General features: G+C 46.0%; 1 protein-coding gene across 2 annotated transcripts; it reads left to right on the top strand.

Moving 5' to 3' along the window:
- Nucleotides 1-4981: 4981 nt before the first annotated feature.
- On the top strand, nucleotides 4982-35426 carry EDEM1 (ER degradation enhancing alpha-mannosidase like protein 1). Of its 2 annotated transcripts, none has more exons than XM_029916453.1 (12): nucleotides 4982-5579; nucleotides 12058-12130; nucleotides 15248-15351; nucleotides 16574-16715; nucleotides 17700-17883; nucleotides 21027-21201; nucleotides 22775-22895; nucleotides 23435-23605; nucleotides 25489-25562; nucleotides 26421-26517; nucleotides 28982-29185; nucleotides 31608-35426. In XM_029916453.1, exons 1-12 carry the CDS (start codon nucleotides 5062-5064, stop codon nucleotides 31695-31697), a joined length of 1953 nt encoding a protein of 650 aa, XP_029772313.1. In that variant the 5' UTR covers nucleotides 4982-5061; the 3' UTR covers nucleotides 31698-35426. The 2 variants fall into 2 exon arrangements, with proteins under 2 accessions (XP_029772313.1, XP_029772312.1); XM_029916452.1 differs by having other exon boundaries at nucleotides 4983-5579; nucleotides 16544-16715.
- The last annotated feature ends 25522 nt before the right edge of the window (nucleotides 35427-60948 follow it).

The following is a 60948-nucleotide window of genomic DNA, read 5'->3' as shown; positions in this document are numbered from 1 at the left end:
ATTCCCTTTTGAATATAGGAAGTAGGACATTAATAGATTGCCAGTTGCGGTATTTCCTTCAACCAGCTTTCAGATAATTTACAGTTTTGGCCTACCCTCAGTTTTGTACAGTCCGTATCACACACAGTGTGCTATATTTCTACCTCCTAAAAGTCCATCATTTCTATCTACTGTTACCCAATATGTGAATTAGGTAACTCATTTTTCTATTTGTATCATTTTGTAAGAAAAAAAATTAGTATTTAGCATACCAGTAACTGAAAGCACAGGCTCTCCTTACCCTTCAAAGAGGGTTAAGAATTTCTGTGATTTACACTTTCTCTGTGAACAGTTACCTAAAGGGTGGGTCATGGCAGATAGATGGTGAATATCAGTTCTTAATGGATAATCTCTGCATTGGATTTAGTGGCTTAGTAATTAGAACGGGTGCTGAAAGGAAGCTTACTGCTTTCTAGGTTTCATTTTTTTTTTTTGAATGATCTTTAATAGGTAAGTCACATGATTCAACAACTGAAAATACCTAAAGAATTCTTGGTTCACCCATTGCTGAGTGACCACCCTTTGATCACCACTCTGGCCTTACAGGTAATTCTTAAATCACTTTCTTTAAAAAAATTTTTTTTAATGTTTATTTATTTTGAGATACAGAGTGCAAGTGGGGCAGGGGAAGAGAGACGGAGACACAGAATCCGAAGCAGGCTCCAGGCTCTGAGCTGTCAGCACAGAGCCCAAGGCAGGGCTCGAGCCCATGAACCTCGAGATCATGACCTGAGTGGAAGTCGGATGCTTAACCGACTGAGCCACCCAGGTGCCCCTTTTATCACTTTCATATTTACTTTTCTAGTGTTTTCTTTATGCAAAATACAAAAAAGCAAGTAGAGGTATGTATCTTTTTTTTTTTTTTTTAAATCTCTTTCTTATATGGAAGGTGGCATACTGATTTGAACATGGGTTTTTTTCACTTACTCTGTCCTGGCAATCTTGCTGTATCAATATATAGAGTTCCCAATTCTCCTTCATAGCACCATGGTTCCCATTTCATTTTGTATGTGGTTTTCACTGTTAGAGATTCCAGTTTACCTAATGGTCCCCTGTTGATAGACATTTGGGCTGTTTATAACATGTTGCTGTTGTAAACAGTAGTGCAGTGAATCATGGATGTGTGCAGCAGTTCACAGACCCGTGTCTAGGTAAAAGGGTAAATGCATTTGTCCTTACGCTAGGAGTTGTCAATCTGCCCTTCACAAGGGATGTGCCAGTTTTTAGTTCTACTAGTTCCTGTCCCCTGTGTCTTGTCAGCAGAGTATGTTGACACAGTTCCTGGGTTTCTGCCCATCAAATAGGTGGGAGTGATAATTTATACCATACAATTTTAAACATGAGAAATGTTGCTTTTCTTACACAGCTGAGGGAACAATACTACCTTAATTCTGGAGTTGGATCACCAGATTAATGGATTATAGGTAATTTCTTCCTCCTTCCCTTTTTTGCTTGTCTCCTCCAGCCCCCACCCTGCCTTTTAAAAAGCAAGTATATATTGCTTCAGAAAGAAATAATGCTGAGTTTTAAAAGTTATTACATCACTTGTTTTTTACATTATTGTTTTGGATAATCATTTATAATATAATATATAATAATATAATAGAAACATCCTCCTTTTAATAGACTATTTTAAACCTGATATTTAACATAGGAACCTCTGGGAGTATCCTTGAGCCCTCTGAGGTTATTATGGGGCCAGACCTATTTTCTAGCTTTGCAGTTTTAGGAACCTAGTGCACTGACTGATTCAGACTCACAAGATTGATGCTGGAAACTGTAATGTCTGCCTATTTATTTACAATGGAGGATATCTTTAAAGGCACCAAAATATACCTTCTAGGTCACCTCCTTCAACTATCAAAAGTTAAGAGGAGATTGAATTTGGATCACCTTGTGGGATATAACTCCACATCACAGAGATTTAGGACCGTGACGTATAGAAGCTGCAACAGGTTGAGTTAAATAGAACTGGAGTTAGACTTAAGACAAAGGTCTTTCAGGTGTTATTTTACTGTGGTGAGTTTTAGTCCTTGTCCTAGCTTACATTGTTTCCTTAAACATAACGTTTCTCCTCAGTTAGTGCCTTGAAAATAGGACCGGTGTATTCTTCGAGCAGACCGCAGGTTCATACGTACTAGGTGCTGTTACTAGATGCTGGTCAGTTTGCACAGAGTTTGTGAGTAGTAAGAATAGGGCTCGCTAATTTAGTTCTCAACAACTGCCATATGCTCTGAGTACTTTTTTTTTTTTTTGTAAGTAGGCTTCATGCCCAGTGCAGTATTCAATGTGGGCTTGAAAACACCGCCCTGAGATCAAGCCCTGAGCTGAGATGGAGTCAGACCCTTAGCCGACTGAACCACCCAGACACCCCTGAGTACTGACAGATGAGAAGACCAGGTCCACAAAAATTAAGTAATTTCCCAAGGTACTCAGAGGCCAGAGCTACCATTTGAACACCCGGCAATCGAACTTGAGTCTGGGTTCTTAGCTGTCATCTTTTTAAATCAGTCCCCTGATGCTTTTGTAAGACTGTGCAGAAAACCTACCAGAAAAGTTTCTTAAACAGTTGCTTTTTCAGATGGAGGTTTTCTGATTAGATGGGGTATTGTCCCAATCTTACCAGCCACATTTACCTTGCGGGAGTCCTAGGCTAGTCTAAAAGGCTAGCACAAGATACTGTTTTCTTTTGGTTCAATTTAATTCAAGATGAAACACTTTCCAAACCTGGCCCCTAAATCTTGGACTGTGCCTTGCAGGAAGCTAATGTTAACATTGTTGCCAGTGGGAAACTCTTGGAAAGAGTAGAAAAATCTCAGTCTTCATTTGCTTTGAGAGCTAGTTAATTTGGGTTAAATTTCACTTAAAGGTGAGGAGAGAGACCTGGGCACTACCTCGTTATCCGCCAACAGTAAGTAGTAGCTCAGAGAACTTGAGACTTCTGACCTGATTTCTTCCCTTTTGGCTTGTGAAATGGGCCTAACAATGCTTTCTGTGAAGATTAAAGGAGAATATGTAGGAAAGGATTTTGAAAACCCTAAGACATATATGACTGGCAGCTATTGTCCATTTTTACCATAAAAAGTGTCCCTTTAAAAGTTGGTTTTCTCTGGTTATGAAGAAAATTTTTTGTTTTAATTAGAGCTTGTCTCCAAATGTGAGGACAGGAGCTGTCATTAATGTGGGCTACACTTGATCATGGTGCAAGATCAAAGTTATAACTTTAAAATTTTGCTTATAATAAAATAGCTTAAGAAGGAAGCCTATATAACACATACCTTAATATTCACATTCAGTTTGCAAGTTCTCGGAAGGCAGACCTGAAAGTTTAGGGTCAAGCCCTGAGATTGGACGTCTAGCAGGGTTCCCAGCTGCCTTTCACAGAGGAGTAAAAGCAGAATCTGCCTAGGCAAAAGACCATGCCTGGCTCAAGCTCTCTTTATTCTCTTTAATACTTGGGCAGGCCTAGCTCTCAGGACTTTGGAATAAGGCTCAGCCAACAAAAAGGGCTGTATTAGGTGCCAGTTCCCTTGTGTGTTGTAATGAAATGTTTCTCTGGGCTCCTTCTTGGGCCCCATTACACCTCCTATGTGTTGCAAAAAGTCCCCTGACTCTGAGAATGTGATGACTGTGCCACATGACCACTTAATCGTTTTCTTAGTCACTCCCTTGGTGGCTCAGCCAGTCTCTGATGTGGGTCATACATTAGGCTTTGCTTCCTAGGATTTTCAGAAACTTTAGTATAACAAGCACATGATCTAAATTTGAGGGAAAACCTTAACAGATACCTGCAAATGTAGCAAACAAAAGAAAACAAAACCCCTCAACTGTTGAATCTTTACATGAAAGCCATAGCCCTCCAGAACTGACATTTGCAACCCTCTTAATTATAGGAAGTAGATACAGAGTAGGTAAAGTGATTTGACCAGGAATCTATCCTACACCCCAAAGGTTAGGTCACCACTTTGGTGCGCAGGAGAGATGGTGCGAGTAGGAAGGGTGAGAGGGGATGTGGTTAAATAGATTTGGCACAAATAATTTGGTAGTAGTGGCGGCCTTGATTTTTCACCTCTTCCTTTTTTAAAGACCCTATTTCCGAAACAAAGGCAATATAATCTGATTCAGTATTTCTTGAAATTGCCAGATGCTAAGCACCGCCCACAAGCACTTGTTACACACACATTCCCAAGACCCTCCACTGACGTTTGCTAGGTCTAGGACGGGATCTGGGAATATGTGTTTTACAATCACAGTGAGCAATTCTTACAAATTAAATTCTGACAAAAAAGTATAATTCAGGATGCCGTTTAGTGCAGTCGCTAGCTAAAGGTAGTTATTCCACCCCCGCTGTAAACAGACGATCAAGTTAAAAATCCTGCCTTTGCGAGGCAAAAATAGCTCCTTTTATGAGGATGTGTCCCTTTCCCTCCTCTTCCTTAGGTCATTTGACTGGCACCACCCCTAACCTACAGCTGGAGTGGTTTTCTCCGGGCCCAGCTAGCCCTGAGACACGCTCTACTCTAAATCGGGCGGGGTCGGGGGCCACGTCTCCGTCCGGCGTCTGGGTGGTGCACCCGTGCCGCGTTCCCATTGGCTGGAAGTTTCCTAGCCAGTAGCCAGAGCGGCCCCTACTCGCCACGCCAGCCCTTCTGGGCTCCGACCGCCCAGGGGGCGGGGGCCGGAGGCAGGGGCGGGGCCTGGAGGGCGGGGCAAGAAGATGGGGCGGGGCCTCGCGGCGCTGCGGAAGTCCAGGCGGCCTATGGCTCGGGGGGGAGTGCCCGGCCGCGCCCCACGAGGCCGGGCCGTATCGGGCCAATCCCGGGCTACTGGGCGGGCGAACGCGGGGCCGGGCCGGCTGGCCCGAGGGACTGGGGGTGGGGGACAATGGGTTGGTTCCTGGTGCGTCACGGGGGAGTTCCTTAAAGGGGAAGTGAGCAGGGCTACGGGGCGGGTGCGGGGTGCGGTGGTCCGCGGGGGAGGGCCCCTGCGCTTTAAAATAATGCCCGCGGCGCCCGCGCGACCATGCAATGGCGAGCGCTCGTTCTGGGGCTGGTGCTCCTCCGGCTTGGCCTCCATGGAGTGCTGTGGCTCGTCTTTGGGCTGGGGCCCAGCATGGGCTTCTACCAGCGTTTTCCTCTCAGCTTCGGCTTCCAGCGCCTGAGGGCCCCCGACGGCCCCGAGTCTCCTGCCTTGGGGCCCGCGGGCCGGCCCGGGCCGCCTGGGGGCCCGTCGGGGCCGTCGTGGCTGCAGCCACCGGTCCCCGGGGCGGCAGCGGGGCGGCGGCGGGGTCCGCGGCGACCCAGGCCAGGCGTGTGCGGCCCAGCCCACTGGGGCTATGTGCTGGGTGGCTGGGGCCGCGGCCCGGACGAGTACGAGAAGCGCTACAGCAGCGCCTTCCCGCCGCATCTGCGCGCCCAGATGCGCGACCTGGCGCGGGGCATGTTCGTCTTCGGCTACGACAACTACATGGCGCACGCCTTTCCCCAGGACGAGCTCAACCCCATCCACTGCCGCGGCCGAGGGCCTGACCGCGGGGACCCGTGAGTAGCCGGCGCTGGCTGGACGCCCCGGGCCGCACGCCCCTCGCGCTTCCTTGCGTCCTTCGGGTCTGGGTGCAGCCTTCTGTCTTCAGGGTTCCGCAAGGGATGCCATAACGTTCAGGGTCCAGTGGGCCACACCCGCCCACCTGGGGCCTTGAGCCGACCCCCCTGGAGGTTCTCCTGCGATTGGTGGGGGGCCGGTGGCTCTGTCCCCTTATTCCAGTCTCCCGGAATCTCAAGAGTTACAGGACAGCTGTCCAGTGCAGTCTCTTTTACAGATGGGGAAACTGAGGCTCAGAGACCAGAAGGGACAGTGGCAGTACCAAGGGGTAGCTAACTTCAGGGACTTTTGACTCTCATCTCCATCCCCTTCTCCAGATGAACGTATAATCGAAATGAAAATCCATTGTAGAAACGCAGTTTCAAAACAAGCCCTTACCTCTCCGTGCCGCCCCGCATCCCTGGCTTTTATGTATAAAAATTCGAGAGTTGATTCCGGGAAAGGACTTCCCTAAAGCCAGGCCGTGAGTGCGAGGCAGAGCGGGGTTACAGCCTTTCTCTCATTTACCGGGGCTGCTGCTTAGGCTGAGGATACATACATGAAAAGGAGAGAGAGGGAAGGCAGGGGAGAGGGAGGCACAGAGAGGCTATCTGGCTGAGATTTGGGGTCTTGATACTCAGGCTGTGATTCCCGGGCCGCTGAATTGACTGTCCCCTTTAACTGTCCCATAAATTCCTCCACTCTGGTGGCAAGGTTGTCACATAAGTTCAGCCAGTCCTCCTCTTCCACCAGCCTTGTCTGTGGAGGCCAAGCCACAGGGTCACTGCTGGTGACATCAGAGTCCAAGAGGACAGCACTCCCAGTTAAGGACCTTCCAGCTGGAGGGAATGGGTGTGCTTTGCCACTGACCCTGTTAGACCACATTGGTGACTACCTTCCTGTGGGTGATGGGGGTGGGAGAGGAGAGCTGCTCAGGGCTGTGGCCCCACGTCCTGTGGGTGCCTCTGGACTTTGGGGGGATGTACTTTCCTTCACCTGGGGAAAAAGAAGAGTCCCACCCTTAGTTCTGAAAAGGCAGCCCATATACCAAAGGGGCTTGAAGACTTGTAAAAAATGGTTTGGTTTTTTTCCAAAGTCATATTTTAAATGACAGTTGAGGAGCATGAGTTTTAGTGAAGAGAGGGCACATTTCAGGCTAGTTTCAAGGGACTGTGCCTTTCTAAAATTATAAGAAACTGATGAGTTTCTTGCTTCACTGTATCAGGCTTGGTGCATATAAATATCTTCTATCTCATTTTTTTTTAAGAAAAATGTTTCTTAAGTTTTGAAAAAAATTGCTGGGCCTTTCCAGATCTTTGGAAATTAATGAGTGATTTGTTGGTATTTAAGTGTACCAGACGTTATACCTCTGTATTTTCTGTTAATCTCATTTTTTATTGTTGGAGAAAAAAAAAACATTAAAATTTGAAAAAACTAAAAAGCCTAAAACCCCACCAGACATTTATGTTTCCTGCCAGCGCCTGCTCATATGCCTACACACTTTTTACATAGTTGAAATCAAAGTGTGTGTACATATTTTTATCTTGATTGTATTTTCTTGCTAATGCTTATGGTATTATAAGAAGGGAGAGAGTACTTTCAGTAAGTGCCCTCCTCACTCTCTCTCACAGACTCTTTCCTCAGATTTCCTTTTATGGCATGGACCTAAGGAAAGCAGTTTAATGAGTACTTGTGACACTTTCAGTTTGGAATATGGTGGTCTGAAGAGTGAGTTGATGACATTTGGACGCTTTTCTTCATGAACCTTAGGAACCCTTTGGGGAGTTGGAGCCCCTCTCCAGCAAGGTGACGTGGCGGTTGATTACCTTGCTGGTCCCTGTGGTAGTTTCGAGTGGCGTAGGCCTTTGTTTCAGGATGAAGTCTGCTTTTGAGTGCTTCTTTGATTGTACAGTGGCAGTGTGGGTAAATTGAGGTCAGGTTGCTTTGAGACACATGTATTGCTGTTGGAAAGATGGAGTTTGAAATGTCGAGGTGGTGGTATTTGGGAAGGGTCATGCCCAGAGGTTAGTAGACTGTTTGGTTAATCAATCTTTCACGTCTTTGCGGAGACAATAGAACTCTGGGGTTATGGTGGTCTTGAGTAGATCCTCACATTGGCCACATCCAAGGAGTGGAAAGGTTGATGTTTTTACTCCCCTTTCTTTAACTTAACTCTTTTCAGACAGGTGTTTTCTTACCTTCTTTTTTTAATTGTATCTTAAAAATTTTTTTTAATGTTTTTTATTTATTTTTGAGAGACAGAGAGAGACCGCATGAGCAGGGGAGGGTCAGAGAGAGGGAGATACAGAATCCAAAGCAGACTCCAGGCTCTGAGCTAGCTGTCAGCACAGAGCCCGATGCAGAGCTCAAACCCACGAACCATGAGATCATGACCTGAGCCGAAGCTGGATGCTTAACCCACTGAGCTACCCAAGCGCCCCTAATTGTATCTTTTTTAAAAAAGATTTTGTTCTATGCTTCTTAAAGCTTATTTATTTATTTTTGAGAGACAGAACATGAGCAGGGGAGAGGCAGAGAGGGAGGGAGAGAGGGAGGGAATCCCAAGCAGGTCTGTCAGCACAGAGCCTGATATGGGGCTCAAACCCATGAACCCCAAGATCATTAACTGAGCTGAAATCAAGAGTTGGACTGAACCACCCAGGCACTCTGAGATTTTAAGTAACTTCTATACCCTTCATGGGGCGCAAACTCACAACCCCGAGATCAAGGGTCACATGTTCTACCTACTGAGCCAGCCAGGCGCCCCCAGACTAATATTTTCAAAGAAAGTTTAAAACCAGAGCTTTGTCATTCTGGCTCTGAAACAATATTATAGTTTATATTCCCCAAGTAAATAGCTTGCAATAAAAATTTTTCAGATTTAAAAAAAATCAAACATATTTTAATGATTGTTGTCAAGTGTAGTATTTTAATGACACATTTAAAATATTGAGTGACAAAGCCATTAGAATATTATGTAAAAAGTACAGGAACAAAATATGGGTGCTCAATGTGTGTATCTTTTCTTTCTAGTCAAATTTACTTGACACATCCCTTGCCATGTTTAACTATAGATAGGGAGAGGAGTTAACATGAAGTAAATGAAACCTGAACAGTTTTAAAATAGCAAATCTTTCTGTTCAGCTGCAGATTACTATGCAAAGTCAGTTACTCTCATATCCCCAATTTGGTTTGGAGGATCCAAATTCAGAAGTTTCTTCAAGTAAATTGAATGTTATATTTTTTTGTAATCTTGTGAATAGTAACTATAGTTCAGGCCTTGGGCACGTGACCCTTCTCTGCTTCCTCCCCAGCCATTTGCTATTCAAGGAAAATAGCCAATCGCCTGTGAACAACCTCAACCAATATTGGCCCCCAAACCAGGCATTCCTAGGCACCCTGAGCTTAAGATGGCTTCCTCTGTGTTCTTTTTTCTTTCTAAAATTCTGTCCCACTACAGATTCAGACCTAAGACTTTTTCTGTGATACCATTGAACTTCTGAAGACGATTGTCCTTGATTTACTTGGTTCTCCTTTCAGTTTCTCTCCTTGGAGCTGCTGTTCCACGTTTTAACATCACTTGAGAATTGAGCATGATTGTGTATTCACCTTCCTTTCCCTTTGTATTATCTTCCCAGAGTATCAGTCCCATGGTGCCTCTGTGTGTAGCTAGCACCAGGTAGATATCTGAACAGCTGGGACAGGTTAAGTGTATGTGGGAATTTTTTTTTTTAAACATGTTTTATTTTGTCAGTTACATCATAAAAAATGTCTGTCAAAGGTGTAGTTTTTGCATCCATGTTTTGGGGTGATAAGAACCTTAAAAATTCACAGGAAGAAGGGATGGCTCAGTCGTTTAAACATCCGACTTCAGCTCCGGTCAGGATATCGCAGTTTGTGGGTTCGAGTCGGCTGGAGCCTGCTTCAGATTCTGTCTCGGTCTCTCGTTCTGTCTCTGCCTCTCAAAAAAGAAGTAAACATTAAAAAAATTCACAGTGGGGCAAAGGTCAGGAACAATCACACACAGTAAGTTAAGTGGAGAGTTTAATTCTGGGTCATGACGGTTCAGCCAGCTGGTTATGTGGGAAGGTGTGTACTTGTGAGCCTAGTCTTCTACTAGAAGATGAGACAGTTAGCAGATATGAAGCTGGCTGGCCATCGGTCAAGAACACCTATGGAGAACAGTCTTACCTAGATACTGGGCTGGCATAAGTAGAATCACAATCATATGGTGCTATTAGGCCAAGAGAGTTTCATGGAATCTGCACTTCCCTTCCCACTCCTCTTCCTTTCCTTTTTTCTATGTTGGCACATTTTAAAGACTGCATAGCAATTTTTTGGTAGAAAATAATTAAGAGTGTTTTAATGAACAGCTTAGATTTTTCAGTCAGATTTGTCTGAGTGGAGAAAAGGAACCAACTCTGTTATTCCAAATATTTATTTTCTTTTACTGGGGCATTTCTTAAAAGTGTTAATTGATAGTAACGGCTTGGACACTGTATTGAGAAGTAGGTTTAAATTGGGTCCATTTTAGTTATTAGCCTAAAAGGAAAAGTATTATAAACCACATGAAGGAATGCAGTGATCGAAGTTAGTAACACTTTCCCCCGGCCTATGCAAGTGGAGAGGGTGACATTGGCCCCAGATGAGGGGATAGCTCGGGAGAGGGTGGCTGTGTATGTTTCATACACTATCTAGTTTGGATGCTAAGCGGTGAAGGAACTATTTTCTAATGAGGTGGGTGTTGGAACTCACCCTTTGTTTCTGAGCAGTAGAGCCATGCAGTTAAATATTTAAACCCAACAGGATGTTCTCGAATTGGCAGAATTACACACAAGGGTCTCCCTGTCTACTTTGACCTTCTCCAACTTTCAACATTTCCTGTATGTTTTCTTGCTGGCACTGCCCTTGAAGTGCTTGTTTTACCAATAGCTCTCGTCTTTAGAGGACCTTTTGGAATTATATGAATTTATTTGGAAAGAATCTACAAATAGAAGAAGCAGGTGCAGTTTTGCAGTCATGCAGTGTGCTGGCCTCATGGCTTGTGAGGGGCAAGATGATCCAGGTTCCGAGATCACCCCTTCTCCATGGCTTGTTTTCAAAAGGGTATCTAAAAGCTAGCTCTAAATTCTTTGTCCTAGATTTAGTGGAGTAACACAGCACATAACGTGAGTGGAAGCTCCCATAGGTCAGATGTGAAGTGTCGAAGCTGTGTGTGCCTGCTTCACGTAAGGCTGCTCACCCCGACCAAGGCCACACGGGAGGGTACATTTTCAGAGAGCATAGGAAGTCATCCAGAACAGGGGAAGTGAGACCAGGCCCCATTAGCGTGACTCTGGGAGTAGCTACAGTGGTCTGGGGATGTGCTGGAAGATGTCTGAGTTTCAGTGAATCTGTTGAAGATTAAACTAGGGCTTTTTACTTTGGTCCTTAATAAAAGTAACCTTTTTAAAATTTTTATTAAAAATTTTTTTTAACGTTTATTCATTTTTTTGAGAGAGAACAAGAGTGAGTGAGTGGGGGATAAGGGCAAAGAGAGAGGGAGACAGAATCTGAAGCAGGCTGCCCAGCGCCTGACAGGGGCTCAAACTCACCGAGCCATGAGATCATGACCTGAGCCGAAGTTGGATGCTTAACCAACTGAGCCACCCAGGCGCCCCAATAAGAGTAACCTTTAAACGGCTGTCCCATTTCTCTCTATACTCCAGTCTTTTCACGCTTCCACAGTTACTTTCTGGGCTGTTGGGAATGAGACAGAGGAATGACTCAAGTCCCCAGAGTTTGTCAAGCTGCACTGTTCTCCATCCTTGCCTTTCCCAGATGTTTTCCTTGTCCTTGTCATCGTTTTCAGTGTTATAAGAAGCTGAGTGACTACAGGCCTGAAGGCGGCATCTTAAGATGCTCCAGAAAGGGAAATCGGTGTTTTCTGTGGTGCCAGGAGTCTCACTGTGGCTCATCTCCTCAGAAAGGGTGGAGGTGATGGGGATTCTTTGATTGAATGGATGGTAATGAGAAAATGAGATCAAGAGGTTATTTTCCCAACCAAAGCACAGTGATGATAATGAGAGTGTAATGGAAGGTATTTACTTCTCTTTGTGTGTAACCTGCTGGAGCGTCTGATTTCTATATTAAAGGGTAGCAGGCAGGTCACATGACAGGGCCCTCCTATTTTCATTAACAATGATTTTGAAATGAGAGCTTTATGAAGCCGGTTGGAGAGATGATTGGTGGTGATAAAGCGGTATCTCAGAGAGGGTGCACGAGTCTGGTTCCGCGCCTCCTGACTTCCTGTTGCATGTTTCCTCAGTAGTGTAAGGGTGCGTCTGTTCTGTGGCTCGAGTCCACTTCTTAGTTTCTGATGGGTGTTTAGTTTTATTGTCCTTTTTCTCTTTTAAAATAAAGTACCTTTGTTTAATTTTAATTTTGTTTCTTTTTCAGTTCAAATCTGAACATCAATGATGTCCTAGGGAATTATTCATTGACTCTTGTTGATGCGTTGGATACGCTTGCAGTAAGTGTGTAGCCTTCGTTTTATTTTCTTAATTAATTAAGGGATTTTGGAGTTGAATACCCCAGTTTCCACCAGGGACGGGAATTCCAGGAAACCTGATACTCAAAATGTATTCATAGTGTTGATGACTATTGTTTATTTTAATGACCTTAGTGCTGAGAGCAAGAAAAGCATTCAAGGTTAAAGGAATGGAAATGTGATGCCCTAAAAAAAAATAGAGAAGAAAGGATGATTATCTTGAGGGAACATATTTTTCTCCCAGTTTCCCACTGTTTTATTCCGTAGAGGAACAATGGAGCATTCCCATATAGTTGACGGGTTACTATAGTTAGGATTTCAGAAGTAAAAGATAAGCTCAGGGTGGGTAGGGCCCCTGAAATGGCATTCAGCTCCTTGCTCCCCAGGAGCGTGGCCTGGGCCTGGCCCCAGCCCCTGCGAGGATCCCTAGAAACGCTCCTCTCCTGTGTGTGACTCCATAGTTTGTAGATACTCCCTACTCCACACCTGGGCCGTCAACTTGGGTGCGGCCTTCACGCCCTCATCCTGGGGTTTCCTTCGAGGTGTCTGGGGAACCGAGCCCTTTGAGCAGATCTCCAGAAACACGCTGAAAGCAGGATGGCACTGTGGCACGGTACTCAACCATCCGGCTGTGTGTGACATGTGCTTGCTCTGCTTCTAGGGTCTTTGCTCCCAAGAGCCCGTATTCCAGAGCAGTATGTTAAAACCTTCATCGAGGTGATTTCACAACCTTTTTCCTCCTCTTCACTGTCCAGCACGCCATTAGAGAATTCTTAACCATAGTTGCGCCCAATCACTGCATTTAACAATGGACTCTTGTCTGTTTTAAGGTCCCTGAGAAGAGTTTAAAACTGTCAGGGTTCGAAGTGGGCCATAGTAGCTAAGTTTGCATTACAGCTGCCCAGTGTCTCTCCGGTAGAATCACTGGAACTTGGGAAGAGCTTGAGCGATCGCCCTGTGTCCTTGCAGGCCCGAGGTCTGTGGGAACTCTGAGCTTTCATTCTGCCAGGCCGTGGTTGCATGCCATTTTTGGTTTCCCAATCTCTCCTGGGGTTCTTGCTGCTGCACTTCAGTCATCCGTCATCAGTGATCACAATGTGCCCAGACAAGTATGCTCAGCTTAATTGGAGTTAACTTGCTGAATACACCAGAGGCTGACTCAGACTATAGGCGTTGCTTAAAACAAGAGTCCAGAACTCAGATATGTTATGAAAGACAAAGCATCTCTTCTCCCTGACCTCTCCTATTTGGCCCCTCTTGTGTCTTTTTATCCCCCTGCCTTACTCATTAAGTACAGAGACCTCATTTCTATTATTCACTGCACTTTCCACACCTAACGTCTGTTACATAGTAGGAGTGCAAATATGTGTTCAAAGAATGAATTCCTACAAATCCAGTATTTCCCAACACTATTTTCAAGGGTGTATTCCCTGGCAGGAGACTTCCATTCCCAAACGAACTTGAGAAATTATAACCACAAAGGCTCTGAGAAGTTCTGCAATAAAGAAGCTGATTTAACTCTTTCTTCCCACCCCACGTTTTCTTAAGCCCGAGTGAATGATTTCATAGCCTGCTCACTCTGCTCTGTAGCTGCCTAAAAGGGTAAATTAGAGTATGTAATTGAAAGTCGCTGGCTTTTTTCACCATGCCCCACCTGATCTGAGATCAGATCACCCTCTGCAGCTGCTAACAGATACTGTTGCTAGTGAACATCTGTAAGGGAAGAAAGCCACTTCTGTGGTTTTCATTGTAGAATATCCGGTGCTGAGTGTGCTAGCACTCCAGGCTTATTTTTCAGGTGTCACTTCAGTTGAGGGTTTCTTGATCTCTGGTTAGCACTTTAAACAGACTCTAACAGATGTGCTGTGCAAACATTCAGAAGGTAGCAAGCCCCTGACCACTGGCTGCAACTTGTGGCATTGTTGCATAATCTTTTAAAAAGAAAGAACTAAAAGTCAGGAAAGAAACGTCTGTACTTGCTCCACCTGTTTAATAGTGAAATAACAGTGAAGAGGGGCAAAAAGATGCGCTAGACCAATCCTGGGAAATACGGCAGACACAGAAGTCGTGTCTGGATGAAATTATTTGTTTCTCCTTTGTGTGTGTCTTGATGATGTCCTTGTAGTACCAGGATTGTCCTAAATTTTTGAACAGAATGAAAGCATTTTGATTTAGTTAGTCTGTAAAATTTTATGCCTAATTTGCACTTCCTATAGGAGAGAGCAGCTTAGCATGAGATCATATTCATGCACCCAAAATAGAAACCGTAATTTTAGATCGCTCTTTAAAAGGGACATGGAGCTGATCATTTGTATGTTTTGTTTGTTTTGAATGCCGCTGGTTTTATGCTGTTCTCCAGAAGATAATGGTCCAATTTCTCAAAGTGTTTAGGCATCTGGATAACAAGCAACAAGTCCATTTCCCCAGATGTCTTGATCTCCCAGGAGCCAAGCACCCAAGCTGCTGGTTTTTTTTGAGGAGCACCGGGAAAGTTATGTTTTTGTGGCATTTATTTTTACTCATGTTAAGAGTTTTAGGAACTCTGGCGCCCTGCATGCTGAATCAGATCAGACTGAAATTTGAGGGAGAGTAGAGTGGGAAGGTGAGGGTTACTCATGATTCCTGAGGGACTACTTCCCAGTTTTACTGTTTGGAGATAAGATTCTTTTTTTTATTAAAAAAAATTTTTTTTAATGCTTTATTTTTGTGAGAGAAAGAGAGACAGCATGAGCAGGGGAGGGTCAGAGAGAGAGGGAGACACAGAATCTGAAGACAGCCTCCAGGCTTTGAGCTAGATATCAGCATAGAGCCTGATGCGGGGCTTGAACCCATGAAGTATGAGATCATGACCTGAGCCGAAGCTGGATGCTCAATCGACTGAGCCACCCAGGCTCCCCTGGAGATAGGATTCTTGAGTTGCCATCCATCCGGGAGTATATTCTAAGAGATAGCTTTGCTTTCTCTACCTTTTGTGTTTTCGCTTCTCCCATGGGCGGCGAAGCCACGTGCACACATTTAGGCCAAGTGGCCCAGCTCCTGCCATCTTGGAGCCCCGTTCATTTCAAGCTGTGGTAATGGTTTGTGTTCCTCTTTTTAAAGATAATGGGAAATTCATCCGAGTTCCAGAAAGCAGTCAAGCTAGTGATAAACACAGTCTCATTTGACAAAGATTCCACCGTCCAAGTCTTCGAGGCCACGATAAGGTAAAACAGTACGTAAAATGGATTGAAGGATGCTTCTATGTGGGGGCGAAGGAGAGGAATTCCTGTGAGGGTCCCCCAGCTGTGAGATCCAGGTTGAGAGTCTGTGGAGACCTTACGGGTACTGTGACTGTCTTTCCTCTTCCTTTTGGGCTTTATCAACAGTGGTACAGTTGACATTTCAAAGTAACTACATTTTGGGCTGAAAAGAAAGATTCACCTAAGCTTTCATGAAGGTGGGAGAGAGGTGTGCTTTTAATGTACATTTTCACTCCCGCACTTCGCATCTGTCTGGTTTCCTTCCTTCACCAGGTCCTAGGAAAACCCCTGCATATTTCTGAAGGAAATGAAAGTTTCGCGTGTTACCTACCACCCACAGAGGACCTCTGCTTACCATTCGGGTGTATTTCCCCTTTTCCCTCTCAGTGCAACTCCTTCTCTGCCCCGCCTCAGCACCTCCCTCCATGTCCCACATTCCATTCTGCTTCTTGCCTCTTTATTGCCTCTTGATATATTGTGACTATTTTACTATTTCATTTAAACTTGTTGAAAATTACATTACTACATACCATTCCGGATGCATCATTTCAAGTTATAAAGACATTTGTGCTGAAACACGTCATGATGTGTCTGAGATCACTGGAGTGGCGCATGAGTTTCTGGCCCTTAGGGACAGGGATGATGGGAGCGGGTGGCCTTCTGCCTCTGAGCAGGTCATTTTCTCCTCCTCACCTTCTCAACTTCCTCACCTCGCCTCATCACCACAAGTTGGACGATTTCTGAGCTGTTTGGCAGCCCAAATAGGACAAGCGACTTAGTATTTGTTGTCTTGCCCTTTCCTGTTTGTTAGACGGTTACGTGTTTTTTCCCCATGTGAGAGAAATCCAGAGTATCAAGGTAATGTTTACTCTGAGGACGGTTAGGACACTCCCTTCTGATGAGGTGATTGAGACTGCCAGCTGTTAGGTACTTTGCGGGAGAATCTTCACAGCTCCAGACGAATGTTCTCTTTCTCCCGTGCAGTAATGTGGTTAACTCAGAATCAGTCGTTTATTATTAGGGCTGCAGAGAACTTCTAGAAGCCATTAAGTTCAGTCCCTCTGCTTCCCGACCGCTCTGAGTTCACGAGGGATTTGAGACTGCTTCTGTCCCTCGGAACTTATTTTTGTGTTCGTCTTGTCATCTTGACTTCTAGGGTCCTAGGAAGCCTTCTTTCTGCCCACAGAATAATCACTGACTCCAAGCAGCCCTTTGGTGACATGACAATTAAGGATTATGATAATGAATTGTTGCACATGGCTCATGACCTGGCTGTGCGGCTCCTCCCTGCTTTTGAAAACACCAAGACCGGAATCCCTTATCCTCGGGTAGGTGGACTAGTTTGACACCTCAGTATCTTTTTGAATTAAGACTCTTTTGATTATCTTATTTGGGGAAAGGAGGGAGGTGATGTCAAAGAAGAAAGCTGTGTCCTAGAGAGAATTTGACCCTAAATGCGATGCAGATGTTTTCTAATTTGTTCAGCATTTACTGAGCATTTACTGAGCATCTACCGAGTGCCAGACAGCAGTGGCATCCCTGATTCTTTCCGTGAAAGAACTTCATGTTCCCGTGCTCAGTATTGTTAAAATCTTCTGCATGTGAGATTTCAATCCCCTGCTACAAAATAGCATGGGGAGTTTGTCTTTGTTTCTGACTGGAGTACATTTCCCCAAAGACCCTCATGTGTATACTGTAGGATCCTGATGAATGTTCTTCTCTGGGGTGTTTCACATGGATCTTTCAAATAAAAGCCTGCACAGGCCAGCAAGTTAGCTGCTAATTTACATGCGAGATCTGGAATGAGATTATATCCTGTGGCACCCGATTTGCTGAGCCCAGAACTCCCTGGGGTAGTGAGTCAGCCATTTAGGTAAGCAGCAGAGAATTGCCAGACCACAGAGCCTCCGGGATGGAACAGGCTGCCACATTCTCCCTGTGTCTCCTTTCCCTCCCGGTCTGTGACTTGTTTATGTTCGCTGAGCAGGGCTGAGTTCCTAGTAGGTCACTTGAAGTTTGTAAGGGGTTCGACAGCAGACCTAATGCCAAAGCCTGGTGCTCTGTAACAATGTAGAGAATCTGCTGGAAGGAGATGCGTTAGTGAATAGCATTGTAACGATTCCCCTAAGACTTAACTAAAGTAAGGTGGTGGTAGTCTTACGGTCATGTATGTGTAACATGGAAAGTGGTGAGCTGAATCCTACTGCAGTAAGTGTGGGTCATCAGTGGACTCTGGTGGCCGTGACCTGGCCTTCTAGCCCTGAGGGTTCCTCAAGTTTTGCCACAAACCCTTTGTCTCTTTTTGTCCCCAGGTGAATCTAAAGACTGGCGTCCCTCCTGACAGCAATAATGAGACCTGCACAGCGGGAGCCGGCTCCCTCCTGGTGGAATTTGGGATTCTGAGCCGACTTCTGGGGGATTCTACATTCGAGTGGGTGGCCCGGCGTGCTGTGAAAGCCCTTTGGAACCTGCGGAGCAACGATACGGGATTATTAGGTGTGCTGGCTGCTCCTCGGGCCCACCTTCGTTCGCGCTTCTCGGGGGCTCTCCCCGCCTCCACTCCTGTCTTGCACACGAATCTGACAACTAACCCCTCTGAACGAACGGCCCTCGGTGTCTGCCGTTTCGGTTTCTCTGTGGGACTTTCTGCTTAGAGTGAGGCTGTAACGTTTGATGGGAAACAATAATGCTTTTGCTGTTTGAGGGTTCCCTTCTGATTTGAATCCTTTGGCAATTCCACTTGACGATAATTGTTAGTGGAAATGCTGTAAGAACTGCCTCTAAGGCAGATTATATTGTTTCAATATGAGGCTCTAAATATAGGAATTTAGAGTTACTGGTAGAGTGGCTTTAAAAAAAATCTAGGCATGGGGCACCTGGGTGGTTCAGTCGCTTAAGTGTCCAGCTTCAGCTCAGGTCATGATCTCCCAGTTCATGAGTTTGAGCCCTGTATCAGGCTCTGAGCTGTCAGCATAGAGCCTGAGGCCTGCTTCAGAATCTGTGTCTCCCTGCCTCTCCTCTGCTCATGCTCTGTCTCAAAAATAAATGAACATTAAAAAAATACTACAAAAATCTAGGCACATGGTAGGAGGTTGCAAAGCCAGATTAGGGGCCCCTGGGTGGCTCAGTCAATTAAGTGTCCAACTTCAGCTCAGGTCATGATCTCACAGTCCGTGGGTTTGAGCCCCACATCGGGCTCTGTGCTGACGGCTCAGAGCCTGGAGCCTGCTTCAGATTCTGCCTCCCCCTCTCTCTGCTCCTTTCCTACTCATACTGTATCTGTCTCTGTCTCTCTCAAAAATAAACAAACATTAAAAAAAAAAAAGTTAAAAAAAAAAGTATAAAAACATTATGGGATCTCCTGGCTGGCTCAATTGGTTGAGCGTCTGACTTTTGATTTTAGCTCAGGTCATGATCTTACAGGCTTGGGGGTTTGAGTGTGGAGCCTGCTTGGGGTTCATTCTCATATTCTCTCTCTGTCTCTCTGTCTTTCTCTTTCTCTCTCCCTCTCCCACCCCTCTAACCCTCCCTGGCTCATGCTTGCATTTGTGCATTTGCACACTCCCTCAAAATAAATAAATAACTTAAAACAATTATTGTGGGGGTGCTTGGCTGACTTAGATGGTAGAATGTGCGATTCTTGATCTCGAGTTGGTAGGTTTGAGTCCCATATTGGGTGTAGAGATTATTTAAAAATAAAATCTTAAAAAAATTATCATAAGGGTGCCTGCCTGGGTGGCTCAACCCAACTTCAGCTCAGGTTATGATCTCATGGTTCCTGAGCCCCACATCGGGCTCCATGCTGACATTTCACAGCCCGGAGCCTGCTTCAGATTCTGTTTCTGTCTCTATCTCTGTCTCTCCCCTTCCCCATGCTCTGTCTCTGTGTCTCTCAAAAATAAATAAATGCTAAAAAATTTAAAAAATTATTATGGAGCATTTCAAACACGCAGAAGTAGGGAGAGAGTATAATGAATAATGAATCCCTATGGACTCATCATTCATCTTCAATAATTATTTATTTTTGCTAACTCAAGATGTTATTTTAAACTGTCTTACATTGAGAAAAAAAATTTTTTTTGTCATTGAGAAGTAACTTGATTGGTTCTCCTAGAGCCATACAGCATTATTGCAGGAGTACTACTTTTATTTTTCTTTTTCTCCCTTCCTTTTTTTAAAATTTAAATTTTAGTTCATTAACATGCGTGGCATTATTGGGTTCGTAGGAGTCATTGACTCATGGCCTACATAGAACACCCAGTGCTCATCCCAAGTGCCCTCCGTAATGCCCATCATGCAGGTAGCCCGGCCTTTACCCAGTTGTCTCCAGCAACCCTCAGTTTGTCCTCTGTATTTAGGAGTCTCTTGGGGTTCGTCTCCCCTCTTCTCTCGCCTTCTTCTCATATGTTCATCTGTTTTGTTTCTTAAATTCCACATGTGAGTGAAATCGTATGGTATTTGTCTTTCTCTGGCTGACTTATTTCACTTAGCATAATCTACTCTAGTTCGATCCATGTTGTTGCAATGGGCAGTTTCCTTCTTTTTGATCGCCAAGTGATATTCCACTGTGTGTGTATGTGTGCATATACGGCACATCTTCTCTATCCATTCACCAGTCAGTGGGCATTTGGGCCGTCTTCATAGTTTGGCTGTTGTTGGTAGTGCTGCTGTAAACATTGGGGTGCATGTGACCCTTTGAAGGAGCATTTTTATATCCTTTGGGTAAATACCTAATAAGAGCACTGCTTTTTAAAAATGATTTTTTTTTTTAAGTAAGCTCTTTGTCTAGCTTGGGGATTGAACTCATGACCTGAGATCAAGAGTTCATACTTCACTCACATGTGCCCCAAAAGTGATTTTTGATTATTCCTTAAGTTCTGAAATTTGTTTACAAATTTGTTGTCTATAACAACAATGGTAGAAATAAAAAAGTTGCCCAAATTGTCACCCCACCGCCAAATGGTTGACCCGGTGTCCCCACAAATAGTCACCTTTTAAATTTCCCATAGGTCCTTTCAGCCTGGCATTTGCGAAGTTTATATTTCTTAAACTTAAAACACAAATAATTATTTTATTCTGCCTCACATTTGTCTGTTTAGGTGTTTTCAAATTGTTACCTTGTTTTTATAGCTACTATTCTTAAAATCTACATCTAGGTCATTAACTTTTCCTGTGTTGGACTCTTGATTCTGTTTTTTCTTTTTCCCCCCATTCTACAGATAGTGTAAATCATACCATTCATCATTCTTCAAAACAACATAATAATGTTTCTTAAAAACATATTTTTTCATTAAGGATAAATTCCCAGGAATGGCAGTACTGAGTCGAAGGCTTTGAACATCATTTAGTGTTTGAAATGCACTGTTAACCTGGAAAGGCAAAATGACGCTCATATTTCTTTTGCCTTGAAAGTTCTCCCCATTTTTGTGCCAGTGTATAAACGTTGTACATTCAGAAAGGTCTCCTGGCTGTGTGTGCTGTTGCTGGGCCCGATAAAACTGAGGGCCATGTGCTCTTTCCTTCCGTTTGCTGCCAAGGACAAGGGTGTGGAGGAGCGTGAGGCTGGAGGAGAAGGGCACCCTGGAGAGGGAGCCGCGCCATGATAATTGCGGCCCCTTGGGCTTTGTTTGTTTTTGCAGGCAACGTGGTGAACATTCAGACAGGCCACTGGGTTGGAAAGCAGAGCGGCTTGGGCGCTGGACTGGACTCCTTTTACGAATACCTCTTGAAGTCTTACATTCTCTTTGGAGAAAAAGAAGACCTAGAAATGTTTAATGCTGCGTATCGGAGTATTCAGAACTACTTAAGAAGAGGGTGTGTCTCCCCGGTATCTCTTGCTCTATAAAACAAATAGAATGCTTTCAGAAACTCCCCTACTTTTCTCAGCGTGCCTTTATAGGCTCTTTTGGTCTCTGCCTCTGTCTTACCACTTCCTAGTCGTTGATCAGACATTCGAGAGCGAAGATCGGCTTTCTACTGTGGCATAACCAGTTACCCCAGAACTTAGTGGCTTAAAACAGGAAGCATTATGTCACACAGTTTCTGAGGGGCTGGAAGCCAGGACCCCTGAGTGGATCCAGGGTCTCACAGGATTTGTCATCTGGCTATTGGCAGGGACTACAGCCATGTCAAGGCTCGGGCAGGGCTGGAGAACCCACTTCTGGGCTCACTCTGGTGGTTGGCAGGCTTGCATTCCTCACTGGCTCACTGGTTGGCTCGCAGCTCCTTGCCACATGGACCTCTGTGTAGACAGGTCTGTGGCAGCTGGCTTCCCCCAGAGTGAATGATCTGAGAGAGCGAGAGAGAGAGACCCAAAGTGTGCTTTCATGACCTAATTTTGGAATGACAAGCCAACACCTCCACCCAGCTTTGTAGGCCCTATAGATCAACCCTGATATACTGGGGAAGCGCCATAGAGTCACCTCCTTTCTGACTGCCAGGAGTCGGGGATCTTTGAGGGCCATTGTGGAGACTGGCTGCCGCAGGGAGTGACATACGCCTGTGTTTCACTGTGGCTCTAATTGCAGATAGAGCAGTAGTACAGGACAATTACTGAGTTGTTTTGGTTCTTTTACTTTGCAGAGAATTGTTAGGATTGGTCTTTATCCCTAATGAGAGAAAGGACAGTTATGACCCACCTCTCCTGGCCCCTCATTTATTATTTGTTTAAAATACTGTTATTTGCTACTATCCAACTGTATAATCAGGAGGGCAGGAGAGAAGTGCTGTTTGAAGCTACCACAGCTTCTACCCTGATGTCACCTCATTTCCTAGGTCTTTCTTTGTATGCTTTGATACATTAAATGTCCAATGCAAGTCATAGCTATTGAGTTTGTGCATGCTAGGATTTTCTTAGACCGATTTCTACATAAGTTGTTGTAGGAACCCATTATGTGAGTGCTGTGTTTTAGTAAGACCCCATTTGGCCAGGGTTCAGTCCTTTTTGCTTTTTTAAGTCTCAAACTAAATGGAGAAATGATCCCTGAGTGTCTTGCTCTGATGTGTTCCTGCTGGCCACTGGCGTAGGACCTCATTAGAGAAGATACTCCTTTTGTGTAGGCCTCCCCACTCAGTCAAATCCAACAAAGACCCATGCCGTATGCCAATTTACATGGCAGTATTCTTAAGCCAGAATATCAAGTACTTTCTGCAAAAGAGAGTAAAATCCTCGGTAAGTTACATTGGCTGAGTTTGGAACTTCTTTCCTATGGCATGCTAGATCCTGGTATGAACAGGTAGAGGCAGTTGATCTCCAGAGGTTTAAAGAATGAATCAGGAGAACATGTTAATGTTGAATCCATTTGAGTTAAAGGCTGCGGGGGCAGGGCTGGAGCTCTGTCAGCCATCTTTCTTTTTTCATCTTTGACCGCTCTGCTCCTGTCCTCAGCCGGGAAGCCTGTAACGAAGGAGAAGGAGACCCCCCGCTCTACGTCAATGTGAACATGCTCAGCGGGCAGCTCATGAACACTTGGATCGACTCGCTGCAGGCCTTCTTCCCTGGACTGCAGGCATGTTGTGTTCACATTTGCTAAGAAAAAGCACTTATTGGAGGCGGCTGCTTTTGGGGTTTTTTGTTTTTTTTTTTTTGTTTTTTTTTTTTAATTATACCAGAGCATTATTCTCTGGCTTCTCTGGGTTTGGGAGCTTAGTAGCACAATATGTCTTGATTATTCTCTTTGTGAGATTAGTCCCCAGAATACTGAACAGAGCCATAGTAAGTAAGTGCAAAACCATGGTAGACAAGAGACGGTGTGTGATTTCTGGATCATCTGTCTCTTAATTGTTTAGTCTTTGTTAACTGGTACAATTAACCTGCTGTCCTGTGCCATTCACATCAGTGTGGCATTGATGGTCCGGTAGGGAGGGCATCCTTTTTTCTGGGCTGCTACTACTTTTTGGTTGGTTTAGTCTCCAACTGTGTTTATAGCTCAGATAAGAACTGGAGGATGGTGGGGGCGGGGGGAGAGGGAGAGCCCCGGGCCTTTGTGTCATGCAGTGCTGCTGTGAGAGAAGTGTCTTCCCCTGGTGACCTGCGTCTGCTCCTCAGGTTCTGATAGGAGACGTGGAAGATGCCATCTGCCTCCACGCCTTTTACTATGCGATCTGGAAACGCTACGGGGCCCTCCCTGAGAGATATAACTGGCAGCTACAGGCCCCTGACGTGCTCTTCTACCCGCTGAGACCTGAGTTAGTGGAGTCTACGTACCTCCTGTACCAGGTACCGGGGTTTGTTCACCAAGAGTTTGTGTTTCTACGTTAGCAGGACCCGTGGGAGTTGGGTTTTAACACACACTTGCTGATTGGTATAGAATTGTGCTCTTCATAGTGAGTCTGATATAGTTACTGCCTAACCGTGGGCTTGCCAGTGGTCAGCATGATTCAGGGCCCCGCAGGGCAGAGAAGGCTCTGCGGTCACACGTGTCGTTGAACCTAAGCTTCTGCAAAGCTGATCATACCTGTGCCATAGGGCTTTTCTCTGACGCCTTCACACATTCGAGAGGGGTTAGTACTCGGTGCTTCCTGATTTATTTGACCAAAGAACTCTTCTTCTGGGGCTGCAGTTCTGGTCTCGTGCCCGTGGGACCCGGTCTGTGTAATTATTCAGACAAAAGGAATTCTTTTTCTCAGTAAAGGAAATCATCTGGGATTCATCTGAATGCCTATTTTTGTTTAACGCTTAAAAAAATATGTAGTGTTCATTTTTCCATGCACTTCAATGCCAGAGGTAGTGTCACTTTAGCTGTGAAGTTGGCCCCGGGGTCTAAGGCAGATAGTTGTGTGTCTGTGCACACAGGGCCTGTAGGCATTCACAGATCGGTAGCTTTGTACACAGCCAGCCTTCAGCACTTCAGTGGACCCATAACAGACGCCCGCAGTGGGCAAGCCCTCCCAAGAAGGTACATATTTTTGAGTTTTGAGAGTAGGATTAGGACTCTGGTGTAGATTTATTTAAAAAAAAAATTTAACGTTGAAGCCTTGTCTGTTGCTTCTAGATGAAAAAGGGAAAAATCCTATGAACCTGGTCATAGTCCTCGAGTATAAAGAGAGCCCTAATGAGTTTTAGATGACTTCTCAGAGAGGGAAGAGTTAGCCTTTGATCTGGCTTCTCTTGAGCCGGGTGGTTGGTCAGGCTGCGTGTGCTGCTAGGATGTCGGGTCTAGTGCTGCCTGGGTCCTCCCTCTAAGCCACTTGGATCCTCCCTCTAAGCCACCTGGGTCCTCCCTCTAAGCCACCCGGGTCCTCCCTCTAAGCCACCCGGGTCCTCCCTCTAAGCCACCCGGGTCCTCCCCCTAACCCACCCGGGTCCTCCCCCTAACCCACCCGGGTCCTCCCCCTAAGCTCAGGTCTGTGCCTCTGGGCACAAGACGTCTGGCTTCATGGCCCTGCTTTCTGAGGCCTCTCCCTGTCCTTTCCTCACGCACAACCTGCTACGTTCCTAGTGGTTTGTGTTTGCTGCTGCAGGTTGGCACTAGGCACGACTTAAAGGTGCTCCCCAACTTTTAAACTGTGGGGTACAGGTCTTATCCTCTCAGAGAATTGTTTTCCTAAAGAAACCATCTGAGAGCATGGGACAGCAGAGTAAGGAGCCCCAAGAAGTAGGTTCCTAGGACAGTTCGAGAGGAAAGTGTGGGGCCTCCTGTTTGAAAGTCTTCTTGTTCCCATTAGCTTTTCCCAAGAAGGCTCTAAATGGATCAGTGGCACAATCCTGCTTCCCAGGGCCTACATTTTAAGTTGCTAGAGAGTTCTGAGGCGAAATAGAAACTAGATTTGTTCTCACATGTGGTACTGTCAGTGAGGCATTATTTCATTTCTGATAATGACTGGGATCGGGGGCACCCAGGCAGGGTGTTGGTCTACCCTGGACCAGCTTGTCTTAGCCCTAGTTGAGGTGAAACAGATTGTAGATGCACTTTGACATGAGCAATGGAACACCCTAGTTCTTTAACATTTGGGACCCTTCCAGATAAAGTGAGCTGGGCGCTGCGCCTGCCTTGGGCCAGTGACTCCCCTCCTCGGGAAATTCCTGCAGTCGCTGTGATGTTTGTTGATGGCGTGTCTTCCAGGCCCTTGCTGGATCACATTCTCTTGTGTTCTTTCTAGGCAACCAAGAATCCCTTCTACCTCCATGTAGGAATGGATATTCTGCAGAGTCTGGAAAAGTACACAAAAGTCAAGTTAGTTTCCTTTTTCTGTTGGCCACTTTTGATTTATTTTCACTCGCTCTGGGGAAATACTCTACTTTGCATTTTAATTCATAGAACAGGTCATTACTGTTAATTCTGTACGGAAATTGCTTACTGTGTGTGTGGCAGGACTTGGCCCATTCCAATGGGAATTGCTTTTTATTTCTTTCACCTTTTTTCCCCTGTAAGATCCCAGCAGACTGTGTTTGTTCTTTTTAAGTCATTTATTTTCCCTAGTTATACACATACATGTGCTAAAAAGTTTAGGAAGCAGAGAAAATATGGAGGTAGAATGTTATCACTGTATTTGTCACGTGCAGACAACCCCAGTCAACATTTAAGTGTATATACTTATGATCTTTTTAATATATTTTTATACATAATGTGTTTATATGTGTATGTGTAAAAAAACCATATATTTCAGTTTTGTGACCTGCTTTTTCACCTAGCAATATATTATAAGTATTTTCTTACAAAATAGTATTTTGAACTATCCGATGGTAAGTCAGTTCTATAGATATGGGACAAAACATTTCATTCAGGCCTCAATTTGCTGCCGGTCATTTTCTTGGTGTCCTGTTAAGCACTTGGCAGGTACTCTCCAACACCCCGCCCTTCTTTCCCCCCAACAACTAACCTGATGACTCAGCAGCAAGCCACTTGTTAATGAATTTGCACATAATTTCTACGCTAAAAAAAGGATACCTCTTCAACCTAACCTAATTTGCTTTTCATATGGCATTTGATAATTTGGTTGATTATTCTGTCAATAGACTAATTTCCGCTTCTTAAGTTAATATGCAAGTAGAAAGGAGCAGAGGCAGGACTAACCGGAAAATCATTTTGTAGGTGTGGGTATGCTACGTTGCATCACGTCATAGATAAATCCAAAGAGGACCGGATGGAGAGCTTCTTCCTCAGTGAGACCTGTAAATACTTGTATCTGGTATGTGTGTTATGAGGTTATAAGCAAGAAATGCTTGTTTTTCTTTAATGTTTACCTTTTTTAGTGTTTTATTTCTTTTTGAAAGAGAGATACATAGAGTGTGAGTAGGGGAGGGTCAGGGAGAGAGGGAGACACAGAATCAGAAGCAGGCTCCAGGCTCTGAGCTGTCAGCACAAAGCCCAAGTGGGGCTCAAGCCCACGAACTATGAGATCACTACCTGAGCTGAAGTCAGCTGCTTAACTGACTGAGCTACCCAGACGCCCCTCTTTAATGTTTGTTTGTTTGTTTGTTTATTTAATTAATTTATTTACTTATTTTGAAGAGAGAGAGAGAGAGGGAGAGAGGGAGGGAAGGAGGGAAGGGGGAGGGAGGGAATCAGGGAATCCCAAGCAGGCTCCATGCTGCTAGTGCAGAGCCCTGTGTGGGGCTTGAACTCACGAACCATGAGATCATGACCTGAGCCGAAATCAAGAGTCGGATGCTTAATGGACTAAGTCACCAGGTCGCCCCACCCCAGGAAATGCTTGGAGCAAGCATTCATTCGGACTTCTGTCTAAGCACATACTCCCTGGGCACTGCTCCGGGCTGCACATGTGCTGACCAGGGACACAGTATTATGCAGACAAAAGCGTACTGCTGTCTTCCAACCTGGTTTCTAACCTCATGGGGTCGCATCGTCAGGCAAACAAATAAATGAAGTCCCGGTCCCGGTTAGTAGAGGCCCACTCACATGAGCTGTGGTGTTCGGGACAGGCTCCCACCAGGATGAGAACAGTGTGTGTAGCTCTTATGTCTCTTGGTGTGTGTGAGTTTGGCTGAGGCCTCCAGCCTGGTTGACTGTCTGTCCACACACACATTCTGCTGTGTGAGGAGAGCAACAGAATCATGGGCCCTGGAAGAAGCCTTGAAGGGATCATCTTGTCAGCATTCCTTCGTCCCTCACAGGAGCTGCTGTCTATGTGGAGAGGGCAGGTGTGAGTTGCCTGGATTTTCGGAGTGATTGCATGGTGGGGCAGAGACTTCCATCCCTGTCCTGACTCCTTCTGCAGTGCTCTTCCCACTTCCCTGCTCTTCCGTTCATGCGCACGGTGTGGTGCACTTGGGCACCTACCTCCTCCCCTGCCTTCCCTGCCACTCTACTCACTGTGGCTACATACCGAAGGATGCTTCCTCGGGGCACAGAGTGTCAGGGCCCCTGGTGGGGAAATGGTGAGGAGGTAATCGAGCAGTGGTGATAGGCTGTGTTATCAAGGCCCCCGGTTCCCAGGCCCCGGGGCCAGCTGGATCAGAATCACCCTGGGGCCCCTGTTAAAATTACAGCCCTGTTGGATTGGAATCTTTAGATTTTAGATTTAGAAGTGAGCTCAAGAATCTAGTTTTGAGAAGTGGCTTGTGATTCTGTACAAAGCCAGGGTTTGGAATTTCCAGTCTATCTGTCGTGACTTCACAGAAGGCTGCAGAGGAGATGTGCCCCCCAGCAGGTCACATACCCCGTGACATGGTGGCTCTCCTGCTGTTGGACCCCTGGGGGGCCTACGGCTCCCTCCCAGAGCACGTCTGGGAGCCAGGCCGGCTGCTGCAGGCTGATGGGAGCCCTGCATGCACCCCTGTCTGGCAGCCGTTGGTGCCTGGGGTATTCACAAGGGTGAATGAGGGCGATCCCCTAAGCCGTTACAGAGGAGAGAGCTCAGGGGCTGGGGCCAGACAACTTAGGCCTACCCCGTTCTGCCGTTAGCTGTGGAAACAGGCCAGCTGTGCCGAGTCTTTCCATGTCTGTAGAGTACTTCAGGTGACAGCAAGGTTTCTGAAGTCACTGAGACTCGTGTTCTGAGTGTTCGCTCATTTAACGTTTAGTGGACGCCTGCCTTCTCCACCCACCGACCTGTCCCCTATTCGGTTTGGTGTTCTTTCTGGATGCTCCTGCCGCACGCCTCCTGTGGAAGCAAGGCACTGCCCCATGTGCCTCTGTCCTCAGAGCCCGGCCCGTGTTCTGACAGGAAGCAGTGGGATGGGGGCACAGGTATTAGGCTCTGTGCCAGGCCCTGGGATGGGGTGAAGGGTAATAAAGCATGTGTCTCCTCTCTTCCAGTGTTTTCCAGTGAGGGCCTAGGTGTGTGTGAGAATTACAGTGACAGAACTCTCGGGGGAGCCTTTGGAGGGAGATCATCCTGAGAGCTTTTTACAGACTGTGCAAGTTTGGGTCTCGGCCCTCAGATTTTCGAATCTTTCAGTCTGAGCAGAGTGGGATGGGATGGGAGACCTTTGGGCATTTGAGTCTGTACAAAACTGGTGATTCTGCTTTGCAGCCAGAATTGGGCACTGCCTTTTCACCCATTTGTCACTGAAAAGCCCAAGGACCCAGCAAATTCTACTCCCTGAGTAGTCCTGGCACACTGTCCCAGGAGTTAGTTCCAAAAGTGCTACAGTTACCAGTTGTATCTTTTTTTTTTCCTTTCCCATTAGCTATTTGATGAGGAGAATCCAGTCCACAAATCTGGAACCAAATACATGTTTACAACTGAGGGACACATTGTATCTGTGGACAAACATCTTCGGGAATCACCCTGGAAGGAATTCTTCTCCCAAGAGGGAGGGCAGGACCAAGAGGGGAAGTCTGTGCACAGGCCTAAATCTCCTGAGTTAAAAGTCATCAACTCCAGCTCCAATGTAAGTCGATTCTCCAGGGGTGGTTTGCGGGTAGAGGAGGAGAAAATAATACAAATTTGTCATGCAGAGCCCCTGACAGAAAATTGGTGGCACACTTAGACTGGGTCGTCTGAGAAGAGTTTCACAGAATACCGTTAATGTAGGGTGTATAGATAGAGTGAGGGTGTAGGGCTGTGGGAGCAGCACATCTTTGTCCTAGCTGCAGGGGCTCATGGCCGCAGGAACCTGCGTGGGGACAGGCATGCTGCATGGGCCCTCTCCTGGCAGAAGCCATGTGCTGAGCTGGCCTCGGTGACCTTGCCGGAAGGGAGCCAGCAGAGGAAACCCTGACCATTCGCCTTCCTTCTAATCTCCTGGAGCTGCTCCTTGGCTGTGCTCACCAGAAGCCAGAGGCCAGTGCACCCTTTCGGTAGAACATGCCAGGTTGGCCTCTGCGCCAGAGCAGGATGGGGAAGGGCGGAGAGTGAGCTGGAAGGACAAATGGAAGAGATCCAGCCAAATCACGGAGCCGCAGGGGAGGGAAGAAAGCGGCCATCAGTCATTGTGATTTGTAATGAAATGCTCTTTGAGGGGCAGAGGAGTCCAGTTTCATTTAAAGCAGGGCTTCACTAAGCATGCCTTCATCATTCTGATAAGCATTGGGAAAAATTTGGAAACGAGTCATGGAGTGTCTGGTAGGAGTCCTAGGTTAGTTGTTTCGATTTGAAGCAAATAGGGTGGTTTGGAAGCGAGGATGGGGAAAGAGACCCTGCATCGGCTGAAATGTCAAACCATGTAGCCCCACAATGCAGTGGACACCACCTCTCCTCTCAGAAAAAGCCTCTGCTGTGAAGATTCTTACCACCTACCCCTACACTGCCTTAGTGAGGGGACACCCCTCCACCCCAGGCTCCTTCGTGGTCCCACTGAAGGTCTTTGCCGTCAGTCTGTGAACTGTGTGGACAGGCCAGAGTGGAGGTAAGTCCCCCAAATCTCTGTAAGGCCGTGGAGTGTAGATTAGGTGAACACGGCCTCATTGAGAAGGAAAGGGGAGGAGCGTTAGAGAAGTATTGATAACAGTCACCTTTTGTGTTAGCCCAGGCCCCTTTTCCACGTGGTCATGTGGGTTAGGTGCTTTGGTATCCCCACTTACATGTGGAGCCTCGTGAGGTTAGGTGCTTTGGTATCCCCACTTACATGTGGAGACGGGGGCACAGAGAGATTCAGAGCGGAGCCATGACATGGACTGGCCCTGGCCGAGTGGAGAGACTGGCCCGCCCCGGGTGCTTGTCAGTAAGGCACCCCATGCCCCGTGCGTGAAGTGCTCTTGGAACACAGAGGAGCTAATCTGCCAGGGAAGATAAAAAAAGCTTCATTGTGAAGGTTGCTTTCCAGAAGTTCCTTGAAAGGTGAAGAGAAGGTTCCCAGGAAGGGGTGTTCAGGCAGCAGGAGAAGCACCTACAGATGCATGCCTGGGGAGGTTTGGGACCCACCGAAGGCCGTGCCGGCCTTGATCCCACAAGGATTGAGAGCAGGGCGCAGTGGGCTCAAGTACAGAGCAGAGGGGATGTGTTTTTTTGGGGACAACGTGTAATGAATGTATGTTTGCAGATAAACGTGTTTGGTTCACAGAATCGCATCTCATTTGAGAGGGGAAAAGGACTTTTACTTGAAAGGGAAAAAAGCTCTCTCAGGCATTTAGGCTTTAGCTACGGATGGGAAGAACCATAAACTCAGAAAAACCACGGTACAGTTGACCCTTGGACAACGCAGGTCTGAAGTGCACGCGGGTGTATTTTGATGAATACGGTGCAGTCCTGCAAGTGTGTTTTCTCTTTCTTATGGTTTTCTTGATACCATTTTCTATCCTCTAGCTTATTTTAATGTAAGAATAGAGTATGTAATAGACACAACATACAAAATCTGTGTTAATCGACTGTTGTTACCAGTAAGGCTTCCAGTCAAGGGAGGCAGAAGTGATCCGTGCTTTCAACCCTGCTGGGGCTCAGGGCCCCAGCCCTGCGTTCAAGCACCAGCTGTGTGTTCAACTGGCTGAAGTGTTTTCTGACTTTCTGGGCGAATTAAATTCCCAAGGGAATGACGTTTTCATCCCACTCACTCCGCCCCAGGGTGCATGTCTTTTAGCCGCCCTGCATTATATCCGCGGTCCTCACCTGGCACGGTTTGCTCCTCACAGAACACTGGACAACGTCTGGAGACCATGTTAGTTGTCACAGCTAGGGGAGCAGGGGCTGGGGGCGGCTAGCAGAGGGACCAGGGATGCTGCTAAGTGCTCTGCCGTGCACGAGACAGACGCCCCGACGCCAGCGGGTCCGCGGATCCACAAACCCCGCTTCAGGCCATCCACCCACCTTCGCTGAGCAATTCATACCTGGGTTTTTAATCTGAAGTTTACATTTTTCCTCTTCTGTTTTCTTTCTAGTGCAATCGTGTTCCTGACGAGAGGAGATACTCCCTGCCCTTAAAGAGCATCTACATGCGACAGATTGACCAGATGGTTGGCTTGATTTGATCTGCTGTCCTCTGTGCAGCCGAGTCGGAAACGGGAGCAAACAGCCGAGCCCACCCTGTGTCAAGATCCATCCCGAGGGCGAAGAGAATGGAAGTCTGGCCGCCCGTGGTGGTGTTGGCATTTCCGTCCGGCTCCGCACACAGAATCGTGCATAGTTAGTGTTTCTCTTCTGTTCAATAAAATGCCCTGTTTTCTTAAGGATGTAGTTTGAAGTAAGAAGGTACATGGGATTGGCTTCCTACGACATGCTGATTTTGTAAGCACAGTGCGGATGGGGCATCTCTGGATGGATCTTCCTAGCCTCGCACTTCACAAAACCCAACAAGTGTGATCCTGTCTCCAGCACTTGTTGTGACTGCAGTATTGCTACCTCTCTGTTAGAGGACTGTGAACGAAATTTCCATGCAAAGGGCCCGAGGTTCATTGCTATTTATTGCATTTTGTTATCCTTTCTCTCTCACTAGATAATTGGGCTCTCTCTCCACCCATGATTTGGGATCCCTTGAGGCAAAATCCTTCAGTTATTCGTTTGCATCCCAAGTAATCTTCACAATGAGTTAACTGATTATGAATAACTTATCTGAATTTCAAAAGGCAGTCTCTTACCTTGTGCCAAGGCCAGATCTTTTGGATGGTATATTACATTTACTTTGAACTTAACCTGAGGAACTCCCATAGTTCCAGAACCAGGTGCCTTTTAGGGAGAGAGAAATACCTAAGGATGTCTGCGCTTCCCTCCGTCTCATATTTACTAGCCAAGGATTCTCCCTTCTGACCGTGTTTGGGTTAGAATTGGGTTTTGTTTTTGTTTTCTGTGTCTAGTGCCAATTAGCTAAGTCAGGGAGAGTGAAAGATCAGATGACTCTCTGGCACCCTTGAGCCATTTCTCTGTGTAATACAGGCTTTAGATTAGTGCCTTATTCGATTTTGGTTGGGGCCGCTGGTTGTCAGGGCTGCTGGCACGCTTGGAGCAGGCTCGTTTTGTATAGCCACATGGTGGGACCACAGTGAAGGAGGGATGGGATGAGTATTAGTAAGACTGGGAAATTCTTGGTCGGTCCTTGCCTTTCAGCCTGATGTTTTTAAGCAAACCTCCATGAAGAGGAAGTTGTGCTCAAATGCCTTCTTTGTTGTTATTTTCTTAGCCAGAAAACTTTGAACTTAAACTGAATACTCATACAAAGCAGAGGTGGATTTGAACCCTCAGCCTGGCTTCCGTGTCACATCTGAGGTGGTAGTGAATCCCGGTAGAAAGGTGGGGAGTCTACTGAAACACCCCCACCCTCACCTGTCACGTCACTCACCTGTCTCTGCTTGCACACTTCAGGCGACTTCCTGTTCATCCTTTTAAACCTAGAAGTAAGTGTGGTCTAAGCCATTGCATATCAATCAAAGGGAAAGATTTTATTTATTCCTTCTTGAAAATATGTCACTGGGCTTTTTTTTTATTAGATAAAGAGTTCAGTTCGTGGAGATTTTTTAAAAAAGGATTTTCAGTAATAAACGTGTCTCCCCTATCTTTTAAATATTTACTATGCAAATTGTCATAAAGTAAACAAAATCAAATGCTCCTGTTTTACCTGGTTTCTTAATTTCAGAGGCATTCTCTTTATCGACCTTGTCTATCTACTGAATAGAAAATTTTCTCTGAGAGCATATTTTCTTCGACTTGGTCAGACAAAATGCCCCATTTTACATACACATATGCTCATAGGCCCGAGTGTCCGTGCATCTTTTCTCCAGGCACATTGGGAAAAGAAGCATTTGGGAGGAGGGGGCACGTCCGGGACGAAAGTGGGTCCTCCGTGCATCTGCTCTCTCTCGTGGCCTTGCTGGGTTCCCTGTGCAGCTTCTGTGACAACAGTGATGTGTGGCGTTCCGACATTACCCTCGCCTCCGGCCCTTACCCTGTCACCTGCTCTGGAGTTGCAGCCCCCTCGTGCTCAGGAATGGGGATCTCTGCCTGAGTGCCACTGACACACCCCAGGGACTAGAGGCTGGCATGAGATGTGTCTTGTAGGAAGTCCCAAACCCTCCTGACGTCTAGGCACTGCCTTGTGCCAGGCGGCGAGCCGGAGGGTGAGCGAGTGACTGCAGACTCAGCCTGGTTGTTGAGCTTGCAGGCTGCACAGTCTAGAGTGATGCTGTACGGTCCGGGCTCTGTGGGGCTGGATGTGGAATACCGTCTGGTGCCAGCCATGCAAGGAGGGGTCTTTGAGCCACGTTCCAAGCTTGCTTGTGTTCTGGTTGGAAGTCAGAATGTCCACAACTGTGTTCTATCTTGCAGGGCTTTTGCTGTGTCTTTTATTCTGCGTTGCAGGATATCATGTAGGGAAAGGCTGAGGGAGGAGTGCCGAAGAAGTTCCTTTGCTCAGTGCTTTGCCCCAGGGCCGCCCTGCTTCTGACCAGGTGCCATCCTTTGGAGCAGCTGTGAGCCTGCACCACCCTCGCCTGCCCCTGTGTAGCTGGTGTCTGGAGGCTGCTTGTGTCGACACTAAGACGATGGTCTCACAGAACTGCTGTAGAAAGCTGCCTTGTAGTTAGTTAGGCTGGGTGGAGTCTGAATCTCCTCCCACAGAGTTCTAAATCGGTACAGGGCAGTCTCGATGGGACCAGGGAGCTCTATTTCCTGAGGAGTAGGAGACAAAGGAAGTCTGGCTTCCACTTGTGCCAGCTTCCATTTGCACATCTGTCCTGCCGTTAGTTCCAGTTCTTCGACCAGAACTTGGTCTGTGCCTCTGAATCCCAGGTTTCCGGGCTGTTCCGGGTCAGGGTGGGGGCGCACACATGTCACTGAAGTCCTGTGTTTATGCACCAAGGTGGTGGCTGTGCAGGTGAATTGTAGAGGAGGGTCTGGGTACCATCCGAGGGTCTGAACCTGCTTCCCCCCACCTCTCCCCTCCCCCACCAAAGAAAAATAGCCTCTTCGCTATTTTTTAGCTTGGTTTACTGAATGATTGCAAACAGTAATCCTTTGCTTTGGATCTTGTGGACTTAACATCAGACACTTTTCTTCCTTCCAGAGGGCTCCAGGGGTCTTTCTCTTGTGACACTTTCAAATATAATGGTGAAAAGGCAGGGTGCATGATTGCGCTAACCTGAGTGCCTGAGCAGGGACTTCTGAAGAAAATCTTGGTCTTTTCTTTTCATTCCCAGACATCCAGCTCCTTCTCTAGTGCCTCTTCCCTGCAGGGCAGGGACCCTTGTGAAAGAGAGAAGGTGGCTGGCAGGGCTGTGTGTCCCCAGGTTTTGCAGGGCTCAGGGTTCTGTTCCTGCTTGGCGTTTGGACGTGAATCCGGGAAAATGTACCTGTGGACCTTCCTGATTCCTTACCCTCTTTCCCTCTTCCTGAGAGGCAGAGAAATACTATTTTTTAAAAGGTATTTTGTTTTAGTTTTAAACAGCAAAACACAACCTGCATTTTTATTTATCATGCACAAGAAAGGTAAATCTGTTTTTACAAAAAAAATCTGGAGATGGAAACTCTGGGAAAACCAATTGAAATATACACATGCTTCTCTCTCTGTAATGTGCAATATGCTTTGCAACTATAGATGATATTTTATGTTTAATCTGTAAATAAGAAATGTATTTAAATTAAGAGGGAGCTTTTTGTAAAAGGACCAAATGTTCTTTTATAAATGTACTAAGAAATATCTTGTTCTTCAAAATTTATTAGGATTTTTATGAGTAATTTTTATTAAAAGATTCTTTTTTTTTGAATTGTCATTTTGTTTCTCCTTTATGTACTCACACGTACACATTACATGCAGGACAAACAAGGAGGAAAACCCTTTAAAGGAAATCATAAAGCCGCATGAATAAAAACTTTATTTTGTGGGTTTTTTGTTTTTCACAGCTGAGCCCTAACCCCTCTGTTTTTGTCACGCGTTCTATTTACCTGTCCTTCCTGTGTGGGTGAGAGCCGCACGTGATGACCTGTTCTCAGTGCTTGTTGCCATTTATCTGAGTTTCCTACATTCTGCAGCCCATTCTCTATTATCTTAAGCAAGGCAATTCCCTTCTCCTGGCCTCCTGCAGGCCAAGGTGGGCTAATGGCATGTGCAGTCAGGGGGGCGGGGGGCAGGAGGGTTTCGGCGGGCTGCTACCTGAGTCGTGGCCGGTCTGGAGGGAGATTGCCGGTTCTGGCCCCTGTGATTCCTTGGGGTCCCACTTTGTTTCTCAGCAATTCTGACGGTGCTTTAAAAAACCTGTGGGTTGTAACAAGGAGAGGAAGCACCTTGCTGATACTAAAGCACAGTGCCTTTGTAGGGGTTGGTGGTCATGTCTTTGAAGTCTCCTGGGTCGTAACCCTCTTGTCAAGGCCAGGCAGCGTCCCTGTGCCAAAGGCGCAGCTGTAGAGCCTTGCTGGTGGAAGCACCCATGCCCCGGGTCGGTGCCGACACGCTGGAGCTCCCTGACCAGATGCTGCAGGGGGGCTGAGTGGGACTCTGGACCCACACTGTGTGAGGTGCAGACCTGACTCTGCCGATGAGTCTTGTGCAGGTGGTGCAAGTCCACGATCTCGCTGGGCCTCGGTTTTCCCATCTGTTATATGGAATGACAGCAGTCCGCGTGTATGGGGTGGACTGAGTGGATTAATACGTGCGCCGTGCTTGAAATGGCCCCTGGCCCCCAGGGGCCCTGCATGTGCATTTCCTACAGTTATGGCCAGGTTGGATTTGACACGCAGGATGAGCTGTAGGATTTTTACACAGATCCTAAGGAAGAGCGTGGAGAGGCATGAAGAGCCCTGGGCCGGAGCCTGGGCTTGTCCTTTGGGATCAACAGCTTGACTCAGGGTCTCACATTTTAGTTGTTTGTAAAACCAGGGACACTTGGGTGGCTCAGTCGGTTGAGCGTCCAACTTCGGCTCAGGCCGTGGTCTCACGTGATCTGCCAACAGAGCCTGGAGCCTGCTTCAGTTTCTGTCTCTGTCTCTCTGTCCCTCCCCTGCTCATGGTCTGTGTCTCTCTGTCTCTTTTTCAAATAAATAAACATTAAAAAAAAAAACCCCGGAGATACTAGCACCTTAACTCCTGGTGTTCTTGTGAGAGCAGAATGAGCTACGTTTTATCAGAGCCTGTTAGGTGCCAGGTGCTAACATCTTGACATATGTGACTTCTCTCCAAGTTAATTTTTTTTTTTTTAAATTTTAGAGAGTGTGAGTGGGAGAGAGAGGCAGAGGGAGAGAGAGTCTTAAGTAGATTCTCTGTTCAGCACGGAGTCCGATGTGGGGCTCGATTCCACGACCCTGGGATAGTGACCTGAGCTGAAATCAAGAATCAGACACTCAACCGACTGGGCCACCTAGGTGCCCCAACTTCTCTCAATGCTTAATCAGGGGATAGGCTGCTGTTCTGTCCAGCTTAGGACCCCGGAATGCGAGCAGTGTGGTAGGACTGATGCCTGTGCCCCACACTCCCTGAGGCATTGTGGGCAAGTGCCTGGCACTGGCACATCATACGGTCCTCCAGCGTATGTTTGTATATGTGTGTCTGTGCACATGCCGCTTAAAACCTACCATATTCAAGCCTCACCCGAATCCTGGGAGGTAAGTTCTATTACTCCATTTCTGCTGAGGACACTAGGTAGTAAGAACCCTACCCTCGGTCACCGTTGAACCACTCTGAACCCGTAACTTCAAGCTGACTTAAGTACCAGAATGAATAGTTTGGTTGTAGCCCCAGGATGTTGGGGGGGGGAGGGGCGGGTCTGTGCTACAGGGAATAGCCTGGGCCATTTCCAGAGGGATGTTGCTCAGTCCTCGGTCTGAGAACCCAGTGGCCCCTTCCAAAGGGTGGGAGGGAGGAGGTATGGGTGGGACTGTAAACCTGCTACTGGAATCCGAGGACCCCAGCACCTGGCCCTCCCAGCTTCTGATGGTCAGGACCTCTGAGGCTGCTCTGCCCTGCCCAGCTCAGAATGTTCTCTGTACTGGTGGGGGGTGTGAAGGAGGCGGTGAGCCTGCCTAGAAAGCCCCTCTGCAAAAAAGTTTGTTAATTCAGTTATTACTGTCATTCTCTTGGATAAAATACACCCCAGAAAGGCCTTCCAAGATTTATCAAAATGGTTATTCATTGGACCTGTTATTTTGAAATTTAGAGGCACCTTACAGAACCTGAAATACTCAGAAAGTGCTAGGAAATTAAAAAAATATTAACTTCAACACATCTCTGATAATAGATTAATAGATTAATTAGAAGGTGCCTTTATCTTGTCTCCTCCTTTAAATATATTTACACCAAAACTTCGGAGCCGTAGACTTACTCCCTCAATTTGGAGGAGATATCCACCACGTAACCTAATTTGGCTAAGCTGGTCCTGATTTTCAAACCCTTCTGCCCTAACAGCTGATGGGAAAAGTCTGACTTTATTTTTCTGTCCTAATGAACATGTTAATTGACGTGAGAGCCCTCTAGCTTCTGCATTCTAGCGCAGAGCAAGGCGGCACGAAGTTTTGCTGTGTTTGCTACAGGAATAGAACAAGGCACCTGGGGCTCTGAGCGAGGTCTTGCTGCCAACAAACCAGGAAGGGAAGAGGCAGTTTGTTTCCTGACACATACTTCTTCCCATGGTCCCTCGGGTACTCCAGAGGTTTCTACATGCCACGGCTGTGCACACAGAGCAGTGAGATTCCGGGTCTGTGAGAGGTGTGCCCTCCCATCAAGTTCGAGAGGGATCGTGGGGGCTGAGAACTGGCAGGTCACAGGTCAAGCCGTGGCTGAGCCATTCTCCGGTGCAAGGGCATGGGTGTCCTTTTATGTGGTGTGTGGTGAGGATTTGGAAATAGATTCTCTTAAAGGCGGTGGTTGTTAGATGTTAGAGTTCCTGTGTTTGTAGAAACACAGATCACTGGGCTCCACCCCAGGGTTTGTGACTCAGCAGGTGTGGGGCAGGGCCTGAGAACCTGCATTTGCCAACCAATTCCTGGATGAGCCTGATCGCTGCCAGTCTGCAGACCACAGTTTGAGAATCCTGCTTACCATTTTTCCGGAAGCCATACATACCCCTTGAAGTCTTCCAGTACAAAAGACACTCAACATTCCTATATTTTGTAGGGGGCGATCCAGGCTTTGGAGGGATGTAAGAAAACTAAGATAAAATTATGAATGCAAAACTAGGAATGCAGGAGTAAATATGTATGTAGGATGAAAAAATCACAACAAATCACAAATACTGAAAAGCTGACAAATACCATAGTAACACACACATTCCATAAAAATGACAATGGTTTAATTAAAATGACCTAATTTACCTCTTTTCCTAAATTTTTTATTATATACTTTTTGATTATTCTCTATACCTCTATTACTCTGTATAGATTTTGTGGGTCACATTTGTATGCTCCTTCCCTGACATACACCCTCAACCATCTGGTTCTAGAACTCAGCTTCCTTCCATTCCTTCCAGCAAAGAAGGAATGCAGTTGGGTTCTCAGCCTTTCCTTGTAGAGTTTATGCAGAGTTGTAGAAAGGCCATTCCACCATATTCCTGACTACATTCTTAGAAAGACTAAGATAGCAATAGCTAGCATTCATGTCTTTTTAAAATACTTTTTTTTAACATTTATTTTTGAGAGACAGAGACAGAACATGAGTGGAAGAGGAGCAGAGAGAGAGGGAGACTCAGAATCTGAAGCAGGTTCCAGGCTCTGAGCTGTCAGCACACAGCCCGATGCAGGACTTGAACTCACAAACTGTGAGATCATGACTTGAGCTGAAGTCGGACGCCTAACTGACCAAGTCACCCAGGTGCCCCACAAGCATTCATTTCTTAAAATTTCATGTTTGTAACATGGCAAGCTTTTCCCATGCATTATCTCATTTAACACTTGAGTAGGTCAATGAGGGAGTTTCAGTCAAACATTGCAAGATGTGTAGTAGCATCAGCCCGAGGTCACTCAGCCACTAAATGATACAGAATCTGAACCCAGGATTTGAACATCTGACTGTAGCACCTAAATCTTAACTACTAGCAGTATTATATATGCTCCATGTGGGGTAGTTTTTTCTGTGTGTTAGATTTCAGTAAGGTGATTAACATTGAACAGTGGTTTATAGTCTTTTTAAAGAGCTTATAAAATTCTTCAAGTAAAATATTATGTAGTGGCTGAGTTTATAAAACATAAAAAAAACCCCACAACACTGCGAACTTATATCTTTTGTTAAGTGTGGGTAGAAATGGGGACCCTGAGCCTCCCATCTCCTCCAGCCAGGTCTGTTTGACAAGAACTAGGGGTTCCCACTCACACTGCTTTCTTCACTAGCAGGGTTTTTATATTTCAGGTTTTAATATTGTCTGTGGTCTTCCATGAAAAACAGCCTCAGACTTGGCCACCAGTCTTAGTTGTGTGTCTTTTATTAGTAGGAAGATCTTTTTAAATTTAAGGCTATGGTTGGAATTACCAGTCACCTCAGCAATGTACAGGCATGGATTTGGGGGAAGGGGCAAGAGAGAATTACAAAAATATGTGCTTCTTGCCATTTAAGTGCTCACGGAGAAATATCTTCAATTTATAGTAAAATAATATTTCTGTCAGAAATGCATGAACTCAAGACTTGTCTACTCTTCGACCAATTGCAAGGCAAAACTATTGCATACCCATGCGTTTGGCAAAATTAATGATACCAGCTCCTGGTAAGGATGCGAGTGATGGGGACACTTCCACGCTGCTGGTGGGAATGCAAACTCGTGCCTGCACTCGGGGGAAAGAGCTGGGTATTCCCCAGCACCGTTGACTGGGAACATGCCTTGTACCCCAGCAGCCAGGGCTGCAGCTGCTGGCTGGCCTGGCTGTGCACTGCACCACCTTGGGCTGCCGGTGAGTCATGCAATGCGGTGGCCCTGGCAATTTCACTCCTAAGGAACTAAGTCATCTTTAGCAGGAATCAGCAAACTATCGGACCGTGGTCCAAATCTGAGCTGCCCCCTATTTTGTTTGGTTTTGTATCTTTGAATCAAGTTTTATTGGAACACATTCATGCTCATTTGTTCACATACGGTCAGCGTTTGCTTTTCCTACACAATAACAGAGTTGAATAGTTGCTAGAGAACATCCAGTTCACAAAACCCCCAAAATTCTTTGTCTGGCCGTTTGCAGAAAATGTTTGCTGGCATCTAGTCTAGACGATCCCTTGTATGTGAGAGCCAGGTGACACTTATGAGACCGTTCATAGCAGCATGGTTTGCCAAAGGAAAAAATGGGGACACCATCCAAACATTCATCAAAAGTAGTGAATGGCACAATGGAATATAGAGCAGAGACGCAATTCACAATGGTCCATTTATATACACTTCAAAAGCAACCCAAAATGAATTTATTGCTTAGATATATGAAGAAACACAAGGAAATGATCATTATAAAGTTAGCCTAGGGGTTATCCCTGGTGTGGATGTGATGGTGGAGAGGCACAGGGGTCCTGGCAATGTTCATTCTCATCCTGAGTCCATTTTCAGTTGTATAACTGCTTACTTTATTTTTCTTTTTTTCTTTAAATTTTTTTTAAATGTTTTTTATTTATCTTTGAGAGACAGGGAGAGACAGCTCGAGCAGGTGAGGGTCAGAGAGAGAGGCAGACACAGAATCTGAAGACAGGCTCCAGGCTCTGAGTTAGCTGTCAGCATAGAGCCCCTGACGTGGGGCTTTAATCCACAAACCATGAGATCATGACCTGAGCTGAAGCCGGATGCTCAACCAACTGAGCCACCCAGGCGCCCCTTATTTTTCTTTTTTTAGAATTAATTTCATTTTTTACCTAAAAAATTTTAAATGTTTATTTTTGAGAGAGAGAGTGTGTGTGAATGGGCCAGGGACAGAAAGAGAGGGAGACACAGAATCTGAAGCAGATCCCAGGCTTTGAACTGTCAGCACAGAGCCTGATGCAGGGCTCAAACTCACGAACCATGAGATCATGACCTGAGCCGAAGATGGATGCTCAACCGAGTGAGCCATCCAGGCGCCCATATTTTTCTTCTTTAAAACATGGTTCACGTGTTTCAGATGCTCTTCAGTGTGCACATCAAATTTCACAATAAATGAATTGTAGCATTGTATATGAAACTGGTTTTTCAAACGGTGAAAAAGCAGTCAAAATTCAGTTTGTTCTGGAATAGTGTGAAAAATGGCAAAATGTTCTTCAAAATAGGAAAAATAAAATGTGCATCATCCGGTGGAGAAATGTACCAAGGGTTTTGTGCCCCCTCAGACCTTTGAGTCACACCTGTGCTAGCATTAGTCTTTCTTTGCCTTTCACGGACACAGACCTAGACCAGGGCTTGTCAGTGAGCTAGCAGCCCAGTTTTGAACAGGAGTCCAGGAGGGGGAAGATCTTCCTTTGAAAGTGATATTTGGGTGCGCCTGGGTGGCTTGGTTCATTGGATGTCCAAATCTTGGTTTTGGCTGAGGTCATGATATCACAGTTTGTGAGTTAAGCCCAACATTGAGCTCTGTGCACAGAGCCTGCTTGGGATTCTGTCCCTGTTTCTCTCTCTCTCTGCCCCTCCCAGCCTTTCTCTCTCTCTCACTCCCTGTCTCTCTCAAAAAAAAAAAAAAAACTTAAAAAAAAAAAAGAAAGCGCTATTTGAAGAAAACACAGTGGTATGCACCACAGAATTCCAGGAAGACTATTGGAACACTGGATTTCAGAGAGGATTTCTTGAACACCTGCTGTCGGCCCCTGTAGGTGATTGAGGAGCACAGAGTGGGAAGGCTGGTAGTGGATGGGAGAGATCCAAGGTTTCATGGCCTTGAGGAAAGGTTGCCAAGCATATCCTCAGGTTTTAGGCATGCACTTCGAAAACCCATCCACACTAAAAATGGGCCGTTTCCCTCCAGCGGAGTTCGAAATTCTATGCCGTTCAAGCTCTATAAATTGTTGTAGATACCATGCCTTCCACAAGAGGCCACTCTTGCTTCACTTTTTCTAATGGGGCCTTTAAAAAATAGTTTTAGCAACCAGTGGTACAGAAAAAAGCAGTGTGGGCATGTTTTAAACTCGGCGTGCAAACATGTAATTTCATCGTTGTTTGGAATCTTGTATCGAACTCTTGGTGTGTGCTTGCTAATTGAAACATGAGTAATAGTGAGGATGGCAGTGATGGCATCAGGTGTCTATGGGGTCTTGCTCCAGAGAGCAGACTCTTTCCTATGTATTATTCAGGGAAGACTTGCAAAGCCATATGTCTTGGGGTTCTTATTTTCCGAGAGTGAGACTAGGTAAATACCACAAGCTGCTTAGTTAGATGGTGATATTTCAGAACCAGGGGGTAGGTAAGTAAGAAGAGGGGAAATGCAGTTTTTCTTTGGCCTGCCTCAGCCACCAGGTGGATGGTTTAATTTTCATCTTGTGAGACTGCTTTCAGCTTGCTATGCATTTGGGTAGAAACACAGTTTCTAGATAAAACTTGGGAGGGTGGGTCTTGACATCCACAACTGGGAGATTCCCAGATGACAGCTTCCTTAGGCTCTCCTTCATGGTTTCTCACCTTGAACTTGTCCTCTGGCTGTCAGGCACTTCTGGGTCCTGTTGAGCCTTTCCTTCTAGTTACTGACCTACTTTAGATTTTGGTTTTCCAATCCGGCAGACAGAAAGCAGCATAGAAACTCAACATTGTAGAATCTGGACTCTGCTCCTTATTAGCTGGGTGAATTATTAAACCTCCCTGAATCTCAGTTTACTCGTCTGTAAATTGGGGCTAATTATAGCCATCTCACAGGATTTCATGGGGATATCCTTCGCTCCCTTCCTCCCTCACCCTCAGATCACCTGCCTCTGTGGTTGAGAGCCCTGGGTCAGAGAAGATTCACAGAATATTCGTTACTGACCTAACTATCTTCTGCAGTCCTTGGGAGCAGTGGTTCGAACGTTTAAGTGCTAATATCCTGTTCAATTCTAATATGGCTGGCCAGGCTGGGTCTCTTTAGCGGTCTCCCTCCTGGAAACATGGCCAGCCACGGCTCTTGCTGCCACCTCCACCTGTGGTAGATGGCTGAGTAAACAAGCTCATTCTACCCATGCGCACAGGCATCCAATCTGTTGAAGGCCTGGATGGACCGAGAAGGTGGGGGGAGGGCAAATTTCCTCTCTGCGGAGCTGACACGTCCGCTCTCTCCTGCCCTCAGACTTTAGGACTCTTGGCTCTCAGGCCTCTGATGGGAGCTCCCTCAATGGCTCCCCTAGTTCTCAGGCCTTGGGGCTTGGATTGAAACTACACCGGCTTCTCCGGCCTCCAGCTCGCAGATTGAGGGAAGTGAGCCTCCATACTCAGGTGAGGCCAATCCTTCATAATAAATCTTTCCACAGATCTAAAAAAACATCCCCGGTGAAATGGCTAAACAATGGCCCTGAGTCTGAGTCTGCCTTGCCACAGACCTTCCTGAAGGGTCTGAGGCTTGTGGTCCGGGGATCCCAGTTTGAAAACCACCATGGGAATTTGCTGGGGGGACCCTGCACCGCATCCTGTGTTTCCAGGCTTACCTTTGGGACTGATTTCATGAAATTTGCAAAAACAGCTCGTTTAGGCCGCTTCCTGCCCTTCCCTTCTATGGACTCCTGCCACCCACTTGCTGCCGGCCAACTGGGGAATTCAGTTAGAAAATGCAGATTTTGTGGGAAAGCTCATCCTCAGAATGTGGTTCCTAAAGGGAGCACCTGGGAGCTTGTTTGAAATGCAAATTCCTGGGTCCTCTCCAAAACTACAGAACGGGGAAAGTCTGGGAGTGGGAATTAGGCAATTTGCTTCTACAAGGATTTTGCAATTTAAAAAATTTTTTTAAGTTTATTTATTTATTTAGAGACAGAGACAGCATAAGTAGGAGAGGGACAGAGAGCGAGAGGGAGAAGAGAGAGAATCCCAAGCAAGTCCCACACTGTTAGTGCAGAGCCCAACATGGGGCTCCATCCCACAAACCATGAGACCACGACCTGAGCCAAAATCAAGAATCAGATGCTTAACTGACTGAGCCACCCAGGTGCCCCAAGCATTCTGCATTTGAATGGTGGGTGACCTTGCATAAGCGAGGCTTGGTCTATCTCCCAGCTGGGTGGAGCAGATTCCAGAACCTATCCACTCCTTGCCATTCCGGGGCTGGTAGAGGTGGGAGGTGGGGGGTGTTCTCTACTGTCCCCAGCATGCAGGCGCTGAGTATTTGCAAGGCTCCCACTGGAGTGCTGATCGTGTACCTCCCCTCCGCTCTGCCCTACCACCTTAAACATGTTATTTCTAGCTGAGAGGAAGGTTTGGTATTTCTGATTCATTCTTTCTTTTTATTGAACAAATACTCCACAGCTGTTATGTGTTAGTACTCTTCTGGGTACTAGAGTATGGTGATAGGATTATGCCAGCCCAGAAATAAATCAATGTAAGCTAAAATGTCAGAGCATGGCAAAGCAGAGGGCAAAGCAGAGTGAGGGGCTGGCAGGCTGGGTGGAGGAGGGGACATGGGGCTCTTCTTTTTTTCTTGTATTTTGTCCTTTAATCGTTGTTCTGGGGAGAGCATCTCCATCTTCACCCCATTCAGTTCAAAAGGTTTCACGTGCTTTTCCCACATTTTGGGGAGGACAATGTGACCCAGGCTGAGCCAATCAGCATTATTCCCTGTCCCTAAGACAGAGTGGAACTCTGAAGTAGAACTGAGGGCAGGAGAGAGACCTGATTCCATTGTTTGAACCACTAAATCCAGCCATGCCTGAAGCTTTTCCCCTGGACTTTTTAGGTTGGTGAACCAATCCTTTACTTTTGCATCTGGAACCCCCTTCAGTCGGCTTTTTTTTTTTTTTTAAATCTATTTTGAGAGAGAGAGACTGTGCGTGCCAGTTGGAGAGGGGCAGAGAGAGAGTATTCCTAGCAGGCTCTGTGCTGGAACTCATGAACCATGAGAGCACGACCTGAGCTGAAGTCAAGAGTCGGCCAAACAGGCTGAGCCCCACAGGTGCCCCACCTCCTTCAGTCTGCTGAAACTCAAATCTAATATGAAACTCAGGGAACGTTGGTTCAGCTCCCGACTCTGCCACTTTCAGGCTGGAGGTGTCCAGTAAGGAGAGGCAGAACTCTAGAGAAACACCATCCTCAGACTGATTTCTTTTTACCTTAGCTTAGTGGTGCTCACATTTTGTGTTTCAGAGACATGTGACTGAATTCCCAATGACGGGTGACTGGCTGTTCTATTTTTCATCTTTATTCCGACAGTCCAGATGGTGCAGTGCTCTTGCTCCTTGTCTTTCCCTTTTTCCCTACTCAGAGACGCACACGTGTGCCAGTAAAGACATTTTTTTTCCTTTTCTCAATGAAATACAATTACATTGAATTCATGGCATTGATGATATTCATTGTCTCAGATTACACTGTTTCCTGGTGCTGGGCTGAGGGCTGTGTAATAAGGATTTTCTCTTTCTAACCCAAATTGTATGCAGATAGATGACCTCTTCTTAGAACACTTTTTTTTTCAAAGTTACTGAAAAATCAGTCATTCCGAGGCTCATTTACATTGCATGTGTTTTTTATGCATCCATCAATTTCAAAATAGACTTCAAAGAGGAAAAAAGTAAAATTGTCTCAGCTCAGACTTCCAAATGACTTGGTTTTAATAATATGCAAAAGAGGGATGGGGGTGAGGGAGGGCTGGCCAGGCTGCAAGCTGAAGGAGGCTGAGAATAGCCCCACAAGATCCCAGCACTGACAGCCTGGGAAGGGGGTGGAGGTTCTGGAAAAACCATCTGGACTGACCAGTCCCTAGACTGGGAAACTACCCAAGTCACAGAAAGAGCCCGTTTCTGTGTTTCAGCCCTTCCAAATGGTGGGTCTCTGTCACCACCATCACTGTGGGTGGCATCCATCTAGGGCAGTGTTTGTCAGCTTTTTTTTTTTTTTTTGCATTGTTGCACCCTCCTAAGGAGGCGGTTAGAGTTTTCCTAATCCTTCTCAACCCCTCCCCCCCATTATGAAATTTTAATACCATAGATACACTCTTTACCTGTTTATGCACTTGATATAAATTTATGCTTTATACATAAAAATAGTCCTTTTTTTCCCCCTTTGCTTCTAAGAATCATTTTTGCCCTCTTGGTGATATTGTACCCATTAAGGACGCATGACCCAGTGTTTGTGTCCATCAGGCTTTCTTCTGAGTGCTTACTTATACTAACTAATTCAGTCCTCACAGTCCTCACAGCAGGCATCCCCATTTTGGGTTTGGGGTGCTGAGGCTCAGAGAAATGCCTAAAGTCACAGAACTAATAGGTGTTTGTTTCATGTTAAGCAAACTACAAAGGTTAAGGGAACACTTTCCACCTAAGACTTCCCTCCCTTCTGATACCAAGGAGAAGGAGTTCTGGGCACCTAAGAAGTTAAAGGGAGCAGTCCCCTTCTTCGCAAACCATTCTCAGGTTTGATCATTTGCTTAACGTCCTCACAGACCTCGCTGCAAGCTGGCATACTCCTGGTTTGAATTTATGACAGTAGACAGATACAGATGAATCAGGCAAAGGAAGACAGGCATATCGCACAGTCTAGAAGGATTTCAAATGAGAAGTATCTATCGTCCTCAGGGTGCATTACCCTCTTGGCATCATTGGGTGACAATATTCTTGGAGTACAGCCAACCAGGGAATGCTTACCCAAGCTTTGGTGTTCAGTTTTTACTGGACCTTCATTACATAGGCATGATTGATTGATTGATTGCTCCTGTGGCTCAGCTCAGTCTCCAGGTCAGCAGATAGAGTTTGACCAAAGCCCTCACTCCAAATCACATGCTTGGTCTCTGTGGGCATGGCCATCCCTCACCCCATGACTATCAAGGATGGGCAGCCCCACTTCAAGATCCAATATGGCCAGTCCCTGCCCTAAACAAAGACACTCCTATCCGGTACAACGTGGATTACCTCCCAGAAGCCAAGGATGAAGTCCAGAGCTGTCTCAGGGGAAGGTCAAACTCTTCACTGCACAGTGGTGGGGCTGGGATTTAAAGACAATTTGGATCCTTGTGGAAGAGAAAGGGGCCTAGTATTTGAGTGTTATAATCACTGGAACAATATGGTGAGGAGATGGGCATATTTGCACAGCATAGGAACTAAGTATACTGAGTATGGTAGGCTGAACAATGGCTCCCCCAAATCTAGGTCCTAATACCTGGAACCTGTGAATGTTCCCTTATATGGCAAAGTGGACTTTGCAGAGGTGAGTAAGTAAGTTGGACATTTGAAGGGGGAGAATATCCTGGATGGTCCAGGTCATTGCTGAATGACATCACCAGTGTCTGTATAAGAGGGAGCCGGAGAGGGAGTTGGCTCAGAAAAGGAGGAAGTGATGTGAGCAGAGAGAAGAGTGATAGGCTCTGAAGATGGAGGCAGGGTTTGGATGTTAGTAGCTGATTCTGGACTGATGGCCTCCACAACAGTAAGAGAAAATGTGTGCTGTGTAGAGCTGCCAAGTTGGTGGTAATTTGTTACGGCAGCCACGACTTGAACACGCTGAGACTGAGGAGTTGCTGAAGGCTCTGGGGCTGAGAAGCAGCTGATTGAGAGTTTAAACACGGGCCTCCCTGACTTCAAAGCCTGTTCTTACTTGTACATCCCAGAGATGGCGTGTTGAAGGCACACTGTGTTGCTGCTTCACTCCTGAGTTGAGATTGGCTATTGGTAATTGATTGTGATTCTCTTTTATTGATCTGGGGGTGATAAGCAGAACTCTTATCAACATGATGCTTTTGGCATGGTCTAAAGATGGCCTGGAATCAATACCTAAACCTACCTCCTTGAGACTATCAGCCACATTCTCTTCCTTTTTTTCTTTTGATTCTTCCTTTTTAAAAAGTACCTGAGTTTGTAATGCCAACTCCAATGCAGCAAATACTCCTCACAGGACCACTGCTTTTACTTCCTCCACACCAACCCGTGCTGCTTGGACATTTGGCCTTGACCAACTGCAGTAGTGAGCCAGCACTTGGCGTGCATCCTAGGGGACCAGCTCTGACCACAGTGGCTGGCATCTTGTATCTTTGATCACTGTTTGAGGTCAGTTCCCTGAAGCAGAGCTTGAGACAGGAATTTGGATTCCCTGAGTGGGGGGATTAAAAAGCATGGAAGAGAATGGGGGAGAGAGAGAGAGAGAGACATTAATTAAATAATCACTGGGAGGCACACTTAACAGATTCCCACACAAGCTGAGACGCAGACCCTGGCAAGTACGGTGTGTAATAGGACACATCGTGCCAGAAGCGGTGTTGTTTGTTAGGGAAAATCTACTTACCCAACTTGGGTCTTCCCAACTAGCTGTCATTAGGGTAAGTGTCCCTTTGTCAGGGCAGTGGGTTGCTTAACAAAGCTCATCAAATGACTCCTCAGGACGGCTTTAAAGCCCTTGCCCTGCTGTGTTCCCCAGACCTAAATGACGATGTTGTAAAACTGGCATATGCCCAGTCAAACCCTGCATTGAAAGAGCTGCCTTAAACCATTCCCCCGAGGTCTCCTAGACGTTCCAATTGTTCCCTCCCCCTCTGAGATGTGACTGTATTTCTGATAAGACTGCGTTCTCCTTATAATGAGAGCAGTGAACTTGAAGTTGGCAGGTAATGGTGTTCTGAAGGGTGGGCTGTAATCCTTTACCACAAAGAATTGGGACCCAAAGTAGAGGCTTTCCCGAAGTGTAATGCTGGACTGGAGTTCTAAAGGATGTATGAGAGTAACTAAGGCAGAGGGAGGCGGATGAGGGAGGACAAGGAATGGGAAAGGAAGCAGGTGCAAAGGCCCTGGAGCAGGAAAGAGCTTGGAGCTTGAAGAGACAGGGAAAGGCCAGAGTGGCTGGAGCCCAGGGTCAAGGATATCATAGCCAGGGTTCATGCTGGGAAAGTAGAGAGGAGGCCACATTAGTGATTGTGCGTGTGTGTGTATGTGTGTGTATTTTGAGAGAGAGAGAGAGAGAGAGAGAGAGGGTACAAGTAAGGTGAGCAAGGCGCAGGAGGGCGTGGGAAAGAGAGAGAGAAGTGGAGCTCACCTGAAGCGGCACTGGAAATCACAAACTGTGAGATCATGACCTGAGCTGAAGTCAGATGCCCATGTGACTGAGCCACCCCGGTGACCCCAGTGATTGTGGTTTTTTTTCACCTGAGGAGCACTGGGAAGCTATTGCAGATTATTTTAGTCCAATTTTAATAAGTGCTCACCACCTACAATTAGCAAGGATAATAACTAGGTGGCCATGGTGGCTATCCTGGGGAGAGACAGACAGAATAGCTTGCATTAGGGATTAGAGTGCTAGCAGACAAAAGGAAAGAAGTGGTGGACTTGACAGTCTGTAGGAAGTAAAACTGAGAGCTGAATGTATTAAACTGCTTGACCCAAGTCACCAGAGGCTACTTAAATAATTTATATTAATTAAAATGACCTAAAATTAAACAGTCCACCTTTCTCAGGCACATCAGCCCAGATATAGGTGCTCAGCTGACACATATGGCTACCTTAGTGGCAGGCAGGTTACAGAGCATTTCCACTGTTGTAGAACATGCCGGTGGACAGCACGCATGCGGAATCCGGGACTACTGGTCTACTGCAGCTCCTTGCCTAAGGCACAGCCTGATTCCCTCCCTCCTCGGTTTGGAGTCTCTAAATGTTTGGGGGCTGAGGTTGGCAACTCTAGGCTGTGCTTGGCCTGAAGGTGTTCCCCAGCCCTTAAAGCAGGGGGGAGTCCCAAGCCGTTCAATTATTTCTGCCCTCTTCACAACCAGCTCGTGTCCAAGAAGCAGGAGGCTGCTGAAACTCACTTGCTCCTGTGAGTGTGATCACTGGGCCGCGGGGCTGTGTGGAGGGATGGGGATGCCAAGCCCAAATCCTCCTTCATGTGCAATCAGCAGGCCCGGCTTTTGCCCAGCTTCTGGAGATATTGGCATGCAGCACACACATTTCACGGCTGGAATTGCCCATTTCTGAATTAGATAAAAGATGTCAGAAGAATAATAAAGTTACTTTTGGTGAGTGCATATTATCTGTAACGAAATAAAATGGGGATTGCGGCAACTACAACTCAATCTTCCATCTCAGAGGTTTATTAACACTAATCCCCCTAGAATCTGGAGCAGAGTCTGAGAGTGTAATAAAATGGACTCATTTTTCACAGTTTTTATTTAGCCCCATCAAGTGCTAGTGGTATAAAAAGAGCAATATTGAAAAAAAAAACCCACCACACACAAGCATTTGTTTACATTTCTCCTGCTAAGCTATGACTGATTTTTGAAACAGTCCTATTGTTTTGGGGGTGGTGGCTTTCCCCTCACTTAGGTCAGAGCCAGGAGAGCAAGTCCATAGCCTATGTCTTTGCTCCCTGATCCCTTGCAGACATCATTAATCAATCATGAACTTCTTACCCCATAACTCCGGACATGGCCTTAGAATCCTTCTCTCCCTACAGTCCTAATAGAGGAGAAAATAGGTCAGAAACCTAGTTGCTATCCATGGGATAGGAATAGGCATTTTATCTGAGTTGGAGCAAGATAAATACTCTTTTCTCAGAACAGCAATGGGAAATTGTTCAGAGTTTGCTACTTCTGGGAAAGAAGGGAATACTTTTGCTATTTTGGGGCGTTACTAAGGAGAAATGGCTTACCTCAGTCAACCTGGCAGCGGCTACATGGTGGTAGCATCATAAAGAATTAAGGGGACTCTTGGCGTGATGATGAAAATATTTCTCAGCACTTCCATTGGGCTTTTTCTGTTCCTAGAGAATTCATTTATTAATATTTTTTATAACGGAAGCCTTACTGATGAGACCTGGACTGTCTTTCTGCCAGTCTTGAACCACTGCATTATGTCACTTATTGGTGAGTTAGAAGTACCTTGCATGTCACCCTTTTGGAAGGGATCCCAGATTAATGACATTTATACGAAAGACTATAAGTATATAATATACACCAAGCTGGCTGAAGCAAAGTCTCTGCAACGAGCTCTGTTCCCTGCTCTGGTTTGTTACTAGAAAAGGCTCCAAGTGTGAAGTAAGTCTTTGTTTTCCTCGCTGAAAAATGAGTACCATGATTTTTACTTCTAATTAGCTCTGCACAACCTCTTCAACTGATCTAAGACTTCTTCACGAAGACTTCTTCAACTTCTTGGACACAATGAGTATCCTAGATTGTGAATATAATGAAAGTACAGAAAGGATTTGGGGCATCCTCTTAAACCTTATTTAAACTATATGCAAATGTCACAGGAGCCCCTCAGAAAAGTCCCTTACCCTTGAGACCCCTGAGAACATTGTGTGGCGACTTTTTCTTTAATGGGTGATCAGTGGAATTAATGAACTAGAGCTAGTTTCTAACAATCTTTTTGTGGGGATTCCTCAGTTTTCTGTGTCTTTTCCTGGATATGGGCTGCAAAGCTGCCTGCAGAAAGTAAGAACATTCTTAATGTTTGCAAACTCCCCTTCGTTGAAAAACCATGCTTGCGTGTTTTATCTGTTCTCAGGCATGTTCATATACATATTACAAAGAAGATTTTACTTTATGTGCTAAAAAAGGCCCAAGAGAGTTTCGTGATGGACTAGAACAACAGCTTCAAAATTTCTTCCCAGGGAAGAGCACTAAAAGACATCACACACTCCCTCTCCTTGGGGTATAGTTGCCCTAAAATGGTACCTGCAAAGTTTTCTGCCCTGCCATATTGCGGAGGGGGGTTTGCAAGCCCTGGAGTCCAGGGCAGCTGAGAGTACTGAAGGAACCAAACTTTCCCACAGGGTAGGAGCAGTGTGGGAAAGTCTTGGTGTAGCTTAGCATGGCTTCTGGAAGGCAATAATGAGAGAGGAAAGCCGCTTTTGCTGGTTGCTGGTTCTTTATGTCCTGCACTTTGTCTTGGTGTGATCGCATGGGCTTGAAATACTGTTGAGGCCAGGGAGAGAATCAGCCCCTCTGGTTGATTTCAGGACTACGCAGTTGGCCTTGATTATACCACTTGGTCTCTAGGCTTTGATAGAATTTATAGGCCTTCACCAGATGGATAGGTGAGGTGGCATTCTGTTCTGTAGCTCCAAGTGTAAAGCTGGGTAACCAGTAACCACAGCACATAGAGTGACTCATACCTGTGGATTTTGTGGGCCAGGAGATCAGACAAGGCCCGGTGGAAGTGGCATGTCAGTATTCTTGGACGCTGGGGTCTCAGTTGGGAAGACTCCAAGGTGGTGGTGATGCCAGTGAAGGGGGCAGGAGTCTCCTGAAGGTGTTCTCGCACATCTGGTGCCCTGAGTAGGATGGCTCAGAGTCTACCTGGCTGGCTTCCTCACAGCATGGCAGCCTCGGGGTAGTTCAGGACAGGGTGGATGTCTGACCTGCTGACCTAGCCTCCAAAGCCATCTGTGTCAACTTTGAGCTACAGTGTTGGCTGAAGCCGCTGCAGCCCCCCCCCCCCAGGTTTCCAGGTTGGAGAGGCACACTGTAGAAGGGCATGGTGCAGCCCACTGTGACAAACACAATCCCCCCTGCCCCAGGAGCTCAGTGTGAGGGAGGCCAGGCTGGAGACGGGTGACAGCTTCCATTGTATGCATTAGCCAAGTGCCCATGCTTTCTGCTAGTGCTCCGAGTTTCCCGGAGTCGTGGTCCTTCTGTAATGGGGAGAGATCCACGGTGACTCTTAAGCCGGTTAGCACACTAGCTGGCATGTAACAATTTCTCCTAAATGCTAACTCGCCGAGGCGGTTGTTAACCTCTGTGGGGCCTTTATATAAATTAGAAAAAGATGGCATTTGGATGTATGGGCAGGGCAAGCAGGGCACAGCCCCTTTGGCCTCTGGTCAGCCACGATTACACTGCCTGCACCGCAGAGCCAAATATGGCCGTCTTGGTTTGCAGTAGGTTTTACTATTTAAAAACACAACCAACACATTTAGCAGTCTCGATGCCAAGGGCCCTCCGGTTGCCTTTGCCGGTGTCCATTCCCAGCCGCCCTCTTTACTGGACCTATGCTCTTCTGTTCCTAAGGCTTTCTGGTTTCCCAGAAACATGCCATTCTCTGCAGCGATTCATGAACTTGGTGAGCAGGGGCACATTCCTACGAATGTTGATGGCTTAACGGGACTACTTATGCATTTAACAATTTCTGAACAGTGTTTTTATTTCTCATTTCAAATGCAATAGATGTGTTATAAAAACTTAAGCAAAAAGTATAGAGAGGTATAAAAGATAGTGACTCCAAACTCTCTTGTGGGGATTTTTGGCAGTGTATAGGAAACCTATGTGAAAGTAGCGTTGAGGTGTGTGTGTGTGTGTGTGTGTGTGTGTGTGTGTGTGTGGTGTGTCAAAGAAAGTGAGAGCAGGAGAGAGACAGAGAAAGAGAGAAACAGGTGTGAGGATTTGCCAAGTAAAGGACAGAACCCTCAGTTAAATCAGAATTTCAGATAAATAATAAATTTCTTTTTAGTAGAAATATGTCCCAAATATGTTTATCTGAAAGGCTAATTTAATTGGCATCCTGTATTTAGTCTGGTAAATCTGGCGGCCCAATGTGTGTGATGTGTCAGTGGGGAGTATAAGGAGTGTGTGTGTGTGTGTGTGTGTGCGTGCATGTGTGTGCGTGTGCATGTATATACATGGTGTGTATGTGTGTGTGTATAATGTATGTGGGACTTATATTTGGGTGGAGGAATGGGAGGTCAGAAGGAAGAAAGAGGAGATACAGGAAACCCAAAGGTGGTTTTTCAAAGTTTCCCCCAAATTGGCTTTGTAACACAGATTTTTAGTTTTGTACTTTTAATACTTTACTGTAATTTATTGGTTTACATGTCTAGATTTCCAGAAGGCTGAGGGGTCATGTCTTGTTTATATTGTAGTCCCTGAAGGTGGCATAGAGAAGACTTAGAGTAGACACATGTTGATTTGGGTGCTGTCAGCCTTCAGAAGAGTTAGTATCTTAGTGCGTTGGGGCTGCTGTGACAGATTCCATAGACTGGGCGGCACAGGCACAACAGAAACATGCTTCTCCGAGCTTGAGTGAGGAGCATTATCAGGTTCTGGTGAGAGTCGGCTTCCTGGGCCAAAGTTGCACTTTCTTGCTGTGTCCTCACATGTAGAAGAGGTGAGGGATCTCTGGAGAAGGGAAGAGGTGGAGCAAGAGCGGGCAGGTCAGAGAGAGAGAGAGAGAGAGAGAGAGGGAGACAGAATCCCAAGCAGTCTTCGCAGCTGTCAGCGCTCAGAGCCTGATGTGGGGCTTGAACTCATGGATTATGAGATTATGACCTGAGTTGAAATCAAGACTTGATACTTAGCCGCCTAACACGCTAAGCCGCAGGTGCCCTGAAGTGAGGCCTCTTTTATAAAGGCTCTAATCCCATTCATGAGAGCTCCACACTCATGTCTTAATGAACATCCAAAGGCCTCACCTTGTAATACTATCACCTTGGGAGTCAGAATTTCAACATAGGAATTTTGGGAAGACACAAACATTCAGATTCTAGCTGCTGTGGATTTAATTCTGGTGCGTCAGTCTCCTTTAATACCAGCCACGAAGCCCTTGGCTGCTTGTGTTGAATATCTGGTCTTCAATATGTGACAGAGTAGTCTTGGTTCCCATTGCTGGGCCATCAGAGTCACTTGGAAAATTTGTTTAAAATACAGTTCCCAGACCCCACTCCTCCAAGAATTTCAGGAAGCCTGGGGTGAGAAGGACTGTTGTACAGGAATCGAATGGGCAATGAGTGCTCACATTTAATCGTCTCCTCTTATAAAATGAAAAAAGCAACAGATTCAGACCCATGAGTCATGCTATGAACAACTGAATGTAGTGTGTGTGTGTGTGTGCGTGTGTGCATGCAAATCACACACACCCAGGCAGTACAAAGTGTACAAAGTAGAACTTGGTTCATTGATATTTTATAAAGATTTTTCACTCTATGAATTTATATTGTGCTACTAATAATAAATCACTGGCCTTGAGCAAATAATGAAGTCATAAAGATCAGTCTGCCATGAACTGTGGCCTAAAATGTCTGTGAGAAAAATCAAAGGAAACAGGTTTTCTTTTCCAGCAGCAAAATCCCAACTACACTTTCCAGAGCAAATGTACAGCTTTCAGCTAATGAAACTACTTTTTAAAAAATGTTTATTTATTTTTGAGACAGAGAGAGACAGAGTGTGAGCAGGGGAGGGGCAGAGAGAGAGGGAGACACAGAATCTGAAGCAGGCTCCAGGCTCCGAGCTGTCAGCACAGAGCCAGACTTGGGGCTTGAATCTATAAACTGCAAGATCATGACCTGAGCTGAAGTCGGATGCTCAACCGACTGAGCCACCCAGGCGCCCCTGAAACTATTTCTGTGCTAACACGAGGCATGGAGGACTTCGTGGTAGAATGGGCCCGATAAGTGTGTCCAAAAATAAAGTTAAAAAAAGAAAGAAGCCACAGGGTGGAAGAAAAGCAGCAGTTGATTCTTCGAGTTCAAAGTTCTTGAGTTTAGGTGTTCTTTCAGATTTTCTCCATGGCTTTCCCTCCATAAAGACCTTTTTAAGACAGTAGAATTGTGGTTACTCACAAGGAAGTCAACTCTGTGAATATAGTAAAAACCACTGAATTGTGTACTTCAAATGGGTGAATTGTATGGGTATGTGAATTTTATCTCAATAAAGCTGTTAACAAATAAATTCTAAACACCAGGAGGACCAAATTCCTTAAGCACTAAGGATCAGGTCATTTCACAGTCTGGTGATGAATTGAAGGGCAATTTATCTTCCAAGTATGACCTTGTTGCAGACTCTCCTAGGAAGATTTTGCAATTGAAGTACATAATACAAAATTTAAAAATGCAGCAAGATAAATGGTAACTGTTTCAAATACTAGAAAAGTGGGTTTTTAGAAAATGTTAATGGTCAAGAACGTCACGTTGTTTCTTCTGTTATCTACATAGTTAGTTTATTACCTGGTGCCCATTTGGGCTTGGGAGGGAGGGAGGGATGGTAGGGCGGCTGGGAATGAAAAATATTGTTCACTTGGCAGCTGTTAATGTTTCTCCTAAGCCTCATTTACTGAAATCTGTAGTTTGAACATGGCTGTTCTTTGAAATGCTCCGGTCTCTCAAAGTTCAATCAATTTCTTAATCATGTAACAACAGCAGGAGTCGCTGAAAAAGAGACAAGAGCTAAAGAAAACTACACATGTTCCCTTTCTCAGCGTAGAGAATATAGAATCCAATACCTCCTTCACAAAAGCTCTTGTAATAACCCTGCACAGCCAAGGGGCTGGGGGAGGGAAATGGAAAGTATTTTTAAATGAGAAAAATGAAGGCAGAAACTATCATTGTTCGAACAACAACAACAAAAAATCAAGAGCTCCTGGTGAAAGGCAAATTACGCTACTCACATTGATCGCCTTTTCTCCCCATTTTCAAATGATTTATTATCCTTTGATATTACAATCAGTTAGCTAGCCTGCTGAATCATAAATATTTGATCTTGACTTAATGCTTTTTTCAACTGCTTTTTGCTACAGTCAGACATCCTTGCTTTTTCCTCCATCTTTCCTTGATTAAACCAAGGAGGCAAATATTAAGTGTGCAAAGAGACTAGAAATCACTGACCTGTTAATTATCCAAGGGAGGGAAAGCCCCAGGGATAAAATAAAACACTTGCAGGGAGAAACTCCCAAACCGTATTTTCTGAGTGCTTTTTACCTGTGTCTGCTTGTTGGGGAGAATCAGGATACTGTGGAGGTCATTTTGTTTCCAAATCAGTAGTTATTATTAAAGCAAACTGTACGAAGTGGGGGGCTGGATTTTCAGACAGTCATTGTATGTGTCAAAATTTAGTAGGAAAGGAGTAGCTTGGACAGAGAAAACATTCAGTTGCTTTGCGGTATATCCCCTGTGCTAATTCTCCAAAAAAGGATGCCACTGTGAGAACGTTAGGCACATTTCCAGCAACTTGGCTTCGAGAGGACCGGCGTGGGAAGGGGGATCTGAGTGACATGCTGGCAGCCTCCAATGCACCCACTGATCTGAGTTCTGTTTTCTGAGGTCCACAAATCTTGCCTGGCCTCCCTAACAGTAGCCTTCCAAACACTTGCAGTGTCCTATGCCTGGCTCTGTGGCACTCTTTCCTCCATGTTAACTGTGTTCTGCTCAGTGCTCATCTGACATAGTTTAAGTCTCCCTCATCACTCGCCTTGGCAGCCAGTGTCCCAGATTGAAATCGGGGTTCCACTGGGGTCTGTGCAGGGGTGGGGGTGTTCCATCCCTGTATTCACCCACAAAGCAGGCATGCAGCACTGATTGCCTTGAGGGGAGATGGGAAGAGGACACGAGAGCTGCTTTTGGAAGGCTTACCAGTGCCTGGCGCTCTCATCCCTGAGAGCATGGTGATGATTATTCTAATTCTATTTTAAAGAGCCCTTTGAAATCAGTCCTAGTGGCTGCTGCCCTTTCCCCGCTGGCCCGGAGGCTTGTCTTTTTTTGTTCTTCCTGGTTCTGGTCCATTGCCTCCTCTGACCTTGGGTTTCCAAAACAAAGCTATGCACCACAGCTAGACGCTGATGCGACTCGGTATTAGTCAGCATTGTCACTTGCCTCGGGGTGATTTATTTGAACTCTTTAAGCCTTGGTTACAGCCTGGGAAAACTGTGCCCTCCTCTCAGAGTTGTGGGGTCAGATGAGATGACTTGGAAAGGGGCTGGCGTGTCGTAGTCCAGGGTGTGATTACCATCATTTCCCGATCACAGGCCGTCCTCCTGCTGACTCCTTTTCTTTCCTTCCTTTGTTTATTCGCATTTGCCTCAAACCTCATTTCAAATGTCACCTTCTCAAGGAGGGCTGCTTCTTCTTTTTTCTTATGTTTATTTATTTATTTGGTTTTTTCTTTTGTTTTGTTTTAATTTTTTTAATGTTTTATTTATTTTTGAGAGAGACAGAGTACCGGTGGGGGAGGGGCAGAGAGAGAGGGAGACATGGAATCTGAAGCAGGCTCCAGGCTCTGAGTTGTCAGCACAGAGTCAGATGTGGGGCTCAGACTCGAGAACAGCAAGATCCAAAGTCAGATGCTCACCTGACTGAGCCACCCAGGCACCCCTATTTATTTATTTTGAAAGAGAGAGAGTGTGAGCAGCGGTAGGGCAGAGAGAGAGAGAGAGAGGATCTCAAGCAGGCTCTGCACTGACAGACGTGGAGCTCTATCCCACAAATTGTGAGATCATGACCTGAGCCAAAATCAAAAGTCAGATGCTTAGCTGATGGGGCTACCCAGGTACCCCAATGATACATAATTATTGAAGGATGACATTGTGATCATCACCACTGTGATGGAGAAGCCCAAAGAAGGACAAGTGGTTTCCATCACTCGAATTTTCAAACACAGGATGCTCAAACACAGTTTGCTTATAATGACTTTAAGCAAACTCAAAGGCTGCATCTGTGTTTCTCTGAACATAAAGCTGAATTGATCCTCATGAAATGTGGGTCCTCTGCGTGTAAACAGGATTCTGAAATTCTCTTCACACACCTAAGTCTCCTCTGTGAGCATACTCTTTCTGGGTTTCATCCTTGCCTTTTTCCACTACACAACCAGTTTTCCTGCTAAAAATGGCTAACGTTTGTTCAACATTTATCACATGCCAACCACTCTGTTCAGGGCCTCCTAGGTGTTCCTGTCCAAATCATAACAAACACACATTGTGATCGAATCACAAGTATTCCTCGGTTAACAGAACTCCTAGTTAGTTTATTCCTAGAGCAGGATTAGGCTCTGACCATGGATCTTGAAAAGAGAGAACAGGAAGACAGGTGAAAGCAAATATGGGCAAGAATGGAAATAGAAAAGAGTTCTCATAAACTGATGGTTGAGATAAAACTGATCAGAAACCAGTCAAGAGAGCATAAGTCACCAATCCCAAGTCCCAGAAGTTTATCCTGATGCAGGAGTCCACCATTCCCAGGGACCAAGACAAAAGACAAGCAGAATGTTGCCTGTCTAGACAGTGGGCGCTCAAAGGCATCCTGTCCAGGCAGCATGGGACATGGAGATCCTGGTCCTTTCTTGCCGGGTCACTCTTCTACAGCTGGGGCCCCACAGCGGGTCCAGCCCCAGATTTGCCAGTGAAAATGGGGATGGGGGAAAGGCAGAGAGAAGGCATGAACTGATTCTGCTGGGGAAGGGGGGATTCATTGGTGAAGTCACTGCAGATAGAAAACATTATTTTCTTAAGGTTTTTTTTTTATTTTGAGGGAGGGAGAGAGAGAGAGAGATTGAGAGAGAAAAAGAGAAAGTGTGTGCATGGCAGGGGAGGGCAGAGAGAGGGAGACAGAGAATCCCAAGCAGGCTTCATGTTGTCAGTGCCGAGCCTGATTCCAGGCTGGAAATCATGAACTGTAAGATCATGACCTGAGCCAAAACCAAGATTTGGACTTTAACCTACTAAGCCACCCAGGCCTCCTTACAAAACTTTTTTTTTTTTTAACATTTATTTTTGAGAGACAGAGAGAAACAGAGTATGAATGGGGGAGGGGCAGAGAGAGAGGGAGGCACAAAATCCAAAGCAGGCTCCAGGCTCTGAGTTGTCAGCACAGAGCCTGATTCGGAGTTCAGACCTATGCACCATGAGATGATGACCTGAGCTGATGTCCGCACTTAACCAACAGAGCCACCCAGGTGCCCCTCCCTACAAAACTTCTTTCTTTTTAAATATTTTTAAATTTATTTTTGATAGACAGAGACAGCACTAGCAGGGGAGGATTAGAGAGAGAGGGAGACACAGAATTCAAAGACAGTCTCCCGGCTCTGAGCTAGCTGTCAGCACAGAGCCTGATGCAGGGCTTAAACCCACAAACCGTGAGATTATGACCTGAGCCAAAGCCAGATGCTTAACCAACTGAGCCACCCAGGCACCCCACTACAAAACATTTTTTAAAAATATTTTTTTAAATTTATTTTTGAGAGACAGAGAGAGACAGCATGAGCAGGGGAGGGTCAGAGAGAGAGGGAGACACAGAATCTGAAGCAGGCTCCAGGCTCTGAGCTGTCAGCACAGAGCCCGACCCGGGGCTCGAACCCACAAACCATGAGATCATGACCTGAGCTGAAGCCAGACGCTCAACCGACTGAGCCACCCAGGTACCCCTACAAAACATTTTTAAAGGCTTCTTCACCAGGACTGTTCTTTATAAATGGGACCGAAACCTCCCCAAATTTTAGAGATAGGTTTTTCTTTTTCTTTTTTTCTTTCTTTCTTTCTTTCTTTCTTTCTTTCTTTCTTTTTTTTTTTTTTTTGCCAAGGCAACAGAATGCTGAAGAATGCAAGTAAAG

Source organism: Suricata suricatta, chromosome 12, assembly GCF_006229205.1.
Source record: "Suricata suricatta isolate VVHF042 chromosome 12, meerkat_22Aug2017_6uvM2_HiC, whole genome shotgun sequence".
NCBI classification, from domain to species: Eukaryota; Metazoa; Chordata; class Mammalia; order Carnivora; family Herpestidae; genus Suricata; species Suricata suricatta.
Note: the sequence above shows the minus strand (reverse complement) of the source record. Positions and strands in the feature narration are given on the sequence as shown.

Coding starts and splice junctions, on each gene's coding strand:
- EDEM1 (XM_029916452.1), top strand. CDS start 5,062: ATGCAATGGCGAGCGCTCGTTCTGGGGCTGGTGCTCCTCCGGCTTGGC. Junction 17,884..21,026: donor CAACGATACGGGATTATTAG/GTGTGCTGGCTG, acceptor TTGTTTTTGCAG/GCAACGTGGTGAACATTCAG. Junction 21,202..22,774: donor CAGAACTACTTAAGAAGAGG/GTGTGTCTCCCC, acceptor TCCTGTCCTCAG/CCGGGAAGCCTGTAACGAAG.